Below are 72,089 nucleotides of genomic sequence, written 5' to 3' on the forward strand. Positions count from 1 at the left end.
TAATAATATCTATATATATGTTATATTTTCTTAGACGTTAAAATAGCTTATGTTTTATCATACATATATTGCATATATTTTAATATATTTGGAGGCACTAAATGGGCATGATGAAAATTGCTCATTGTAGTTTGTCAATTCCTAGGAGGGCCAAAGAGTTACAATAAATGGTATCTCTTTCCACATCTTTGAGGAAGCCATCTCCTTGGCGACAGGTTTGATAATGAAGGGAAGGAAATGGCAAAAGGTGACTAGGGTGGCCGACGAAGTGAGTCTGTAGCACTTCCTTTTGGAGGGAGAGGAACCAATTCGGCACAAAGGTGGGTTTATACAGGAGAAGCTCCCTAAGCCATGGAATGAGGTCTGTTTGATGCTAATGAAGTACTTAACTCTAGAAGGGAGGTATGGTGTCCGTTATTACAACCACTTTCCTCTCCTAAACCATTTTTGCCACCATGATATTATTTCTATTCCATTTTTTGTTGTTGCATGATTTAGTGGATTTAGTGACTAATGTCAAGGAAAAAAAGAGGAAGGGTGTTAATTTTACCATTTTACACCAAGGGTTAATGTTTTGGCTGTATCAATTTCATCTCACCCTTGTCCCCCCTAGAATTGTGAAAATTGATATTCCTGCCCATCCAAACCCTCGACCCCAACTTGTTCCCCTTAGGATCATGGGCCCCAATGCCCCTACCCCATAGCCTTCACCGAGTGGGTCCCCTATTGAATTGAAGCCCACCCCTTTAGGAAAGAAAGGGATATGGGATATAGGGAAAGAGAGAGATCCGAAGGAGTCAAAGGAGGAAGGGAGAGGAGGAAGAAGGAGGTTGGGGAGGTTAGCTAAGTCCAATGCTAAGAGAAAATTGAAAGCTGGGGCCTTGCAAGAGGAGGATTCAGAGTCAAATGACACTAGTCATCCCGAACAAAGGATGAAGGAGAAGGCTTCAATTTTTTTTTTTTTTTGGGGGAGGGTGGGAGAGAATGGAGGAGGAGGAAGAGGTGTCAGATTCCTCTCGATTTGGCTCAAGGGGAGGGATGAAGGAGAAGAAAGAGGTGTCACATGTTTCAACCACCATTGGGTTAGGGAGTGTGGATTTAACTTGGGACCAATTCCTTGATACAATGGATAGTGTGCCCTCCCCCACTATGATTTCCTCCCCTATTAAGGTTCCCCCTAAGGATAATGCTAACCCCCCAAATATGCAGGATGTCACTTTGGTGTAGGCGAACGAAGTTCCTAGTGACATGCAGGAGGTCAATGTGAACATCAAGAAGATGACCATTGATGAGGTGTGGCAAAGAATTCATGTGCTGGAAGAAAGGATGCATCTTTTGACAACATTCACTGTCAAAATGACACATGCAGCTGCCACACGCTTCACCTATTCAAAGATATGGAGGGAGATTTGTTAAAGGAGGACACCAAATTACTGTTTGACTTCCTTGTGGAAGATTGGGCAAACATCCTCCTAGGGAGGAAAGAGGCCAAGAATCCTTAATGGCTTTCTCTTTGGGGTTTTTAATGTTATTTATCAGTTGGTTGTCCAACTTCGCTGGGTTTAAGGCTATTATGCCTTTGTTTATATTTTTAAGTAGCTTTATAGTTTTAATACAGACAATTTGTAAGACAATTCGTATGTCAGGCATGTTAATACTATTCTAGTTATGTTTTTGAACTATATGTTTTTGTTCTCTAAGTGGTAGGGGGTAGTTTGGTTGTTGATTTTTTGCTGGTAGTTGATTAGTTTGACTGTTTAAGGGCCAACCCCCTAGTTTTGGCTGCTTTTAATTCAAAAACATAATATAACTTTATTTGATGAAAGTTTTTATTATGTTAGTAAATAGTTTAAATTCTATTTTGTTCTAAAATTAGAAATAAGAATTGCTATTATATTAATTGATTTATTACTATCAATTAATTAATAATATTTTATAATTTTGACAAAATAATTTATTATTTGCATCAATTATGTAATTAATATTAATAAATTGGTAATAATAAATCAATTTATTCATGTTAAAGTTGAGTGCAATAATAATAAAAAAAGGGGGTTAAGGGGAGTTACATCTTTTAATGCCTAAATGCAAGGGTAAGGAGTTTAGTGGCTATTTTTGGCATTTTTAGAGTCTTCTTAGACTTGTCTATATGCATTATTGGTCAAAGGGTAGTTTGAGTTTTCCATGCAGTGATGGAGCACTTTAATGCTATTTTTGGCAAAATATGGACTAGTTAAGGCTAGTTTTGCATGCAATTCATTATGGGAGCCTGTTTTATGCATATATTGCATAATTTTGATGAGTTTCACATGCTATATTTTTGGGTTGATTTTGAAATCTGAGTTAGGGTTTTATGCATGATTTTGAGCAATTAGAGGCAATTTTCCAATTATCCATAAGTTGGACACGTGGTTGAGAACAGTTTTCAGAGGCTTCTTCATAGTTTGGATCAGTTTTGACTTATTTTTCTATGCATATTTCTAATATCTGAATTAGGATTTTTAGCTCTATTTATTGTACATTCACCTCATTATGAGGATAATCTTCTTTTGAGCTCAGATTTTTGCACATTGCGAATTTTGAGTTGATTGTAAAAACACTTTGTAGTAGAGGTTTTTTAGCATTGGTTATACAGATTCATCAGTTCCTTCTCATTGATTCTTGTGCAATATTGTGGATTCTTTACTTTTATGTTGTATTCGTCCTTCATTAAGGTTATATTCCTTATTGCATGTTACAATCTTGATATGTGTGATTGCAGGTCTTTGGTTATGTCCTTATTCTTTTTTGTAGAAAATTGGTAAAGCCTAAGTTTTCCTTTCAAAGTAGAAGATTCTAGGTCTTTGCATAGAATAACTTTTGTAGTTGCATGTTTGTCTAAGTATTGTGAATCAATTGTATCTTGGGTAATTGGTGGTAAATAAATTGAAGTTACATACAAATCATCGGTGTATCACCTCATTTAGGTTAGTATTCATTATTTGTCATTCGCTTCTCACCCCTTTTCCCACATACAATTTAGGTTTTAGGTCATCACTATTTAGGAAACAACTTAGCTTCTAGAAATTCATCTCTTGTTTTAGAACAACCCATTATCCGAGCGAGTTTCCATGTTCCAATATGATAGCTAGATTTTGTATCTTGCTATAGGCGCAATCCTAATTGACAACAATAATTTTACTAAAATATTTTTAAATATATTAACAAATATTATTTATTTAAATTTAATTTATCAAATATGAAAAAAATCATTTTAAAAAACCCATAAAAAAACTATTATGAAAAATTAATAAGAGAAATACAAAAAAATAATATAAAAAAATTCTCTAACATATTCTATTGATTAAATAAATTATAGAAACTAAAAAACAATATTTAGAAAGACAAACTAAACTAATATAAAAATAAACTAAAATAATTTTAAAAAAAAATCTAAATCAATTTTAAAAATCAAAAGCTAAATAAATAGAAATCACAACATGAGCTAATGTGGAGATCACACGTAATTTTTTAAAAAGTAAATAGAAAAAGAAAAAACAATAGTTAAAAGTGGAGATAACGAATAATAAATATCAAAACAAGATAAGAATTGACAGATAAATAATTAACGACAAGAATAGATAGTAAAAGTTGAGTGAGATAAGAATTGACAGATAAATAATTAACGACAAGGATATAATTTTTTTTGGCCAAGCTAACAACTTTTCCAGCCAACTCATAACTTTTTTGGCCAAGTGACAACTTTTCTGTCAAAAATTTAATTTCTGAATCCCACAAATAGCCCATCGACTAAATTAAAATATAATCTTATGTGAACAAATTAGATTATTAATATTTTCAATTTAAATAACATAATATTTACTGAAATCTTTTAACTAGATTAATAAATATTATTTATTTAAATTCAATTAATCAAATATGAAATTTTTTTAAAAAAATCCATAAAAAACTATTATAAAAAATTAAACTAAACTAATATAAAAAATAAATTAAAATAATTTAAAAACTAAAATCTAAATCAATTTTAAAAATAAAAAATTAAATAAATAGAGATCACAACATGAGCTAATGTGAGATCACAAGTAATTATTTCTTAAATAAATAGAAATAGAAAAAGAATTATTAAAAATGGAGATAACAACTAATAAATATCACAACAAGAGTTAAAAGTTGAGTGAGATAAGAACTGACTAGTGAATAATTAACAGGAAGGATATACAATTTTGTGACCAAAGTGACAACTTTTCTAGGCAACTAACAACTTTTCTGTCAAAAATTACGAATAGCCTATCAACTAAAATATCAAGTAAGAAAATATATTTAAAGACAATAAAATCATATTTAACATAAAAGAACAAAAATTTACACACACAGACTACATTTCTTTATCACAACCAACTTCAATCTTACATCAAAATTAATGAAAACACTTCTTGACTTCTACAAATACACCATAAAGAATTGATTCTAGTGTATACTTCCTTTATCCTTGTTGATTAATAATGATAGCACTAATGTTTTGCAACTTTGACATCTTTTGATAACTCGTCCATTATTTCATGATATTAAATGTAGTGTACCCAATACTCAACTTTTGTACCTCTACTTACAAATAGATAATCATATAGTTTAATTATTAAAAGGTATTTTTTAATTATTATAAAAATGTATAAAATTATATAACTATAATATATAATATAAAATGATTAAAATTAAGATTTTAAGATTTTATTAAGTTTCAAAGTTAAATTATAATTTAAATTCTAACAAGTTAAATTCAAATTGAATATTGATGTTTAGATTTGATAAATATTAAATTAATCATTAACTATTATATACATGTAATCTATTTCTAGATTCGATTGTGTGCATAATTTTTAACATCAACATTTCGGATCACACTCTGTAATCCATCATCACGATGAGAGAATGCAAGAATATAATGGTAACATATGTAGACTAAGCCTTACTCATGTAGAATAAAAGAAGGGTAAGGTAAGCACACAAATTGAGGAGCACGAGGAAAAGGTCAAAAAAACTATAAAACAAATAAAACAAATAAAGGAACCTAAAGAAAGGAATACAAGGGCCTAAGGAGAAAAATAAACAATGCAAACCCACCAAACCCAAAAAGATACAATTAACACAAAGCTGAGGAAAAAGTATAACCTTTGTGTGCAATCTGTATCTATATAATATCGAAAAAAGGAATGTAGTTGATATGTATATGATCTACACTCTAAAACTAGTTAAAGTTATATATATAGAAGGTGAGTATTTATGATAAGCTTTAAAATCCCTAACTACAAAATAAACAATAAATAATAATAATAATATAAAATATAAAAATTAATAAATAATAAAAATAGAAAATAAAAAATAAAAAATCCTCTTTGGTTTTGTTTTTTTCTTTTTCCTTTCTTTGCGCTTATTGGTGATGGGTGCTTTTCATCATGTCTGGGGGCCCTTCTCTTGCTTTGGTCTCACCATTGTCTTTGTTTCTTTTTTGCGTTGTTTAGGCTTGCTTCGCTTTCCATTTAATTGCTTGTTTGTGCTTGTACAATCTCATACCTATAGATACGCATAGAGTTGCACACACTTGTACACACATGCCTATATATTATTCGTGATGATATGTAGGTATCTAGTTATATACTTCCACGTGTGTGTGTACATATATGTGTATATATATACATATAGATATATATATGTGTGTGTATACATATAGATATGTACACATATACATATTATATATATACATATTATGTATACACATATAGATGTGTATACATATGTATATGTATATAATATGTATATGTGTACATATCTATATGTATACACACACATATATATATCTATATGTATATATATACACATATATGTACACACACACGTGGAAGTATATAACTAGATACCTACATATCATCACGAATAATATATAGGCATGTGTGTACAAGTGTGTGCAACTCTAACTCTATGTGTGTACAATCTCATACCTATAGATACGCATAGAGTTGCACACACTTGTACACACATGCCTATATATTATTCGTGATGATATGTAGGTATCTAGTTATATACTTCCACGTGTGTGTGTACATATATGTGTATATATATACATATAGATATATATATGTGTGTGTATACATATAGATATGTATACATATATATAATATATACATATGTATATGTATATAATATGTATATGTGTATATACACACATATACTTGTTCTAAATTAAGTATATAATTCCTTATATATTATATTCTTTATAAGTGTAAGTATTATATTCTTTATAAGTGTAAGTTTTAAATACAGAATATAGCCTCGTGCATAATATAAAAATACTCAAATAAGAAAATTTAATAATTACTTAACCATAAGTAATTGCCCAATCTACTTTACAATCTTCTTACGCTAGTTTAATTATGTATAAGAATTAACTAAACAAATAATTAATGGAAAAAAAATTCGAAAACGGTCTTTGTGTCAGTTTGAACAGCCGAACGATTTGCAAACTTTGGTGGCTAACAATAGATAAACAATAGATAAGACAAGTGGACAAGTCAAGAAGAACAGCCAAAATGATATTCACTATGTAATGTGGACCTGTTGCATTGATTGCTAAAATTCAAAATAATGCTAACAAGTCAAAAAGGGCGAAAGACAAAAAAACATAGGCCACTTGTTATTGAAGTTCACACCAGATCCTTTGATTATTCCTCCGGGCTCCATTACCAACCTGCCTTCAAATTTTCTACAAATCTTGCCCAATTAGATAGTTTGCCTGGCCCGGACGAATTACATTCGTTGACCCATAATATTCAATGAGGGATCTGAGGAATCTCTTAGATGAGCTTCAGAAGCAGCTAAAGAACGGACTTACTCCATTGGTTTCCTATAATATAAGGAAACTCTGTTCTTGAATCTTCTGCATTCTCTCTATCTCTACTATGATACGGATTCCTTCGTTTATTTGAAACCCCGTCTACAAGTGAACTGATGGCTACTGAGAGCTGCCCGCCAAGTGGACTCAATGGAAAATATTATGCTGGTCTTAATGGCGAGTGCACGAGACAGAGTAGCTTTTTTCAAGGCCATGCAGTGCTTAATCAAGGCGTCGGGTACTCTGTGATTCTGGGGTTTGGCGCCTTCTTTGCTGTTTTCACTTCATTCCTGGTATGCATTATTTGGGAGCCGGATAAACTGTTTTTTTTTTTGTGCCTAATTCTTTTGCCTCGCACCGTTTCATGTCCATACGACTCTGCAACTGATGGCTTTTAACTTCCTTTAGTCTAGTATTGTCTGGAGGACCTGTCAAATTATGTTTGCTTAAAACATCTTTCTTGATAACTGCAATTTTGTAATATTCAATCTATATGCACTTCTGCACGTCTATACATATACGAACGAGCATACACAAACCTGGAAAAAGATAAACGAGGTAAAAGCCACATGTGGCAGAATTGGACGTCTATAGGAAGCTATAAAACTTTAGAGCTGTGGATATGGTCCATTATTCAAAATTTGAACATGGGGTCATCCTCAGAGTAACCACGTTTCTTTTTATGGATTCCTTGGACCCCCGGTAGACTGATTTCAGTCGAAGAGATATCAATCGAAATGTCGTCTAGCGGTAAATTGAAAACCCGATCACTGTGCTTACCCTGTTTCGCATTGTAATACGCCAATGATAACTGTGCATACCCAAGTAGGTATGCTTCGCATGTTAATAGAGCAATTAAAGTGTAATTTGTACAATGGAGTTTACTAAACTCTAAACGCGGTGAATTTTGCATTTGGATATTTGAAACTCCAGTCTCATAGACTGCTAAAATCGAGTGGGCATAACTGAAGAAATCTGCAAAAATGAACAGGACAAAAGGCTACGAATATCCCAAAAAAGGTTGAAAAAAACAAGAAACAAAGGCAGTGTTTATTTGAACTTCACATAAATGCTACCCTACCAACTTGTTTCGGAGTAAAAGAGTGTCTACTAAATAAGTACAACTAAAATACAGAAGTTCTTATCTTGCTTTTAGCGCATAATCTTTTTGCCTGGTTCGTTCCAGCTGAATCTCCAAATGGGAAAGAATTATTAGACAAATTGATTAACAAAAACCTTTTAGGCTAGAGAAAATTCGTGCAAGTTGATTTGACTTTAAAGACAAGAGGCTGCTATTAACAACTCATACTTACCAATAGAAAGATTATCGCAGTCCTTGCAAAGTTAAACTCAAGGCTAAGGAATATGTTGAACCAACAAAAAAAACAGCGATTTACCACTGCCCTCCGTGTTCTAGTTTCCTATAATGGAATATGGCATCGATTCTTCAAGTTTTCCTAATTGGCCTTACAACTTCTGCAACTGTTCTATGGACAAAGCTCTTCTTATCCCCTTTTGTGTCCTTATGAAATCGTATGGGCGATCTTCAAGCTTTACAGTGCTATGCAACAAAGGCACTTGTAATTTTCTATTTTGAGAGAGCAAAAGGTATATGGTATAAATATTCATACCATATGTCACAAAGTCAATACTGATTTGCTAGTTTGAGAGAGCATAAGGTACATTATATGAATATATATACAATAAGTCACAAAGTCAATACTGATTTGTTTGAAAGAGCATAAGGTACATGGTATAAAATTATTAATATTTAGTATTTACTCAATCTCAGCACCGAAAGTACTCTCTCTAAATACACAATTTTTTGTAAATACCAAAATTGATGCCCAAGACTTATTGTCCTATGCAACAAAGTCGCAATTAATTTGCTAGACAGAGAAAGAACAAGGTATATGACGTAAAAACTTACTCAATTCTAGCACTGAAAGTAAGCTTTTTCAAATACAGAATTTTTTTGCGAATACCAAATGTATGAAGATTTGTGATATATCTTGATTTCAAATTTAGGTGTGGTTAGAATGGCGCTATGTTGGATCTCGACATACATCTGAATGGTTTAATACAGCTGGTAGAAATGTCAAAACAGGGCTCATAGCGAGTGTGATTGTATCCCAGGTAGTTCTAGAGCATTTATTTCATTTTCTTGATTCTGTGGTGCTTATGTCTACTTTCAGCTTTTCTTAATCTTGAAAGAAAATTTGGTGTAGTGGACAAGCTCTGCAACTATTTACAGAGTTCCAATGTTGCTTGGGAATATGGAGTCAGTGGGCCTTTTTGGTATGCAAGCGGTGCCACAATTCAGGTATTGTAATCAATCTTGCATCAAATTCCTTAATATGCAAAACACAAAATTCCGTTGCTTTACTATATAAAGTCAGACTTCCAAGTTTAGAAAAAATGAATTATACCACTATGAATTATAAGAGATCCGTTAATATACTGCATTAAGAATCATTTTCTTGTTCGACCTCACTAAAATAACTCTGAATGAATTGAAAAATAGGTTCTCTTATTTGGAATCATAGCTATTGAGATCAAAAGAAAGGCTCCATATGCACACACAGTTTGTGAGATTGTACGTGCTAGGTATGTGAGCCATTTTTGAGATATTTCAAACACCTTAGATAGTTAACATGCAATATAGACATGTTCCAACATTGATTATCATCTAATCACATACAGACATATGTGATTTGGACTGTATATGACTTTCTAACCAAAACTTGCACCGGTAATGTACAGATGGGGCTTTGCTGCACACGTTGTCTTCCTTGCATTTTGTTTTCTGACAAACATCATTGTGACAGCAATGCCACTGCTGGGCGGTTCTGCTGTTGTAAATGCTCTGACTGGTGTAAACATATATGCTGCTAGCTTCCTGATTCCACTTGGGGTTGTTGTTTATACAATTGCAGGCGGACTGAAAGCTACATTCTTAGCTAGCTATATATATTCAGTTATCGATATGCATTTCAACTAGATTGATTATGTGCATTGGCCATTGTCATACATGTCTCACTTTATTTTTTAGAAACCTTTCAATCTCTATAATTATCTTTACTAAAAGAGATTTATTATTCAGTACTTGGTAAAATGATAGGTGGATACCACGTGACCTCAGTCATTTTTTTGATTTAGTTCTCTTCTATAACATAAAGTGAAGTATATTTCCCCTGAAAAAGAGTGCAGGCAGAATAAGTAATAACAAGTTTGCCTCCAAAATTAACTTGGAATTTCCTCTCGGTAATACTTCAAAATCAACCAGCCCTTATTTTGACATTGAAAATGTGACGAATTGCAATTAAAACTATCATTAAAATCAACAAAGATGAATTCAATAACCTGTATAATATAGCATACTTTAAAAGTTTGAAATCAGATTCAAAATGATTAGATACGGATCTATGACAAAAAATCAGTATGACTCACTTTTACATGTCATATCAATTACCAATTCAAATACTTTTCTCAAATATTATGATGTAGAAAGTTTACAGACCCCACCTTCTCAAATCTTATGTTGTACAAAGTTTACAGACCTCTGACAATGCTATTGTTGTAAACATAACTTAACCAATGAAGAGAATGCCAATAATCACAACCAATCTGATAGAGTATTTGAATACCACAAACTTGTCAACCATCTCAAGTTATGGATGCCAGGAGTTTTCATTTGTACACTTTAGAGCAATGTGTCTAATTTGTAATACAATTTTCTATTGCAAGCCTTAGTGCATATTGAGGTAGATGGTATGATGCTGAAACTAATTTCACGATTAGATTTGCTTGAGCTAAATCAGAGACTAATTGGAATACCCTTCCATTCTAAGTGCCAATTTAAGCATGGTTAAGGAGTGTGCTCATCAACTTGTCTTAAATTGCCTAGAGAAAAATGGGTTTCTAGTGATATGGTAACCATCAGAATAAGTTTACTTGGTTGACAATTGCTCCTCGGGCCGTGCAAGTTAAATTTTGTTTTTATAATGAAAAGGAGGCCTTTATCTGTGTAAGTTCCTTAAGTACATTATAAGGTGTCCTTATTTTGAGTCATGCTACATTGAACCGATGAAGAAGAGCATTAATGGCTATGTTCGACACACTAATAAAATGACAGTTAGGATATATGTGATTCAAATAGATACCATAGTCTTGTTAAGGATTTGACAAGTTTCCTGAAAATGAATGAGTTTTGAGGTTTCTCTTTAATAATTAATAATTATCCTAAGCAATAGAATTCTTTGGCTAGAAATTTCTATTTTGCAACTTGTATTTGTCTAATAGACATTTATGTACTTTCACAGAGCCATATATATTTTTAATTGATGAAGGTAACCAAGGGGGCCATTCCCTTACATAGTATAAAATATAGAGCGCCACAGTAAAACTACCAAAAACAACACCTATTCTAGCTTTCATGGGAATATACTACAGGGGCTATTTGTGTCTCCTACTCCTATCTTGTATCATTATGCTACATCTGTCTATTATTCACTTGTTTGATAGCATAACAGAAACATCTTACTGCATAGATTCAAGCCTTCTTAACAATCTTGATGTGCTTATGTCTGTCTTGAGGAAGCTTTTGTTGCACTTGGCTTGGTGACAAATCAGATCTATATTCATCCTAGCCTCCCAGATCACAAAGGGAATCCAGTGGCCATTAACATGAGAGTTGCTTTGTGGCCAGGCTCTTCCATCTGGATGGAATCCAAGGCCAACTATTGTTCATTGCAAGAATCCACACATCCCTCAATGCCAACAAGACCACACAAGGGCTAACATCATTCTCTTGACTCCCTGAATCTCTTCCCTCGCATCTAATAGTATGATCATAAACATTGATATAATACAGTGTTTACACAGAATCTCCAAGGATCATTTGAATGGCATGTATCATTATCCCTGCCTTTAGCTTGAGGACCTCCATTAGCCTTCTGATCTTTCCTAGAAAAGCCTTTTTCTTTCTTTTGGCTTTCATAGATAGTTGTGTCTTTAGTTCTGAGACTCGACTATAGTGCCTTAGGACCTAAAATTTTGGCTTGAACTTGGGACTTAGCAAAAAAAAAAACACCTTATAATTATACAAAATAAATTAATGCATCTAGACAAAATAGAAGCCTAATTTGGCTATCAATTTGTTATAATCAAAATATTACACATCATATGATCCTTTAACTCTCAACAAATGATGTTTTTTTGACTTAAAACTCCACTTGAGCATGTTTTTGGATAGGTTATCTGAACACGAGACTTGGAGTTTTTATATCTAGGCTTGATTGAATACCAGGCAAGACCCAAAGAGACTTGTTGCTACTCAGTCGCTACTCACACAAAAACTCATGAGTTTGGCAAGCATTGACAAGTACTAGGTGAATCTGCAGACTATGGTTGTGTCAATCTTGTAAAACATAATGGGGATTTTGTCTTCCCCAAGCACATATAATGAGGGCAGTTCATTATGACAAATGAGGTTTGTAGTAACTCTTTTGTACTCCTCATAACTCTCCATTATGTTTGATAATCCTTCACTCCCACACAATCATGATCTCTGACTTATCAGCCATGCCCTTGTCACAAAGTAACATGTACAAGACAATCTTCAGTTCCAAGAGCTCATTTTCCATATCTATAGCCCTGTTCGCTGGACAGTTTGCCATTTCATTGCCTTCTTTGTATATGTGTGAAACGCAAAAGTCTTCGACTTGGCTTTAGGATCTCCTAGATTGGTGTGATCTATTTTTCCAATTTCTGGTGTGAAGTATCCTTCCTTTGAATAGCATTTACTCTGTGAATCTGCTTGGAGGTAGTCTCTCTTAAAGTTATATTTCCTGTAGAATGTCACTCCTTGCAAGGTTGCTTGGAATTCAGCTTCATCATTGATGCTTTTAGGGAGTTTCACAGCACCTAACACCAGAATTTTTCCCTTCTCATCCCTAAGCACACATCCTGTACTTGATAGATCTTGATTGCCATAGCAAGCATAATTGAAATTCAATTTCCATTGAGCATCCACTCTAGCATTTGGAGCCATATCAACTTGCTGATCCCCATAAATGGGGGTTGCAGAACCATAATTGTTCTTATTCTTAGATTTTGATTATTTTCATTTTCAATAAACATAATATATTTAGTTAAAAGGTATATCCACCAAAAGATATGTTTTATTTTCTTTCTATGATCTCCCTCAGATGTCATGTGAATAGGAGATCTAAAAGTAAATCAGGTCTCAGTCCCCACCTCCTGGAACAGGCGGAGATGACAGATTGTGTTGCGCTATGAAATATTGTTGTCTGCAATGTATCACAAACAACAATTCACAGTTTATGGCTTACCCTGTCAATGTTTTATTGATTTCCATATCCATCTTTACAGGACCAATCCCCTTTCTAACAAAAATTTGCCTCAATAGTTGTAATTATCTTCCCCGATTAATCTTTCCTCAATATGTAGGCTCCAGTTATGAGAATAAAATTTAAATATCTAATCTAGTAGCATCTCAAGATGAATATCCTTAATGTGTTTGAGGTAGATAAGGCTAATAATTCAGTTACAAAGTGAATCTTTTCCTTCTCTTACTCTTGTAGAAAGGTTTATGTGCCTTTCTGAATGGGACGTTGTTTCACTTTGAGAAAAACTTCTGTGAGGAGTAAAAATTCAGATGAATAAGAACAAGTCATAAATAAAACCCAGATAAGAAATAGAGGATAGTATGCAGTCCAAGTTAATAAAACTCTTGATTTCCTGCATACAAAATCAATTTTTTCCATTGTATTCCTCTCCATACCAATACCATTTGCACTGCAGTTTATAAGCATGTCAATACATTCTTTTTTCACTTGCAGTTCAGAGGTGGTACTGATACTAACAAGTTGCACTTTGTATAGGGCAGTTCACATAGTTTTGGTGATATTTGTATATTTAGTGTATACATCAAGTACTGAGCTGGGGAGTCCAAAGATTGTGTATGAAAAAATTCTTATGGTTGCAAGCAAAACAAGAAACTGCACAGAACCATTGTCAGATGATGGGCAGGCATGTGTCCTGTAAGTGGGAATCATGGAGGTTCTTACCTCACCATGTTGAGTTCTGGGGGCCTTGTTTTTGGCATCATGAATGTTGTTGGCAACTTTGGTACCGTCTTTGTGGACAATGTAAGAATTTGATCCTTGAAATTTCACACTTCAGCATAATTGAAAGCTTCTGAAGTTTATCTTTTAATCTGGAGCATTTTGGAAAGTATTGTTTTCTGTGAGTAGGAATTGTCATAGCGGGATATATTAACTGTTGTATGCAATTTGGAGTCATCTGATTTTTTTCTCTGCTTTATAGAATGTGAAAGATTATATTGTTACTGTCCAAAATAGGAAACACAATTGCAGGACATCTTAACTTTTCAGTATCTGTGTTGGGTTTGGGAAAGTTATGCTGATGATTTGAATGTAAACTGGTTTTATTTTTTAGCCTAAAATTTTCAGGATGGTCTAAATTTTGCAGGGATATTGGGTCAGTGCCATAGCAGCACGGCCATCCTCCACCCACAAAGGTTACTTGCTAGGAGGTCTTGTTTGGTTTGCGGTTCCATTTTCACTGGCAACATCCTTGGGCCTTGGTGCTTTAGCTCTTGATCTTCCATTGACAGCAAGTGAGGCTAGCCGTGGACTGGTACCACCTGCAACAGCAATAGCTCTTATGGGAAAGGGTGGTGCTGTATTGCTTCTTACAATGTTATTCATGTAATGTACCAATCTCTGCTTTCCTTTCTCTGTTGAAACTAATTTTGGAGGGATTATCTTATTCATTCAGAAAGAAGAAAAATGAAATTCGTTGCATTATTTTCTTGAAACTACAATATTCTTTTAAACTGGCAATTGGAAAATTTATTTATGAACAGGGTCGAAAGGAAAAGAAAGAAATTTTTTATGGGACATGTTTAACTGCTCCAAATACCAAAAAAATATGTATATCATTTTCTTCAAGGACAGAACGTATTTGTGAAACAGTTATGCTTTATTTTTGTCAATGAATGGCATGTTACTTTTACTTTCTGTGTGATACCTCTTAAAAAGCTTTCCCCTTATACAGGTATATGTTAAGGATTACATATCATTTTAGGTCCCATTCAAGACAGCATTACAAGTTTGGAATGTATGTTATAACAACATTGAAGATTGTTTGAAAGATCTATAACAGTGACCAATTCAATAATTTCACTTAGTTAATTGTGCCTTACATAGTTGTAGTTGAACAATGTTGAGGTCTGGTTGACTCCTCTCACTTGTTGCACTTCCAAATATCGTCTTGACTCTTGTTAGAAGCATTGGGTTTTCATTTTCACAGTCCATTAAAAACTAAGATACCGATTCTCTCCCATAAACCCAAGGTGCTGTTGCTGGTGCGTTAGGATGTGCCGGTGCTTTTGGATGCTGGACTGGTGCTCTCTAGAAGCATGCCAAGCATCTGTGGATGCACTCAGGATGCTTCCAAGAGTGCCCAGACAACATTCGGGTGCATCTAGAGAGCACCCCTGACTTTTTCAATGCCCAGTCACATAAGTGACTTTAAAAAGCATGTATTAATTGATAATTTTAATTCTATAAAAAGCATGTGTTAATTGATAATTTTAATTCTATTTTTGCTCCTAAACCCTAAAATGGCCCTAAAAGAGGCCATTCATTGCTCATTCTTCTCATTTTGTTTGCAGCTGGGCCCTCTTCTTATTTCAATTTGAACTGTCAATGGTGAAGTATCATGCTATGGAATGGTTTATTTTTGTGTATATATATATATATATGGACGCATCCAAATGCATCCAAAATTCCCAAAAAAATAATTTGCGCATCAGCATCAGAAACAGCATTGGTAGATTAAAAATGAAAGTTTGAAGCTTTTGATAAAACTGCGCAGAAGTTTTCTGCATTGAAATTTCAGATCACATGCCAGGATTTTTCATCAGAATTAGATAGGCAAAGAGTGTGATCTCGTCTTGAAGAAGGATCATAAAGTGTGATCCAAAATATCAATGCAAACAACTGCTAAAAAGTTTTACCTATATGCTCTAACATTTTACTGACTTTTATTTCAAATTGTAGTTGATATTTCAAGAGATCTGATAAATTTTGTGTCCTTAATTTACTCATATCCAATGAAAATACTTGCATTAAATGGCATGGAATCTGAAAATTTTCAACAAATTAACAGAAAAGGTTAATTCATCACCTCAATTAGTAATTCCTATGGGTGAGCACGTAGGAGAGATATGGAACTGATATGGATTGAATAAGTGTATGTTTTCTAATCTAACCTTTACCTTATTACATTTTTTAAAAGACATGGAACGCTTGAGATTTATTTAGGTGAGAAGTATCCGCTACTTCTGTTCTTTACCTATATTCATGTTTTTGTAAGGCTGTCTTTCGTATCCTAAGTACAAGGTTTGGCTATTTATTGTCATTAGACTTTTATGCTATATCTTCAAGGGTTATTTTGCATGCACCCACAAGAACAACTAGATCAATCAAGCACTCCCACTATTGTTTTTCTTTCTGTAAAGATAAAATAACATAAATTTTATAATGCCCAATGAAAGACCACTAAGGGTCAAAGGGACTGCCAAGTACAACAATGGGGCCAGCTTGCAAAAGGGACACCAAGTGGTGTCCAAAGAAGAAGATAACAACAGTTGAAAACAAAAGTAGAAAGAAAGAGTTGAAGGAAAGAGAGAACCCTCCCAAATCCACCTAAGTGTTCTGAACAAACGTGAAGAACCTCTGAACCAAAGGATAATCAATAGGGCCAGTCCGAGCCCTAGGTTGCCTTGGAGTGATCTTGGGAGAGGCAGACTGCGGCTGATAGGAGACTATTTTGGACCTCTCAAATTTGGAAAAAGGGGTGGTGCCAAATGACCTCTTGGTACCGCACTCAAAGTGACTGCAAAGAAGTAATAAGATGATAGGACGTGGACATTGCAAGATGTTGGTACTGGAGTGTGTGGTCTCGAATCCTAAGCACTTCCTGAAAGTATAGGGAAACACAACTCTAGTTCGTATATCTAAAGAAAGTAGAGATTGAATGCACCTCCTTGAAAGAGGTAGTAGAACCTCCCTATGATCTCATAGTATAGAGGACAACGAAAGATGAAGTGCTCCTTAGACTCAACCTCTTCAATGTTGTAAAGATGACAAATCCTTTGCTCTTTGTCCATAAGGTGATCATTCTTGTACCAAAGCCTATGTGAATTTTCCCTGAAGGAGCCAAGGGAGATCTTGAGGGAATAAGACCAATAGAGGGATGGGTAGGAAGAATGGACAATGAGTTCATACTTCAACTACAAAAATTGCTCTGTGTAAAAGGCCATCTTAGAGAGAAGACCCCTGTGGGGGTTAACCCACATAGTATGAATGAATTGCCTATAAATTTCATCTTTGATGTACCTAATCAACTCCTGGTAGGGAGGAGGAAGATTGGGAGTACATCAAGTGGGTACTGAAAGTGGGGGAGATGGTTCATCTCAATCCTAATAGAAACAAGAAGGGAGGAAGTCTCAAAAAACCAATTTTGAGCACAACTAGAAGGGGGAGAAGGGGCAGCAATAAGTTTTGAAGAACAATAGGCCAGGTACAAGTATTTGTGATGACCCTTAGTCAAATTGAAAAAGCCCCAAAAGCTTTGAAGGTACAAACTATATTGAAGATGGCTTAAAGCCTAAAGGGACGTGCACCAAACTCTACAAGAATGATGTTGTGTAGGATGGATTTCTTGTGTCGAAGGAGGAGAATTGAAACCTGCTCCGATGGAATCCCAATCAAAGTCCAACAAAGGACCCCACACAACTAAACCATATAAGACAGTACGTTTGATAAGTATATCCATAAGTGTCATCTTGTATAGATTGTCCTAAAAATGGTGTCGAAAAGATTGTTGCTTGAGGAGGGCCAACAAACCATAACCCTTAATGATCTATGGTGATAGGGCGGGTCTCATGGTAAGTAAGGGCCAAAACAAATTGACCCCTAGATTTGTGTAAGAGGACAAAATTTCCACTTCCAAACCCTTGAAGAAGAAATGAATGTGAGAGGTCTTAAGAGCATTGAAGACCATCACCTTGGTCTTCCCCAAATTAACTATCAAATGTCGTAATTGGAAAATTGATGTGAGACTGTCCAATTGTCTCTATAAACCCTCCGAGGAGAAAGCTAGAAGAACAATATCATCTACGAAAAGAAGAATAGAGATCATAACTTAGTGAAGAAGACACCCATCCTTGGGAACGGTATGGTGTTGAAGATACCCCTTATGCTTGTTAGTGTAAATACTGAAAAGGGTAGAAGATAGGGGGTAGCCCTTCTTAACTTCAATAGTGCTCTTGATTAAGTCAAAGAACCTAAAAGGGGTCTCGAGATGGCCTAAAACCATCTCGCAGAGTCTCATGATAGCTACCAGAAGAGTCTCAGAAATACCAATATCTTGAAGTGTGCGAAAGAGGGTCATCCCAGGGACAGAGTCAAAAGCTTTGTAAAAGTTTGCAAAGCAACAATACACCTTCGAGGAGCGATGACGGGCCTCCTCAATAATGCCCCGGAGGATCAAGATGTGATCCATGGTTTGACAATTCTTTTTGAAATTAGAATGCCCCTTGGCATAGATATGATGGTGATCCAAATCCCGAAAGAAGAATATGAAGAGTCATGGCATACAAGTTGGAGATGTGCCCAATTATAAAGAAAAAGAGAAACCTTTTATTAGCTTTCAAAAATAAAAACTGGTGGCTATCTACCTGCCTTATATCTAGAGAGATTTGAACAAATCAGAATTCTCATAGTATCCTTGTCCATGGACTTTCTACATTCACAAGAACATCTCCTTCACATGTAACCCATGTTTCTCCAATCTTTGGGATGGGGGGATGTGGGCAATCTGTTCCAGGAACAAGAAAATAATCCCTAAATTTTGGGACAATCTTACATATAAAGTAGATATGGAAGAGGTTGTTAAGTGGAAAATTGAAAAGTTCTCGAACCAGAGTTTTGACATATGGAAGCTACAATTCACTCTCTGGATTAGAGGGAAAGTTGAAGAAGTTTGAGAAAAAATTTCCAATGAGGATCAGGATGTCTTGGACAAGGTCCTCTCCTTTTAATGTTTTTTTAATGTTGCAACAAAAAAGACAACAAAAGATGTGTGGTCAACTGTGTGGCTATTAAGAGGGTATTAAAAAATGATGCCAACATCACTTTTTATTAGCTTTCTTTTGAAAGCTTCCCATGTTCCAACAAACTTAGCATCACTTTTTTGTTGATGTTTACCTCTAGATTTCAAGTTACCTGTTTGAGAATTGGATCGCATAGCCTATAACCAAATTGTTTTTCCTCATAATCAATGAAAACTACACCATTTTGACTTTGATTCAAGCTTTGGTTTTTTCACATGGAATGCAAATGAATGTTCCACACTCAAACACCTAGAAGTAATTGTAAGAAATTATGTGTCCCTGGCATTTTTCTTCTGTAATTACAAAGCCCAACTGAGAAAACGGAAACCAATTGATTAATTACATTGTTGTGTTGACATCCTTTGCCCAAAAGTCTTTTCCCAAACCCATAGTCAAAAGCATGCTTCATGCTCTGTCCAAAATAGTACCATTCATCCTCTCAGATGCACTGTTTTCTTACGGTGTAAAGGGAGCAATTTTATTCCTTTTAATGCCATTTTATGCACAAAATTGAACAAACTCCAAAGAAAATTGCCCTCCATTGTTTTTAAGCATTTAATTTTATTGTCCATCTAATATTCTACAAGTGCTATAAAAAATTCAAATTCGCTAAACACTTGGTGTGCAATCATCTAGAAAAGTAACAAAAAAATTAGATGCACTAATTGATGTAATCTCCATATGGCCAAGAACATTTGAGTGTTGGAGCTGCAATGGTCAAGTCTTCTTATCATGTGCTTTTTTAGAGGATCTGATCCTTTGTTTGTTGTAGTTACAATGCATTTCAAACCTGGAATTTTTCTTATTTTATGCAAAATCTCAAGCTAAGCATGTTGTGCCAAATCTTTGAGCTATTGTCAGCAACTACCATTGCAGCTCCCACTTCAGCGTGATTCACTAGCACTTACAAAGTGCCTGGTTTATTGCCTCTTGAGATCACCAAGGCTCCTTTTGTCACCTTCGACATGCTTGACTATAAAAAGATGCTACAACCTTGAGCATCTATTTGTCCCACAGAAATCAAGTTCTCTTTGAGTCGAGTATTGTGTTTAACATCCCATAATAGCAAATTATTTCCATTTTTTTATTTTAATAAAACATCTTCTTTGCCAACAATGTCACAAGGTTCATCATCGCCAAGATAAATCTTACCAAAGTTACCTCTTGATAGTTTTTAAAGAAGTTTTGGCATGATGTGGCATTGAAAGAAGCTCTATAAGTCTAGAGTTAAAACTTCAATGAAAAGGTGATGCCAAGTTTGTTGGAACATGGGAAGCTTGCAAAAGAATATGTTCCATTTGATGATATTAAAAATAAAATAGTTGCATTTAACCTACAGAATCATACCCTCTTGCATCCACAAGAAGGAAATCCCATGCAATCTTCAACTCTGCAATGACTATTGGATGAACTGCCACCTTAGACTCGCAACCCTCACAAAATGGCCTCCAAATCTTCAAGACACTCAACAACAGGATCATCCCATGTGTGCATCTAAGCAGATAAATACACAAGATAATCAGAAGATTCAAATTCCTTATTGAAGAGGTCTACAAGGGAGTGCTGAGCACAGTAAAAATATGATGATTTTATTCATCATTTATCAATTTTCAAATGAGCTAAGCCCACTACTTTTGAAGAAGCATGCTACGCCTCAGATTCAAACACTGGATGGAAGCATGAAAGATGAGGTGGGTTCCTTGATGGAAAACTACACTTGGGATTTGGTACCTCTTCCACCTCACCAGAAAGCTTTAAGAATAGGTGTTTATAGTTTTTACAGAGTGAAGGAAGAAGATGGTGGGGAGAAGAGGTACAGGGCCCAGATTGGAGGTGAAAGATTATGATCTGCAGAAGGGTGTAGATTTCTCAGATATTTTTGTAGTGAAAATTGGTTCCATGGCAATGTTGGGATTAGCTGTTATTTACGATCTATAACTGGAGCAGCTTAATGTAAAAATCACATTTCTACATGGTGATCTGCAAGAAGAGTTATATATGCAACAACCCAAAGGTTTCACGAAAGGACACGAATCTAGTTTGCTGGTTGAAAATGAAGCTTGTCTGCACTGGAAAAAGCTCTGCAACAATGGTACCTCAAGTTCGATTCCTTCATGACTGAGCAAAATTTCTTCAATTGGAATCTGATATGTGTTTATTACAAAGTTCTGGAGAATGGTGAAACTGAATCTGTGTAGTTGTTATATGTTGATGATATACTAATGACTGGAACTAGCATAAATGTCGTTAGCAAGATGAAAGACCAATTGGCTAACAAGTTTTAATGAAAGATTTAGTAGCTGAAAAGAAAATTCTTTGAACGGCCATTATAAGAGATAGGTAGGAACGTGAATTAAGATTGTCACAAGAGAAGTATATTGATAATGTTTTGGACAGATTTCATATGAAGGTTGCCAAGCCAGTTTGTTCTTTAGCTGATCATTTCAAGTTATTCTTTGAAATGTGTCCTCAGACACAAGAACAAACAGAATACACGAAAGGAGTACCTTACTCTTCTGCTATTGGGAGTCTTATGTATGCAATGGTTTGTAGAAGACCCAGCATTGCTCATGCAGTGGGAGTGGTTAGTACGTGCAAAACTCCAGTAAGATTCACTGGGAAGCACTGAAGTGGATTTGAAATATTTGAAGGGTACTTGACATCATGTTTTTACATTTAGAGGAAAAGAGACTCAGCTACAAGGTCTTGTGGATTCCAATCTGGCTGGTATGGACAAAAGAGAATCCACCACTGGTTATTATTTTCTCATTTGTATGGGCAGCGATCAGTTGTGTTTCTAAATTGCAAAAAGGGGTAGCATTGTCTATTACCGACACATAATACATTGTTTTCACTAAATATGCTAAGAAAATGTTATGGTAACAGTATTCATTGGATGAATTGGGGAGCAAACGACAAATTTTCACTCTGTTCAGCGACAGCAATATTGTTATACATCTGGCTATAAATACAACTTTTCACGATAGAATAAAGCACATAGAGCTGGAATCTCAATTTTTTAGGAGTGTTCTTGAAGAGGGCAAGTAGAAGTTGTAAAAGGTGCATACTAGTATGAATCTTGCTTATGCACATATGAATGTAGTCACAAAAGAGAAGCTTGACTTTTGCAGAGCTTCTCTTGGCCTTGTCCCAATGTGACAATAAGCCTAGAAATGTAGGGATATCTTTGCATGTGATTATTTTGCAACAGTAGCTGTACTTAAAGTGGGAAATTGTTGAGGACCATTTCTCTCCTCCACTCTCTTCAAATTCTTCACACTATCTCTTCATTTGTTTTATAGACTTGAATTATTTTTTTCTATAAAATGTAATGAGAATGTAACTTTGTGAGCTATTATAACTAAGATAATAAAAACAGAGTTTGCCCTGCTTGAAAGATACCCAACCGTCTTATATACTGAATTCTGATTTTTGTTGGGAATTTCTCTGAGTTTTTGAAATTTTTGTGGTTTTTGCAAAATTTGTTTCTTTTCTTGCTTTTTTCAAGGGTTTCAGATTGTTTTTTGCTTTGTTTGAGATAATAGAATGCAATGCTTAAATTCTAACAAAATACTGAAAAGAAAACTAATAGAAATTAACTCACAGAAGAGCATAAAATCTGACTAATTTTTTTATTAAAATATCTCCTACATACCCGTACTAGTTATAATCAGCAACAATTTTTTATATGTTTGGTCTAGCAGTTTTGATCTCTCCTAGCCATCCCAATCTGCTGATGCCAGTCCACAAATAAATCTGAATTTTTAATGCTGCCTGTTGCTGCCCAGTACTCACGGCCAGCTAGAAAAAAGTGTGATTTTTTCTGTAGCTGTGTTGGTTCCCAAAACTGCGGATTGGAATCCTACGAGCCTTGCCTGCTCGATGCTGGGATATCGAACTAGTTAAGGCCAACTTGACGGGATCAATTAATGTGATCTAAATCCCCTGCGCTTCCGGCTCTGCAAGACCGAGGCGGGTGCACCTAATCTTGGATGAAACACTTAGATCCAAGACACTTAAAACAGATCAATTAGAGCACACACAATAAATATTTTCCAAATGGCAAGAAATATAGGAAAACTTTAAACTTGAGATTTATGAACTGAGAACAAAAGTAAATGATGGAGACAACGTTTTGAAATGCAATATATGAATATATTAATTTCTCAAAGGTAAGAATTCAAGCAATTGCCAGTATATGGATTATGAATTAGGAGCAAAAGACCAGTGCCTAATTAGATGGGCAATAGAGTCAAAAATTATCAACTGAAACGTACAACTTTATGAAATATAATATATCCAAATTATAGGTAATTTTAATATTCATACGTGAAGGATCAATTATTTAAATGCAATTTTAAATAAGTCTAAAATGCACTTTAACTCTTACAGAGACAAATTAGACATAAATATGGAAACAAATAAAATATTTCACAATATTTATGCTTATCGAATTTAAAATGCGATAATGATCCCGTCCACTTATCCTGAATATTAAAATATTTATAAAAAATAGATAAAAGACATTTATAAAGGACACAATTAATAACAAGTTAAATTCTAATGCAAATATATTAAATAAATTCTTCTCACAGATTTTGCCGGAAAATTAAAACTATATGTAGACATTCCTCGTGGATGACCAATCTACAAGATCGAATGAGATTTACTCAAAAATCCACAATCCAGTTGCTTGGTTCAATCACTCTTCTGCCGATGACAAAATAATATATCGTAAGACAGGCTAAAAAAAAAGTTCAAGTATGGAAAGACGAATGTTCTGTCTCTCGTGTTTTACATCTCAAATATTTATAAATGCCAAAAGGTGCGTGAAGAAGAGACAAATCCTTTCACCACACCTAATCCCAATTACTAACATAAATGAATAAGTGAATATGATTTTTAATAACTTCCTATCGATTACATAACTGTATGACTAAGCATACAAAATAGGTTCCCCAAGCGGTGACTCATCCATGCGATAATAATCTGATATTCACGCCTTTGAATAGCGATTGATTTGCCATAGACGATGTGCGCTCCCGTGACCAGTACTTGCTATAGTTGGAAAACCTGTTCCAAGCGCTAATGATCAGGTTTTCATCTTTCTGCTGAAGGTGATCTTTATTAAAGCGGTTCCTGATGATGAGTCTTCTTTACTAAACATAAAATGCGATAGAAGCTAAGCACATCCAGGATCTGCTGGTGCAAAGGAAAATCCACAAACATTATTATGGAATCCTGGCGGCTCTCCTGGAATTCCTTGCTGCGTGACGCCAGAGGTGATGATGTGATTCCTTCAATCCCGTGGGCATTTGAGTGGGGGCAGTACACAGATGGGGTGAATTGTGCGGAACTCCTCTTTGTCACTCGAAGCTTCTTGCTTGCACCAAAAAACCAGAAGCTTAATCAGATATAAAACAATCAAAACTACAGCCCCTCTCCTCGCGCCGAGTCATGCAGTCTATGCAAATAGCGATTGTGGATTAGCAGGTCTTCATTCCTCAGTATTCACAGGTGTGCCCTGCCTTCGCGATGGCTCCCATTTAACCTGCGATCTCTGCACACAACGATACAAATAAAAAACGTGGAGAAACTCTAAAATATTTTAAATGGAAAGAAATCTAGAAAACGAAAGGAAAAGGGATTGAGAAAGTCAGTTTCATGATACACCAAACAGGTGTAACTCTTCGAGTCCTGGGAGATTTCCAACTGCGCATGTGACTGCTTCAGGCATCACTTCACACCTTTATAAATCTAATTTTCTGAACATTCCTCTATCCGAGAATGCTCAAGATGGTCACTGTGAACTTTTACACTATCCCGTAATGCACTAGGCTCATTTTACTGTCCGCAACAGAGACTGAAAATATGATGATTGGATTTTCTAATAACAATAAGAAATTTGTTCTTATTACTGGAAATATTGTCATTATTTGCTCGGTTAAGCATAGTTATTGTGCTATATTCGGAGCCTCTATATCTGAAGAAAATGCTCTCAGGCCCAACCAATAGATACAATCCCTTTCCAATTGCCCACTCTGTGTATCAAGAAGCAAGTTTGTTTGCATCTTCAGACAGCAGTCAGGTTGATATAAATTCACTCTCTTCCGACTCTCAAACCATTACACTGTCCTTCTCGCTATTAACGAATTGCTGCTGAATAGTATTGGGCATAATACAGAAGTTAACACATAGGGGAGCACAGTGGCACAATTATGTTGCTCTACTTCAAAACTTGATGTTATTGAATCTGCTACTTGAATGGACTATTTGCTCACAGCTTCAGCTTCTATTATTAGGAATAATCATGTGAACATCCCTTCCTCAGCAACCATGAATTTATTAACAATTCAGAAATATGTATCCTCCATTAATCTAAGAGCAGTGCTGTATGCATGTTTATTATTTTAAACAAAATCTGGTCCTCACTGCTCTATTACTTCAGCAAGATATAGAGATGATCCATCCCATCATAAACTCCTGAATGAAGATATAAAATTTTCAGGTTCCATCAAGCTGTACGGCCCAGTTCTGGATGCCTATGATGTGCTGAAAATGTTGTCCATCCTCTGATCTGTAATATGAGAACTAAGATATGCGATTAACAAATTTTATTCAATGGAATTCTTCATAAAAATCTATGCCACTTTTGACTACCAATCTGATTTGTGATGAGACCTGTCATTAGGAGAGTTGGGTTTTCCTCTAACTCCCTATTCTCCCAAGAGTTTTAATTTCTAGAACACATATCTACTGTTTAAACCCTTTCCAGAGCTCAAACTCCAAAATGCTGATGTAAAAATAATAACTAGGATACTGAAAATGGCTGCCCCAATGTTACTTTATTCTCTTCAAACCCTATTTGTACCCCTTTAGGTTTTTCTCTTATTTTATGAAGTTTATTTTAAAATAAATAATCTCCTCAAGAGATCGATCCACAGGGAATTATTCTCATTAACCAAAGTCCGGGGTGATGACTGGATGCAATAGTACAACTTGAAGTCTCCTAAAATTTAGGAGTCCGACTCAAATTGATGATAAACACCCCTAAGCCACTCTCCTATGCTCCATGGCCCTTTAAGTGGTCAAACAGTCAACTCCCTAAAAATAGGAACTGCAACCAGAACCTCCAGAATGATCCCTGAGGTCCCCTGATGCATTTTGGTCAACTCCTAGTCAATCCTAAAAAACAGGAACCCCTCCTGAAATCTAGGAAACCACCTCAAACTGTCTAGAATGGCTTATAAATTTCCTATGTAGCTCCACAAGCCTCAGTATGGGTTCCCTTTCCACCCCATTGGCCCTTTAAGTGGTCAAACAGTCAACTCCCTAAAAATAGGAACTGCAACCAGAACCTCCAGAATGATCCCTGAGGTCCCCTGATGCATTTTGGTCAACTCCTAGTCAATCCTAAAAAATAGGAACCCCTCCTGAAATCTAGGAAACCATCTCAAACTGTCTAGAATGGCTTATAAATTTCCTATGTAGCTCCACAAGCCTCAGTATGGGTTCCCTTTCCACCCCATTGGCCCTTTAAGTGGTCAAACAGTCAACTCCCTAAAAATAGGAACTGCAACCAGAACCTCCAGAATGATCCCTGAGGTCCCCTGATGCATTTTGGTCAACTCCTAGTCAATCCTAAAAACTAGGAACCCCTCCTGAAATCTAGGAAACTGTCTAGAATGGCTTATAAATTTCCTATGTAGCTCCACAAGCCTCAGTATGGGTTCCCTTTCCACTCCATTGGTCTACAAGAATCCGATGATAGGCCAATCCTTGCTCAATTGCCTGTCACCCAAGAAGGGGTTATTACACTTCTTTTCCAGTGGATGTGGCCATTTACAGTGAAGCATATAAATATAGTGTTGTGTGTCTATTTTCTATGCAACTGTTATTTGTTTGAATATGAGTTTGTATTTCTTTTCTTGCTCTGAGTTCTCAACAATAATGATCATGAATATTCACTTTAGGCAGCCATTCAGCCATAGATGACTTTTCTTTTGGGGTTTTCATTGAAGGCATTGTGGAAGGCATTTTTGCCAACTCATGAGGCTGGCCAAACCAAGTATAGGAATGTTGAATTTCAAACTTTTCAAGTGAATAGAAGGATACAGTTAGTAATAAGTATAATACTAAAGTGAAAAAAAATCCTTTACTAAGAATTTTCCACTTGAGCAAACTGCTTGTTATTAGAAACTTGGATCAGGTGTCATTATAACTACTACAAGCAAAGAAAAAATTCACTAGGAATGACTGCAAAACCACTAGAGTTGTTGGTGAGAGGGGGTGGAAAAAAGAGGAGGGGGAGGAGTGACCTGAGCTATTCACCCTCTAGCCTTTTTCTTAATTGGGCTTGGTTTTTAAATTTGTAATGCCTTTAAATGTCCTCCTTTATTTAGCTTGTAGTTGTTATTATTATTATATGATGTAACACAGACTTTTAACTACAAGCAGTTTAAAAGAGGGCTAGTTAAGGATTTAATCCTATGATGATACTTTTAGTATGTGTTAGGGGCATGTTAGTAATCACACTTAAATAACAGTTGGGCTAGCCCTCTTTTCATACTTTTCCTAGTTAAAGTTGTGTTACATAAATAAGAACTACAAGCTACACAACATGACTGCAAAACTGCTGGCATGTTAATAGTGGGGGGAAAGAGACCAAGTAATGAATACTTCTATGTCATAAATAGAAGCTATTGATTTATGCTAGTACGAGAGAAATTAATAGAAAAGAGGGTCCATTGATCCCGGTTTAATGGTAAGGTGGAGCAATTGCCATTATCATGACCTGGGTTCAAGCCTTAGCAATGTTATAGCGGTTGTGATAACATAGGCCACAAGGATGAGGCTGGATGGTAAGACTTTGATGGAAACCCCTTGGACATGGCAAGGTGCTCAAAGATTGATGGTCCATTCCCTGCATTTAGATGATGAGCGAGTGAAATTTAGCTACTAAAATAAAGAAAATAAAAGAAATTAGGAGGGTGTCTGACAATTTAGTTACTTTTAAAAAAGGAAACAAACACAGAAGACTTCTGTCGGACTGTGGTCTTGTGGTCAGATAGAACACTCGATGCCATGATGACCCAGGCTCAAAACCTGGTGAGCATAGATGTCTTGATCTCAGGTAGGCTGAGGAGGTGGATAATGATTGCAAAGGATAGTTGGAGGGTGGACTTCAAAAAGGAAATAGACAACAGACAGAGAGGCTCAACAAGTCCATAGAATTATACAATAAACAGCATTTAGAATAACATGGCAAAATATTGCCAACGAGTGGATGGCCATCTTTGTTAAAAATAGAGAGCACAGAAAGAGAGATTCAAATAGTCCATGGAAACCTACAATGAACTATGCATTGAATTGTTTTCCCTTTTAGGATCCACTTCTATTGTTGTAAAATCAATGGGTCATTGCACTCAATTTTAAAGTCATACTTAATTTTTGTTTTGATAGGTGATGGGCCAAAGCCTAAATTATTTATTGTTAAGTTTAGTTATTATTATGTGTTAAGCTCAAATAGATTTGATCCCAGAACCTCCCAGATAGGAAGCTCACAATTTGCCAATGTGTTGTAGGCTCTTGCCTTTGAAGTCATACTCAATTAATGTCAAGGTGACATGTTGGTTTCACCATTAACAAAAAAATATATTTATTTAGAATTCAATTCAAAGCTCTTTAGCAAGAATTAGAAAGAAGATGAATGAAACAACACATTTTTTTAATTAATCTCAGCTACGCTTATGATTTTACATGTTCTATGGTTTTAAACTTTTCTCAGAACACTAGATATCTGAATTCCATGTTACGCAATGCAGGGCAGTGACATCTGCTGGTTCCTCGGAGCTCATTGCAGTGTCTTCACTATGCACATATGACATTTACCGAACCTATGTCAATCCTAGAGCCAATGGGAAGCAGATCCTCAAAGTCTCCAGGGCAGTGGTTCTCGTGTTTGGATGCCTCATGGGTGTCCTGGCAGTGGTACTGAACAAGGCAGGAATCTCTTTGGGATGGATGTACTTAGCCATGGGAGTGCTAATTGGTTCAGCTGTAATGCCCATAGCTTTCCTACTCCTGTGGAGAAAAGCCAACGCAGTGGGAGCAATAGCAGGAACAATAGGAGGCTGTATATTGGGAATAACTACATGGCTCTCGGTGACAAGTATAGAATATGGAAGGGTAAATCTTGACACAACAGGAAGGAATGCACCCATGCTTGTTGGGAACCTGGTGTCGATACTAACAGGCGGTTTAATTCACGCAGTCTGCAGTTTTTTTAGGCCCCAAAACTATGATTGGGAATCAACCAAATGCATTACCATGGTGGAGATGGATAAGACAAACTCACCTGCTGAAGAATTCAAGGAGGAAAGGCTGAGGAGAGCCAAAATATGGATTGTCAAGTGGGGTCTGGGATTCACCGCTGTAATTGTGGTTTTATGGCCAATTCTTTCACTCCCAGCTAAGGTTTTCAGCTCTGGCTACTTCACATTCTGGGCTGTTATATCTATTGCTTGGGGCAGTATTGCTTACCTGGTCATTATCATACTTCCTTTGATTGAAAGCAGAGAGACTATTGGCATGGTGCTGTTGGGCATGCTTACAAATGATACTGTTGTGGAAAGGCTCGACGAAATAAATTCCAGACTCACGGCACTTATGCAAGCAATGCCTGAAGCGGAGAGACTGTATTTGCTTGATAAGGGAAGGATTAAGAAAGAAGAAGCGATGGACGCAACGAATGACGACAATGCAAATCCAAACCATGTATGAATATCTGAAAGCAATGTCTATTTAAATAATGTATTTTATTAGGCACTGTCCAGTTACAGTAAGGAGGGTTTTGTGGAATAAGTATTTTATTTCATGTACTCGATTAATTAAAATGTTCCTTTTCTCTTTTGGAGTGCAATGAATGAATGTGATTTTAATGACCTCTACTAGACCACTTTTTTTTCAATTTCCAACCTTGTCATATGAATCTTAATCAAGAAGTCCGCAGTTTGCTTGATCTTGTCAACCTCAAACTTGATCATATCAACCTCAAACAAACTATGCATATTGACCGCCTTTTGTATAAAATCATAGTATATTGGGATGTGAAGAGAAAATGTCATGCTATTTCAATAGCTCCCATCTTACAAAACACACATATCCTCTCCCCCAAACCTCCTTGGTCCTCTTCCATCTGCCTATCTCACATATGAGGTGATGGGATCTAGTCCTCAAATGAGCCAATAACAACCTTGCCTTATACGCTTTCTCGTCGTGGTGCTTTATTGGGTTGAATACTTTAATTTAATAAGTCTTTTTTCTGCTAATTTTATTATTCCACATAGCGCTTTGAAACTTTTCCCTAACAAGCTTTTTTATGCCCACATTATCATTGGACACTCCAGCACCTTGATGTTCCATTTATCCATCCATTTAATGTTTTGCTTCATCCATGTTTTCTTCCTATGGTTAAGAGATGCTTCTTTCACAACTTTTGGCCATCGATGATCATGCATTTTTTCTATCCTTTTTAAGTAGCTAATTCACTGAATTAATGTTGAAGCCTCTAACGGAAAAGTTTCGGCTTTTGACATAAGAATTTCATAGGGAACATAGGATTTGACTTTGAGATTGCTTGTGATTAAGTGTTTTTGAATTCTCTCTATTTGTCTCCATCCACAATTTGATATGCTGCCCCCCCACACCTCAACCAAAAAGAAACACCAATGTGACCAAAAAATCAAAGAGAGTCTTAGTTTCCCAATTCCATAGTTCCGCTATCCTACATCTATTCTAAAGCAGAAATGAAGCTTTCCAATCCTCTTGAATCATTTTTGTTCTACATGTCTCCCAATTAAGTTTATGATGAAAGTCAATCCCAAGGTGATGAATAGAATTGTGAAAGTAGCATTTATCTATGCTGAATAAATTTTTTTCTGATATTCGTGCATTCTTAAAATAAGTTCTCTAATATACTTGTTTGGTTGACCTAGAAGAGGAGTCAGATTCTGTGTCAATTGAAATAGGAATTGGAATAAGTTTATTTATTTTATTTTAATAATTTAAATTTTTTTAGTTTGGTAATATTCTAAATAAACAAGATTTTTTATTTATAAAAACTAACTTCTTTTATTAATTGTTTAAAAGTCAAATTATTTTATGTGATAGAATATGGAAAATTGAGGCAGCGATATATGAGCGAACTTTAGCAGAAAGGTAGCTAATCCTTTTTTCGGCTCCAGATTCTTTTCTGTGTTTTCCTGGCCGGCGAAGGTGGCATCGTCGGAGGGGAAGGTGGTCGATAGCGGTGGATAGCTAGATGTTCCCGTGCGTATGACGATTACTGGTGGTATCCCTATCCCATCTTCATTTAATGCGCAGGTTTTGTCAAATCCTCCTTTGGGCTCTTCGACACCTCTTGTACCCCCTTCATCCGCCTCCAGCTTTGCCAACATTAATGGCGATCCAACTGCGGCTTCCAACACTGCCTTCAAAGCCAAGACTTTCTCTGAGGCGGTTACCCATTCGGTTGGAAACATCGATGCCAACGCTAGGTTTGTTGTCGTTGGTTTTGTACACAATGAGGTTGCCCATGACGGTAAGTGTCCTCTGGCTTCCTCGGTTTTATTTTCTTTGACTCCTAACTCATAGATGATTGCCAAAATTGTTAGAGAAAAGAATAGGCTTAAAGACACTGCAATTTTCTTTGCTGCGGTTGAAATTGATAAGTGCCCTCCTCGCAAGTTTTTGGATGACTAGTTTCATAACTTCTGGAATATTAAATTAGGGTATCATATTTCATTTTGCAGACAAATACAAAGAGGTTTATTTGTTGTATTTTTTGGTAATTAGAAAGCCCAAAAAGAAGTTCTAAAAAAAATATTGGGCAGTAGGATCAACCTCCTTCTGCGCTTTGGCTTGGACCCTTGAAGCTGTCCATGAAGAAGTTTTAGCTCTTTCAGCCCCCAGATGGATACTTGTGAAGAATATCCCTCCATTTCTTTGGCATTTTTTACCACAATTACTGGAAACCCTAGGCAAAACTGTCCGGATGGATGATACTGTTAGACTTGTTCCTCACATGGATGCTAGGGTTCTCATCTCGCTTCTCCCTGGTAAAGAAATTCCCTCTGAGATTACTATTAATGTGTTAAATGAAAGTTTTGTGTGCTCTATTGAAGTTTTAGGAGCCTTGAATGCATGCTTCCTATGTAGGAAAGAGGGTCATCGCAGGAGAGATTGTCCCATTATTAATAAGTCTTCAACTAAGCCTTCCAGTAGCCCAAATCCTCCTCCTAACCCCTCTGTTGATCCATCATCAGCTGGTCTTCCCACTAAGAAAGTTCCTGACACACTTGGTAGTGTCCAAGTTGCTCTTGCCTCTAACTCGCCGCTTTTTCCTCCTCAAAAAATGACATCAAGGCTTGAACTTGATGAAGGTTTTACGTTGGTTAGGAACATAAAGAAGAGGAAAGGGAATACCTCTAGTAACCCTAAACCCAGGAACCTTAGTGATAAACTTGTCACTCCTCAAACCTTAGCTTCCTCCCCGTGTTTTGATATGATTAAGGTTCCTATTCCCATTACTGAAACTATTAAACCCGCTTTGAATCCTCCAAAGTTGTCGCCAATTTTTTTAAAGGAAATTGATGATGAATATATCTTGGAAATTATTCCTACTTCATAGTCGATTCAGAATGAAACTAATATGGATATGGAATCATTTGACTTGGATATCAGTACCTCAAAAAGGCGTGGAAGGCCACTTGGGTCCAAAAATAAAACTATGAATAAGAAATTTGGGGATAATCCCAATAGTCCCATCTTGTTTGTTGGAGATACGTTTCATACCCCTTTCGATATGTCTCAATGAATTGTTTATCTTGGAATGTTAGGGGGCTTGAGTCTTTGGATAGAAAATATGTTGTTAAGCGTTTATTAAATTTGTTTAACTTTGTTGATTTGTTTATGATGCAAGAAATTAAAGCTACTAGTTTCATTCTTGAAACTAACCTTAACTTTATCTGGAAAGATGCTATCAAGTTTTACACTAATCACAACAGGGGTAAAGGTGGAATTGTTGTCCTTGTCAATCCCATTTGGGGGATACTCATCTCTAATAATGGTGTCTCTCCCTGTCAAAGGGTTGTTTGGTTTATCATGAACATTAACAATAAACCTATTGGTTTTTTCTCTATTTACGCTCCTAATGATGTTAATGATAGAATCTCCCTTTGGAACTGGTTATCCACTCTTCTTGATATACTGTGGTTTTTTGGAGGAGATTTCAACATGGTTGAGTCCCAAATTGATAAAATTGGTGGCAATTTGTTCAGATGGAAAGATTGAAAATTTGCATTGGTCTAAACTTATAAACTCTAAAACTTGTATGATCCTCTTACTAATAATAAGGACACTCACTCTAGAATATGGCACACCTGGTGCAATTTCCAGCAAGGTCATTCTAGGATATACTCGAGATTAGATCATTTTTATGGCAATAAGGATTTCTTTTGTTTTCTCCCTGATAGCAAGGGTAACGTTATCTTGGTCACTGCTACCACCTTATCTAATCACCATCCTATTTTCGCTCGTATTAGTATTAATTTTGTGCCTACTCGACAAAAACCTGTGTGTACCAAATTTTTGTTGAATTCTAAACTTCTTTAGGACGAAGATATTCGTTGTGCCCTTCAAATCATCAAAAACATCAACTTTTTTAGTCTTAAGGAGTTTTCCATGGTTGACAAGTGGAAGGCTAATCTTCTAGCTTGGAAAAGTTTTCTTCAAACCATAGGTCAAAAATGTGCCAAAGATTATAGACTCATTGAAAAAATTCTCTACTCTGATCTTCAAAATGCTGAAAATAATGTTCAAGCTGATCCCTCCAACCCGAATCTCTTGAACTAGGTGATTGTCGTCAAAGATGCCCTGAGCAAACACCAACAAACCAAAATTGAAGGTGCTAAAATTCGATCTAGGGCTAATTGGCTCTAGCATGGGGATCGGGGGTGTAAATTTTTCTTTAACCTTCTTAAGAAAAAGCAGATTAAAGAGTCTATTGATAAACTTGCTATTAGCAATCAGGAAATTTCTGATCTTGAAAGCATTTCTTTGGCCTTTGCTGAGTACTATAGTAAACTTTTCTCATCTGAGGATTCTATGGAGGCTGATGAAATTAGATTCAAATGTAGACCTCTTATTCCTATTAAGCTGGAGTCTGATGATGTCACTGCTCTCTCTAAACCTATATCTATTGATGAGATCAAGGGGGCTATTAGAGCCCTTAAGGATGACAAGGTCCTCGGGCTTGATGGGCTTCCTATTGAATTTTATAAGGCTAATATTAGTTGGATCAGTAAAGATATGTGTGACCTGTATAATGAGGCCTTGTGCGCTAGCTCTCTCAGTCTTGAGATCAACAGGGGTATTATTAAACTCCTTCCTAAAGAAGGGGATAAGTCTCTTATCAAGAATTGGTTCTCCTTAATGTTTCTTATAAAATTTTGGTGAAAGTTTTAGCCCTTAGATTGGTTCACATTCTCCCTAAATTTGTTAGTAATACTCAAACGGGTTTTATTAAAGGCATATACATTCTGGAGAATCTTATTACTGCTTGGGAAGCCATGGATTGGGCTAAGTGTTCTCATCAGAACTCTTCTTTGCTCCTCCTGGACTTTGAGAAAGCTTATGATAGAATTGAGTGGAAAATTTATCATTATGATGTTGCAATCTTTTGGTTTTCCTCCTTATTTTTGTAATGCTGTTCAAACTCTGCTCCAAGATGCTTGTGCTCAAGTTGAGATCAATGGATCTCTTTCTGCCCCTTATCCTCTAGGTCGTTCCATCAAGTAGGGCTTCCCTTTGGCTCCTGCTCTGTTTGTCATTGTTGCTGAAGCTTTATACTATATTCTTAGAGATAACACCCTTTCCCCAGAAGTTAGAGGTCTATAGCTTCCTAATAATGATGAGCTTATTAATAGCCACTTTGCTGATGACATCGCTCTGTTTTTGGAGCTCACTGATAACAACCTTAAGCATCTTCAAACCAAGTTGTATCTATTTTTTACTATATCAGGTGCTCGTATCTCCCAAGCCAAATCTATTTGCCTGGGCTGGGATGATCAACCTCCTGAATGATTCTCTCAGCACAAATTTCAATGGGAAGGTCCTAATAAAGTTGTCAAGTATCTTGGTATACCCTGCTCTGTTGATCCTTCTCTTAAGGACATGTGGGCTCGGGTTAAGGTTAAGATTGAGAATAAACTTAATAAATGGCACAATAGATCTTTATCTCTTGCTGGGAGAATTCAAGTTTGTCAAAAGTTATTGTCTTCTTATAGTATTCATTACTCTTCTTCTTGGATGTTCAATAATTACCAAATTCTTGAAATTCAAAAAGCTATCAGGCTATTTCTCTAGTCTAATGGCAAGGGCAAAAGAAAATGTCATGCTGTTAAATGGGACTGGTGTCATATTGATAAGACCATGGGAGGGCTAAGATTAATTGATCTCAGGTTACAAGGTATAGCTCTTTCCACCAAGTGGATCTTTCAATCATTGGAGGGTGATTGTCCGTGGAAAGTGCTTGTTAGACACAACATTGAGAGAGGTTTTCCCAAGCAGGCTAGATCTCAGAAGAATCTCCCTTTTTGTGACCTTATTGTTGGTAATTTCCTAGTTGTTGTTCAAGGTTCTCCTATCTTTAGATCCATTTGGCGTGCTTGGGATCATGTCTGGAAATTTATCACCAATAAGGATTTTTATAATGATATTCAACTTCACGGTGAGAGATCCATTAGGTGGAATTTGAGCTTGAATAAAAAACCCCTAGCCCTCTCTACCAGGGTTTTTCTGCCAGGTCCTGGGCTAAATCTGGTATTACTCAATTTGCTGATATTTTTGAACATGATATTCTTATTCCTTGGGAAGATCTCAAGAGTAAGTTTAATTTACCTCAGTCTCACAAGAAGACATAATTTAATTTTGCAAGCTACTAAAGATCTTCCTTCTATCTACAATGTGGACTCTTATAGACACATTAAATGTAAATGGCCAGATGGAACTGTCTTAGACAAGCTTAAAGCTAAGAATATAAACAAGATCATTGCTCACAATGAATATATTATTGCTTATATTAATAAAATTTGGTACTGTTCTTTTGATAATAAAGCTTGGAATAAGTTGCTGAATACTATTTGGAAAAGTCCTGTTGAGCCAAAAACTCAATGTTTTAAATGGCTGATGTTAATTGATAGACTTCCGATTAAAAGAGATAATCAACATTCTGATTTATGTAATATCTGTAGGCTGCTTGATATGGGTAGACATATCTTATTTGATTGCCTTTTTGCTAAAGAAATATGGAAACCTTTTGGTATTTACTATCCTATTAATGTGAATATCATTGAAATTGTTACTGGTCACATTAATGGTCTTAGTAAGGATGAAATTTTTTTCTGGAACATGTTGTCTTCTAACATTATTTGGTAGATCTGGAAATGCAGGAATGAGGAAAAGTACCAAGGTAAGCCAAGGTCTTACTAAGTTTTTTCGAAAACTCACATATTTTAAAATCTTCTTGCAGGTTCAAACTACCATGATAATTGAAAAGGATAAATTAAGAAGGTTTCTTAAAGATGGACATGCTACTTTCTTCTTTTACAAGCTCAAGTATGGCTATCAGTGGCAAAGGACACTTGATAATTTGCGGATGTTTGAGCACACGTGCTGGAAGCTGAACAAAGTGATTAGGAGGAACCATAACACCAAAAAGGAGGAAATCTTTATGTTGTCCCAGATCCAAGAGCGAAAGAGTATTGTTTGGATGGAAGGCCCACTCGGTTGGATTGTGTGGGTGGATACTTACTTTGATATTTTACACTAGCTCTTTGCTGTTCAGTTCTTGTTGTATATGATATATCGTTTTTGTACCATTGCTACTTTGGTTCCGGTTTGAGGCTATGTCTCTTTTTTGATCCTCAGTGATCTGTGTATTCCTTTTTTGGTCTCTCTATAGCTAATAGAATTTATTTTTATTTTTATGTAGCCTTAATTTTATTTTTTAAAATGACATCATCAGTGAAAGGTATACCACAACCTTTGAAATTCAAAAGACATTATATTGTAAATTATAATTATAATTCTAAATTAAATCAAATAATCTTAAAATCATATTCAATATTGTTTATAGCTACTTAAACTCTCTAAGTTAGAATCTTAAATATTTATGTTTATTATTTAAAAATTTAAAAGCTAATATTTTAAATTATAAATATTTGATAGCATTTTTTTAAAATTTAAATGTTAAATATAAGTAAATATTAAAACTAAAATTATTTTATTTTTAAATATATTAAAAAAATAAACAATACAAATAAGTCAAGGTTATTGATATGATATTTAAATGATCTTTCAATATAGTTTTAATTATAAGACTAAATAGAAGATTTATTTGCACAAATAATTTAATGAAAGTTTATAAAAGATATCAAATTTGATATTAGTCTTTTTTGTCATTCAAAAAAATCACATATTAAACTTTAAATAATGTTGTCTTAGTTTGTATCTTATGATGAATGGGGGAAATAGTTGATGAATAGAGGAAATAGTCAAAAAACGCATCCGAGTGGCAAAATGCAATCGAGAGGCAAAGTCACAGACCCGACAACCCATCAAATTGGGTTTATTAAAAAGTGGAATAAGAACAAACTATTTATATTCCACCTTTTTTAGGAATACGGCTATGCTCATTTTGGTATCAAATTAGGATAGACGAATTCTAATTCTAATTTTATATTTTGCGAACAAACATCAAATTAGAGAATGTTTAAAGTGCATTTTTCCACATAAAATTTATAGTAGAATATGAGCTATATAGTTTAATTTTACAATATATATGAGACAATTTAGGATGATGATTACTTAATATAATTATTTATAATTATGTTCGTTTGGAGGTTTTTATTTGAAGAAGTATTTAGGTTTGAATTGATTCTTTGAGTTGATTTTAAATTTTAATTCTTAACCAAAAGAAATAAGTGTACAAATTTAAGTGTAATTTTATTTAGTGTTGAAGTATTAAATTAGAGCTAAATTTTGTTAAGTTAATTTATTTGTTTAAAATAAAGAGTAGAGATTGTTAATAATATGTTCATACATTGAAATGAAAAGAACACTTAATACATTACAAATAATAATGAAGTATAAGAAATTAAAAAAAAGTGAATTTGAAAATATAAAATCATTATTTTTTATAGTTAAGAGGTGGGTAAAGTACAAAGTTGTCACCTTTCACGCTGACTTATTAGAAGGAATGAATTTGACTATTTCTATCTAAAAATTAATTTTGTTCAAACCTATGATCTAGATAAATTCATTCTAGCTAAGTTATATATAGATTCATACTTTTCCAATTGGAAATGTCTATTAAATACATGTTTTATACTAGTTTGTATCCAATTACTAAATAAATAAAATTATTTTAGAAAACTGACGTTTGAATAACTCTTACCATTTTTTATGAATTTTTTTTTAATAACATATAAACACCATTTTATAGAGCTCAAAGTCAAGAATATTCTCATATAGATTTATAGTGTTTTAATTAGATATAGTATATTGTAATTAAAAAATTCTACAAGCATGTATTTTAACACTCGAAAAGATGTTGATTTTGATAAGGAAAAAAATATTAAATGATATCCAAAAAAAATAAAAATTATATGATGTTCTAGAGGATAGAGTTCTCTTTGAGAATGTATAATTTTTCTTCTGGTTAGAATAGATTTGCTTTGAAAAATGTGGTGGGAGATGAAAACTATCGATTTTAGGTGAGTTGAAATTGAATCATTATAAAAGAGAAAATATAGGTCTAAAGTCAGCTTTTATTTTTGATTTTTTCTAGCTATATATGTTATATATAACATAGTCTAAGATCAAAGTTAAATAAGTTTATTTCCATATAGTTTTGTGGTGGGAACTAGATGCTTAATTTTTAACGTTTTTTATAAACTAAAAGATTATCTATAAAAATTAAGAAAATATATCAATTATTATTCCAAATAATTATTAAAAATTGTAATATTAAACTTCATCCATTTCTACACATTTAATTAGTTTACTTCATTTTTAAATTCTAAATAAAAATACTAGTTTAATGTCATTGAATGTGAGAAGTTATACTTTTGTTATCCTTTTCCTTTACAAAAGGGTGACACAAGTTTGTGCTTTTACCTAGGCATGCATAAAAAGAAACATATAATTTATAGATTATTTTTTTTCAGACTATAATAGAACAAGTTTAGATGGTGTACATAGTAACATAAGATTATCTTGTTCTTGCTTATTTAGGATAGTTATCTTGTATCCACATTTGACGAAGACACATCTTGGAGAAGGGTTCTTGCAGTTTGGTGATATTCCTTTTTATAAAAAAATAAAGGGATGGAAATTATTGAATCAAGAAAGCTAGAATACAAAAATGCCTTGAACAACACAACAACTAGCCCAACAACCAAACATCAATCATTGATCACCTAAACCTCCCACATAGTCCCACATATCCTTCATCACAAGATCATCTAATAACCCAAAATACTCCATAGACAAATGACTCCAATCCTAGACATCCCACACTCTCATGCGCTCAACAACCCATTTAGCTAATATATCCACTACATTGGTCCACTCCCGATGGATATGGAGAAAGATAACACAATCCAAAGATCTACTCAACTTAACAATTTGTTTGACCACCCCCACTTATTTTCAACACTTAACTCTAGTCACACCATTATTCAACATATCAACAACCACTTGCGAATCAAATTCACAAATAACCTTCCTCCATCCTAAAGCACAACATAACTCCAAGGCATAAAGGATAGCCAAAAATTCCATAAAATTGTTAGAATGAAAACTATTAACAACTGAAAAGAAGAATTGGACTACCCTTAAGGGATCCCTACCAGTCAAGCGACAATCCCAACATGTCCAGAATTGCCCATTTAGGTGTATGTAAAAAATGCGGACACACTTTTATGAATCCTTATTCTAAAGAATATCCATGATGAAGGGCATCTCCAGAGGTGGCTTGTAACTTCCTATCTATAACATGAAAGAGCTATGAGATAGTGGCTCTCAAATGAACCTAGCTTATGCAAAATCCTTGCAAAGTGAACCATAGAATGAAAGATTCAAAGACAAAAGCAAGGATTCAAGGATCCAAGAATCCACAATGGATGCAATGCAAATGCAAGATTTGAGATAAATGGAATGCAAGATGCAAGATAAGCTAACAAGAATGAGAGTATTAAAAATCCTTCTAATTAAGCTATGTTAGCTAATCTAGAGCATGAAATAAAGACTAAGCTAAGAATGTCATGATGCAAGTATGAGAATGCAAGCATGAGAGTGCAAGTGCAAGAATGCTCCAAGTCCTTCAAAACTCCAAAGTCACTAAGAAAACCTACAACATAATGTTAGCATGAGAGTGTAAGATTAAGATCATGAGGAGAAAGCTTCCTTTTAAAGATAAATGGATGGTTGAGATTAATAGGCAAAATAGGCATAATCAAGGGTGGACAATATATATTTAGTGATCCATGTGTACAGGCATCTCACCTAAGAAGATCAATGGTTGCCTCACAAAATATGTATGGAGGAGAATTAAAACTATTTTAAAAATAAAGATTCTTCTTCTATAGAAAAGTGTGCCCCTCATGTGAAACAAAAATGTTTTTCTTTTATTCTTTTAAAACAAGAATAATGCTTTATGTGTGCACACTTAGGATAAGTAGGATTTGGTGATTTTATTTAATTAAAAGGGAGCAAGTTATTTCAATTAAATAAAAGACTTAGGATAAAGTGGTCAAACCATAGGTTCTAGTTGAATAAATAGCAAAGTGATGATTTGATCAAAGACAAGTGATAGGTAAATTAAGCAAAAATGCTAGAAAGGGCACTCATAGTCTAGAGGACCATTTTTCAATGATTACATTTATCCCTCTTTGATTAATGTGTGATCGATTTGGGAACACAATAAGTTAGAGAATGAAGAAGCCAAACAAGCAACAAATAGAGAGACTTGACTCCAAAGAATGAAGCGCATAAAGATAGTAGATCCTGAATACATAGTTAGTTAGTACCAAACCCGAACATTAGGAGAGAAATAGACAATCTTAATACCTAAGATTAACATTGATATGTCATGCTAAGAAAGAAGATAAAATAAGAGCAAATAGATAGCTATAGGAGGAAGAGAAATGTGTAGCAATGCTAGAAAAATTCTACCCTCCTTAGGATTAAAATTGAAATGAGGTAGAGGAGACACAAAAATGAGGGAGATTTGAAAAAATCAAGATAAAGCAAGGTCCATGATGATAGATAAGCGAGTAAAATCAAAGATTGACCATGAAGCAACAAAGATATGCCCCAGTTTGACAAAGTTTGAGCAAGAAAGGTAAAGCATCAAACTTAGGTCAAAGAGAGAAGAAAGATGAAATTAAATGGAATGAATAAGAGGAATGAAAGAGAGTAGAAATCATGAACAAATATTGAATGCCCCAACAAGACTTAGAGATTAAGCATTAGAAAGTCAACTAATTGTGTAGAAGAAGGAAGAATTTTAAAACACAATTTTGACTAGCAAGGTGAACCTGAATTTTGATTTCAATCCCAAAAATGGATCTAGGACATTTAATCTAGGCACAAGTGCATTTTTGCACAAATTTGAGAAGTTCAAAAGTTAGGTCAAAATAGGGTCAAAAGGTTATATAAGGGACCCACGAGGTCATTTTCAAATTATTTTTCTTATTTGATTTTTTAGAGCTTAGAGCACACAGAGAGAGAAACAATGACCTAGAGGAGAGTTCCAATTGAGAGGCACCAATTCAAGTGCAGTCACTTGCATAACAGACCTCCATAGTATGGTCCACCAAGAAGTATCCAATATTCAAGCTAGTCATTGAGTTATTTTGAGCATTTTAGCATGGTTTTCTTAGGGTTTAGGTAGGTTTTTGAAAAATCTTGTACAATACTTTATAAAGTATTGTATCATAATAATGAAAACTGTCGGATGATATTTCTAGTGACCAAATTATATCGTATCACAGTGATGAGCATTATTGTATCAGACCTACCCAATAGTTGTACGATAGTGGACAAAGTATTGTACCAACACAAAGTATCATACTCATATAAAATAAAGTATTGTATGACACTCATTCAACCACACATTGAAGTTTTCTTAGAAATTTTATCATTTTTGGCCCTATGGTGGGCACCAAAAATTTATTTCAAAAATGTGGACACACTTTTGTAAACCCTTATTCTCAAGACTTCCCATGATGAAGGGCATCTCAAGATGTGGCTCATAGCTTCCTATCTATAGCATGAAAGAGCTATGAGATAGTGACTTTCAAATGAACCTAGCTTATGAAAACCCTTGCAAGATGAACGATAGAATGAAAGATTCAAAGAAAAAAGCAAGGATGCTAGTATCCAATAATCCACAATGGATGCAATGCAAATGCAAGATTTGAGATAAATGGAATGCAAGATGCAAGATAAGCTAACAAGAATGAGAGTATTAAAAATCCTCCTAATTAAGCTATGTTAGCTAATCTAGAGCATGAAATAAAGACTAAGCTAAGAATGTCATGATGCAAGTATGAGAATGCAAGCATGATAGTGCAAGTGCAAGAATGCTCCAAGTCCTTCAAAACTCCAAAGTCACTAAGAAAACCTACAACATAATGTTAGCATGAGAGTGTAAGATTAAGATCATGAGGAGAAAGCTTCCTTTTAAAGATAAATGGATGGTTGAGATTAATAGGCAAAATAGGCATAATCAAGGGTGGACAATATATATTTAGTGATCCATGTGTACAGGCATCTCACCTAAGGAAGATCAATGGTTGCCTCACAAAATATGTATGGAGGAGAATTAAAACTATTTTAAAAATAAAGATTCTTCTCCTATAGAAAAGTGTGCCCCTCACTCCTATAGAAAGTGTGCCCCTCATGTGAAACAAAAATGTTTTTCTTTTATTCTTTTAAAACAAGAATAATGCTTTATGTGTGCACACTTAGGATAAGTAGCATTTGGTGATTTTATTTAATTAAAAGGGAGAAATTTCTTTTAATTAAATATGTAAACTTAGGATAAAGTGGTCAAACCATAGGTTATATTCACATAAATGGAAAAGCGATGATTTGATCAAAGATTATTGATAGGTAAATTAAGCAAAAATGCTAGAAAGGTAGCTCATAGTCTAGAGGACCATTTTTTAGTGATTACATCAGGAGCCATATATATTAACCCTTAAGACCTCCTCCAAAGGAGGTTTCCAACAACCATCTCTAATAATCTTACTTCTTCCATGATGAGCCACACATGATGGGGACTATTGGGATCTATAGCCCTCCATTCTAAACCTCTAAATGTAGGTAGTCCTTTAGATCCACACCAAAAGATGTACCACACAACTAACAAGGTTTCCTATAAACTATTGATAATTTGCTTCCAAACATGATGGCTCGTCATTCTTTTACCTTGAAAATTCCTTATGTTCCTTTCTAGCTACATTTTCTAGAGAATAAATGTAGGGCCAACATCCCACATTGTATGTGGAAAAGATGCATGAGTAGGGGGTATCTTAACTGACCCTAGAATTCCAACAAGATAGAAACATGAAAATAAAGCCTATTCCAAATCCCCCACCAATAGTACCAAAGATCTCTTGAGTAGGGATAAACAAATAAAATACAAGAAGAGGTTTCCTTGTTGCCCATACAAAGAACATACACAAAAGGACCCAAAAACTTGGATTGCATAAGTTATCCCAAGTGAGCCATTTATTTTGGACCACCAATCACATGAAAAAATTACACTTTGGCCAAGAAACATTATTCGAAACATATTTCCACCAAGGCACATGAGCATCCCCAAATAACTTCCTTATTAGCTCCCTATACCCATTGGTGACAACCAAGCAAGCTTATCCCTTTCCTTCAAAGAGATGCACATGACTCTTCTTGCAAGGATAACTAGAGTCTCTTGATATCTCTTCTCATATATTCATGAAGGCCATTTATGCAACCCTTTCAACCTGGAAACATCAACTTGTCCTAGTTGTCAAGAAGCTTTATAATATGCCAAATGTGATTGGAATACCAAGACACACAAATGATAAGGCCCCAATCTAGAAATGCAAGATTCTATAAATTCTAATTTGTAAAGGTTTAGGAGTATTAAAGAAAAAAAATGGAAGACGTATCTTCATGAATTCTCTGCCTAGAAGCTACCATGTAAATGTCTAAGGACATCCTGAATTGTACTGCCTCATTAACTCTAGGAAGGCCCATCAAAGCCATGTCCTAAAAAAATTATAAGTGAGAATGAGAGGGAATTCTATTCTCCCAAATTCAAACCTTGAATCAACCCTTGTCACATTTTGACCTCGATAAATCTTTCCAAGCCTTCATCCATCAGAATAAAGAGATAGGGTGATAGAGGTTCTCCATGTTGAACATCACGAGAGGCCCCAATTTTTTTAGATATCTTATTATTAATAAGGATAGAAAAAGACATAGAGGTAGTACAAATAATAACCCACTCAATCCATTCTAGACCAAATCCAAAGGCTTTCAAAATCTTCACCAAGAAGGTGTCATGCCCAAAATTTGGACAAAACACACTGACAAATTTTTTCTGAAAAAGTTTTACTAGATTAATTGAACACACAACTTAATTGAGTTACAAGTACATTGATAATTGAGTGGTATATTTTTGCATTGTATAATTTGATGGTTCAAGTTGGAAGTTTAAGGGAATCTTGTTTTGGTTTCAGTTTTCTATTGTTGAAGTTATACTAGTTAAATGTTCCAGTTTGATGTCCTAGGCTTTGAAAATCATTTTCTAGTTTCTACTTGTCTGAAATTACATTTATGTTGAAATTCCCTAGAGGGTCACTGATAGAGTCTATAGTTTATCAAATTTCTATTTGAAAAGAAAACATGATGCCTCGCTTACAAATGAATCTCTAGTTAACTTAGCCTTAGTCTAATTTTTGCATGATTAGTAATGGAATACAAGACAAATTATTTCTGTATTTAACTATCTACTTGGCTTTCCCTTTTAAATAATTAGTGTAAATAATTCTAACCCTATAACACTTGTTTTCTTATCGAGCTATTCAAAATCATATGTTAAAATTTATAATTTATTTTTGTGGCCCACATAAGCCATTAGGATAACATTTATATATATTTTCTTTCAATAAATAAATAAATATAATCATATAATAATTTATTTATTAATTTATATTAATTATATAAAAAAAAAATTTAAAAAAAAAAAAATAAAAAAAAAATATATATATATATATATAATATCCTACATATTAAATTATATATAATATTAAATAATATAACATTCTATAAATATAAATAAAGTAACATGTAAATAATATTAAAATCTTCACTAGGAAGGACCATTTTACCCTATCGTGTGTCTTATCCATATCAAGCTTGAGAAAAATAGATTTCCCTTTAGAAAAGTGCATAGAATAATAACTTTAGTAAAAACAACAATCTTATCCAAGATCTTCCTACTATAAAAAAAACCCAATTACTCCTTATAAATTAGGACTCTAATCCAAAGATTGAGTCTCTTTACAATTAGTTTAGTAATGATTTTTTAGGAAACATTACAAAGAAAAAATAGTCTAAAGAGATATAAAGAATCAACCCCTTCTCCTTTTGGGATAACTGTCAGGAACTTAGTGATTAAATCTTTCAATGTTTACTTACATATTTGGGACTCTAGCACTACCTCAAAGAGATTCATCTTAACAATGTCCCAGAATACTTGAGAAAACTCCATAAGTAATTTTCCTCATCTTATAGCTTTATCTTTATTCATATGGAAGAATTCCTTCTAGCTCCTCCAATGATGCAGCCAAGATCAAAGAATCCCCAAGGAAGATATCTAACCTTGCAACAAGAGTAAGTGACAAGGAACATGGATAAAAAAATTTAACAAGAAATGAACACAATATGGAAGGATATCACTATAAGATTATCTTCAAGTTGGATTGCAAATACAACTATTACATTAACATTGTTAATATACAACTTCTAGCAAGTGTGTAGTTGATAATATCTCAAAATGATGAACCTTTGATGTAGGAGCAACTTGGGTTAGTGATCAATCTTGCATCAACCAAAAATATTCCTTGTTTTCTATCCTAGTTTGTTGTTTGTGAAGTAGTCGTCACTACTTTAAGTTTTAGGTTGAGCATAGGTACATACATAGATACATACATGCATACATACATACATACATGCATAAATATGCATGGATACATATATATACATATTTATTTATGTATATATACAGACACACATATCCATATATGTGTGTGTGTGTGTGTGTGTGTGTGTACACACATACATACATGTGTGTGTGTGTGTACACACATACATACATGTGTGTGTGTGTGTATATATAATTTTAATATTTAATATAATTAATTCAAAATTTGTACTGACTTTTAAAAAAAAAAAAAAAAAAAATTAATTCTCTTTAGTTCAAATACTTTATTTGTTATATATGCATGCATATATAATGCTCTGATTATTACATTTTGTTCTTTGTTCTATTAAAGTCCTATCAAGTTCTAAAATTGACCCTTCAGAAGAGTTGGTCAATGGAGTAGAGCCCAACACTTCAAACTCATGTTACCAACATCTTCTATTATTCTCCAATCGAATAGAATGTTTTCTCCTTATCATCCTCTAACCCTCATTAAAATTATTTTGTTCTTACCTCAAAATATTTCATGACAAGTAGGAGATATACAAAAAATGTTTTGATTGATTTAATGTTGTTGTTTATTTTTCAGTGTCTAAATAAACTTGTAACTATTTATGTTTATGAGATCCTTTTACATTATTTTATCTTATTAGTTTTTAACAATTTTATCTATAGATTACTTATCAATTTTGAAGACTTTATGAGATAATAGTCAAGAAATTTTTTAAAATAAATTTTGTAAGAAAAAAACAAGAACATATATTTAATTTTTCCCTACTTTGTTAGAATGATAGATTGTTTATTTATTATTGAAATTATTATATTCTTATTTTAAAACATTTTAAGACAAGTGAAAGCTATACAAAAATATTTTTAGTGTTGGATATTTGTCTTTAATGTCAAATAGATTTATAGATATTTAAAAATTTGAATTTAGTTGATAGTATTTCATATTATTAATGTTGGCATAATTTATGTAGATTGTATTGAATAGATGTTATAATGTATGTTTTATGGTTAATTGATTGATTTTTATGTTGTCATTGGTATAAACTTGAAGATTATCTACTAACTATTGACTGTACAAGATACAAATCAAGTGTGCACGTGATTTTTGTGTTGAGTTAGCATGTGCAATTGATATGAGAGACCCAAAGATGTCTATAGATGTGTGTGAAATTTTATGTACTACACACAAGTATGGAGAGAGTTATAATTGATTGAAGTATGACAAAGCAATCAGGTTAATTAATTTGCATTAAATAATAAATAATTTGATTGGTTTATCTAATATGTGATGATCCAGATGTTGTAATTTAAATCTTGTGATCTATACACATTCATGTGATCATGATTATAATTATGCATAATTTTGTTTATAGGAAGACATGTTTTGGATCAGTTGAAGTATGTTTAGGACAAGATGTAAAACACTTATAATAATTTAAATAAGATCCTAAACTAGTAGGATTTGGGCTAACTCTTATATTTATTTTAAGATGGAAAGTTAAATCCTGATGTGACAATAATGGTTTGTGATCTAAATTGGTCACATAATGGTTGTTGTGATCAAATGTATCAAATTTATACATGTTCATTTGAAAAAGTGTAAATGATCATATGTTCTTTGTTTTGATTAAGTAAAAGTAGATTTTAAAGGACTCGAAACCTTTTTACAAACAATCTAGAAAGAAATAGAGAATAAAGCAACATAGAGAGCAACGTAGAGCATACATAAAACAAACCTCCAAAAAAAGCCCTGAAGAGGTCATTGAGAGAACTGCTGAAAAAATAGCAAAAGGACAACAAAAAAGATAGCAAAAGGCTAGCCAAGGAGACTTGATCAAGTCTAGTGCCTGGTCTGCAAGGATGTGCATATTTTCAGCCACTGCCTTCACCTTGTCTTTTTTTCCTGTGTCCTCAATCTTCTTTAAGTGATCCCGAGTACGCTTGCTAGGAACCTAACTCTCCACAACCTGAGGGGAGTCCTGACCTTTCTCAGTCTCCACTTTTTTTAGTAGAGTGCTCACATTCTCAACAATTTGTTTAACCAACTTTTCTAGATTGCTCATTTTGGTTTCTAGTTTTGTTATCTTCCCCTAGTTGGCATTCAACTCTTTGTCCATTGCCCTATTTTTTGCCTCCAATTGTGGGATCTTCTGCATTAGGCTTTTAACATCTTCTGCACTCCTAACCACCTCCATTAATCTTCTGCATCAAATGTTCTTTGTTGAATTGATGTGTGATCTAAGCTTTTGACCAAGATTATCTTGTAAAGGATATATTAGGGTTTGTTAAATAGTTTTAATAGACCTAAGGTGAGTTTCAAGGGCTACAGTCATTCAGGTTAAGCAAGTGGCCACCCTAAAGATTGAGATGTTTATTTATATAATAGTATATTGCAGATGCACATGTAACAATCATGAATGGTGTGTGCAGTTAGGCTGATATGCAAATAATTCTTGAAGTCAAAGATTGATGTTGAACTAAATTAGATTTGTATAAGAAATAATGAAATGGTCTTTCTAGATGACTTATATTATCGAATCCTAATAGGCTTTCAAGTATAAATCCCTTAACTAGGTCACTCTTCACAAGGTGAGTAGGATCCCGACATCTCAAAAGTATAATTCCTTTACCAACTAGGTAGATCATTAATTGAGTTATAAATCCTTCAACAAGGTTACTTTCAAAAGGGTAAAGATCCTAAGAGGGCTAGAAACAAATCCCTTAATCGAGAGACTCTTAATAGGGTATTCTCCAAACATGACATTATTGTAAGCTCCTAAAAGGGCTAAGATCTTAATCATGCACATTTTAGAAGAGTACAAAATACATGTAGGCATTAATTTCCTCCATGGTTCTTACCTCTAACCAAGGGTTCCCAAGAGAAAAATCTTGGTGTCTTTGTGTTACTTGTGTGGATGTTTTATTAGTCTTCTTGTTGATAGTTTCACAAGTTTATATTGTATGCATATGTGAATGATTTAATGGTTAAATCCGATTTAGCAGATAAGTGGCTAATTTTTTGAATTTGATAGACTATTTATTCATCCCCTCCCCCCATCTAAATAATCTTGTACCTTAGGTATATTAACAATTGGTATTAGAGAATAGGTCCTCTTGATGGAAAACCTAATATATTAAGGTAAAGATTGGGATTATGAAGAAATATGGTCCAAAGATTTCCAATGAAAAATTCTTTACATGGTGTGACATAATAGGGTATCTATATTAGAGAAATGGGGCCAGAGTATTGGACACATGTTGATCACCATTATATGATACGAATGGAACACTTAATGCAAATCAATTGAAAGTGGAGATAAATCATATTAGCCTTAGATGCCATTGTAAGTTCCCTATTTGATATTGAATTTGTTGATATTTGTGGTCTTAGTACTACTCCTAAAGTTTGGGATAAGCTTAATTATTTCAATCATGGAGATGTTCAAGTTCAAAGAGACAAGGTTGAAATTCCAAACGGGAAATGTGATTATACAAAAATGGTAGAAGGTAAATATATTTCCTAGTATGTTTATAGGTTGAAAGAAATGGTAAGTAAAACACTAAGAACCTTGCTTCTTATTTATTCCATTAGAGTTTTTTCAATTTATGAGTTGAGAATAATTGATAAATTTACCCTTGATGGACTGATTGGTAAGATTATTACATTTGAGATTAACAACTATGATAACAATATTCCCAAAGTTGAAGCATCTTTTAAGGCCTCCTTATCATTCCAGAACTGGGAAGAAATGACAAAGAAGTAAGAGATATTGATACATTTCTTGATGAAGAGAGAAGAAAATATGTGTTGGAAGCTCTTCTTATAAGGAAAATTCCTATAGGTATTGGTAAGTACAAAGAGAAACTAGCTCTAAAAACATTTCATGCAAAAGGATTGGTCACATTGCTATGAAGCGATTGAATAGTTGCAGAGCAATTCGCCCAAGATCAACTCGGTCAGTGCCCTACTAGATGTCCTAACACTAATGAAAATGATAAATAAGAAAATTTAAGGGAAACTAAAAAAAGAAATGTTGTAGTTGATGGAGTGATAGATGATGAATTAGAAGGAAATGATTAAGAAGTGGTTATTTTCGTTGTTGCCAAGGAAGAAACCATAGAAGGTAAAGGTGAAAAATCTCTTGTCTCACATATAGATCACATGAATGATTGAGTCATTGTTAGTTATTTTTCTCATCATATGAATTTATACAATCAAGTTCATCAATATTGAAGAGTTTGATATGGAGTAGTAAGATTTTGTAACAAAACTCCATGTATGATCAATGGTAACTTAGGATCTATTTCTCTTATTGCAATTACTTTTATGAAATTATCTCATTGTACGTCTTACTTTTTAGACTACATTCTAGAGGAATATGTGGATGAGTAATTATTGAATTCACAATAGGGAATATTAGGAAAAAGAATGATATTATTCATTTTAATTTTTAGATTAGATTATCAACAAGTATGTTTGTTTATTAGTAATTATGGTTGTGTAATAAATTAGACAAATTTAATCTACAAAAAAAGGAGATTTTTTAGGACATTATCCAAGGAAGAATAAAGGGTTTGTTATTTGACAATAATAGAAAGAGTAGTGCCATTTTAATTCATTGAAATCTTAATGTTGAGTATTATTGATAGTTTTATGTTGCAAGATCAAAACAACAACAAATTTTGACATTGGAGATTTCGTTAGCACAATATAACTTATTTTGGTGCTAAATGTAGAAAATTAAAAAAAATCTCTTGACATTGACGATTTGTTTTGATTAAGTAAAAATAGGTTTTAACAGACCCAAAACCTTTTACAAAGTAGCAGAGATATAAAAACTGAGAAACCCAGAAGAACTATGCATCAGCACCAAGAGCAGAACAATCTAAAACAAGTAGCTAAAAACAACAAGATAGAAAAGATAGAAAAAAGAAAGCAAAAGGACAAAAAAAACCAACTAGAGGGCCTTCAGTAGATCCACTACTTGATCTACAAAGATATTCATATTTTCTGTAGAGGCCTTTAGATCATCCATTTCTTTGGCTTCTACACCCTCTGTCTTCTTTGCGTTGGCCCAAGTGCACTTGTTAGGTCCTTGATCATCTTTCACTTCCTTGGATCCTTGACCTTTCCCTTGTTCAAATTTTTTTAGGAGAGTGTTATTATTGTTAGCCACTGTGTTCAAAATTGAGCAATTCTGATTTGCCAATTTCTTGACCATCTTCTCCATATTAACCACTTTGTTATCCAGGCCATCTAAATTTTTTTGGAAATATTTTATCAACTAATCGAGAGCTTTGTTTTTGGCTTTAAGGAGTGGAACACATTTCATTAAATTCTTAACCTCTTTAGCATTACTAATCACCTCAAAAAGTTTATCAATATGTTGTCCCGGAGTTCTCTCCCCTCTAGTAGTTTTACTGAGCTAGCCAAATTCTCTAACAATGTCCTACATCTACTATTGCAAACTACTAATCTCCTTCTTCATTAGCCCCATATTACCAAAAATACCTTTCAAAAACCCTTAGTAATCATTACCCTTGTTATGAGTAAGGTCATCCTCATCCCCACCAACATTATCTCTTTCATAATTGGTCTCCACATGCCCTTTAGAATCCATTTTCCCTTAGCGAAGTGCATTTTTTCCTTTTTGCTCCATTCTCTTAATCAGAGGTTCATCATTAGAAGGTATGCTTGGGGCCCTATCCATTTTCTTCCTCTTGTTTTTAGAGACCTTACCAACAATACCATGTTTTCCATTCCCCTTCCAACTCCTCTTCAAAATCGATATCCACATCATAATCAATCTCCTTAATCTTCCTTTTCTTCCCAAACGAGCTACTAGGCTTCAACTTTTTCCTCTTCTTAACCTCAATCTCCTCAATCTCTTCCTCCATGTATTCATCAAAGCTCTCATCCTGTTCACTCCCCTCCATTTCACATTCCATAGTTTTCTTATTGAACTGGGGTTTATCCACTTTTTTTTTGATTTAAGGAGGTTCATTACTAGCACCATTAAACCCTCATGACATGCATGGTCACCCTTAGGATCATTTTGAATAGCTAAAATTGTAGTACCCAATGATTGCCTGAGGTAGAAGGGAAGATTAAGCCTAACCCTATGCCTAAAATGGTTCACTAGCATAAAATGGTACCCAAATATCTTAGTAAAGTGGCCATCCAAATTTAAATATTCTATAACAATAAACATGACAAACCTCTAGGGGCAAGATATAGAACTAGGTCTAAAATAAGAATTGCCAATTTGTTTCTACAAATTGCTCCACTGCTCGATTTGAAAGCTTCCAATCTCTATAAAAGTTGATCCCCTCCATGTCAAGGCCCATAGCTTTTGCTATGATGTCCTTAGTAACCTCCATTCTCTAATTATCCACCAGAATGCTCCCATGCTTTCATGTTTTGATGAATTGGCATGTAATAGAAGGGTTACTACCTTTAAGCTTCTCCATAAACCTTGTAAAATTCCCCTATTCCAAAATATCCCAAATCTACTTCTTTTTCCAATCCTTACAACTAGCTGGTTCAACCCTCTTTCTCCGTCCTCCCATTTTCTTCAATCTGTTGCAAATTTTTACAATCTTAGGGTACACATTCAAAAAGAAAATCCCAATGTCGATATTAAAGCAGAGGGAATTGATACATAAATGTGCCCGCAATCCAAGCAGAAATGAATAACAAATCTTTGCCCATCTAGTCATAATCCATGCCTCCCCAAATCTACCCAAGTAATAATTAATACTTATAGTCTTATTCATCATTAATAAACCTTTTTTCCTACTTCTCACCTTATCATACTCAATCAAGGATACTCCCTCGAAAGGGATATTATCAACTTAATTCCAAATCAGAACTCATCACTTTTGTAAGTCATATTCGCAACCCAATCAACAACATGATTAGTTTCTCTATAGCTATGTGTGATGATACAAGTCTAAAAATAATTAATTAAACAAATGGCCTTAAAAATAATATTATTAATTGTCCAAGAAGGATTGTTAACTTTATTAAGATAATTAATAATATTGAGGGAGTCTCCCTCTAGCCAAATCTTGTCTAAATTCATACTCTTAGCATAACTAAGACCATAGAGAGCAACACTAGCCTCCACCACATGATTTGTTTATTCCCCAATAGGGATGGCCATCACACCCAAAATATCCCCATTCATGTTTCTAATAATGACACCACAACCCACCGTCCCTGGGTTTCCCTTCGAGGTCCCATCAAAATTAATCTTACACTAGCCTTGAGGAGGGCAATCCCACCTAGCTAGTGTATGCCTAAAATGTAAGCACACTTCTATGAGTCATTATATCCAAGACTGCTCAAGAATAAGGTCTTGAATGGTGGCTCATAGCTTTCTATTCATGGAGTGCAAGGGTTTGTAATGTAGGCCCTAAATTTGACCTAGTTTATGCCCATCCAAGTAAACCATGAAACAAGATATTCAAGGATAAAAATATGAATGCAAATGAAGATGCAAACTAATCTAAATGATGACAATGAAAAGAAATGCAAGAAATGAAATCTAATCTATGAAAGGAGATAACAATGCAATATCAATCTCGTGTTTTTGAAATTTTCTTCCCACCTAGCTCCTTGTGCCTGGCTTCAGCTTCGGCTTCAGCCCTTGGCTTCGTTTCGACCTCTACACTTGGCTTCAACTTCAGATTCAACTCGTACACCTAGCTTTGGCTTTAGACTCAACTTTTTCTCCTAGCTTCGGCTTGGGCCAAAGTTCTATTTTGTCTCTTGTGTCTGGATTTGGATTCCTATTTGTCTTTTTTCCCTATTCCCTGTGCTTGGCTTTGACTTTGGACTTGGCTTATGTGACTAGCTTTGGCTTTAGGCCTGAGTCTTGTTCTGTCTCATGCATCTGGATTCTTTCTGATGGCCACTTCAGCTTCTTCTCTTGTGTCTAGCTTTATGGTGATCACTTCGGCTTCTCTTGATTGGGCTAGGGTTTCACCTAGAGTTGTGGGTGGTTTAGCCATTTTCTATGCTGATGTGGCTATGTTTGAGGCTGTATTGGTGGTCGGTCTGTGTAGCCAGGGTTTCGTGATACTGTACATTTGGGGTTCCGTGACACTTTGTTGGTTGTGGTATGTAACACAAAAAGGCTTCATTTACATTCTTTTGTAGTTGATGAGATCTCTATTAATATGGACGATCTCTTAGTTTTTGTTGCTATCTTTCACTTTAAGGGTTTCTAGCCCTTTCTTTCGGATCTACATGCATGGATATCCCGTGTTTGGAAGCCATTCATTTCAAAGAGTGCCTAGGTTTACCCTGTGGTAATGAGTTTTTTTGTTGTGAAATTTGATTTAGGTGATGATAGAAATGCCATCCTCAACAATAATTTCTCTTGGGATTGGAAGTTTCCCTTGATGGAAAAAATTTGGCACAAGGATTTCAACCCTTCGACTGAAACCTTTAATAAGATCCCTCTATGGGTAAGGCTGTTGAATCTTCCCCTTCATCTTTGGCTGGAACCTTTCCTAGAGGAGGTGGGGAATGTGCTTGGAGACTTCGTGAAATCTGATTCAGATGCTTCTAGCTTGTATCAAACAACATTTTCTCACTTGCTTGTTGAGATCGACATTTCTAAGGGACTCCCTGATATGATTTGGGTAGATTCTCCTCTTGGTTCTTGGAATATTCTTCTAGACTATGAGGGTATCCCCTTCCACTGCAGGAATTGCCACTTGACAGGTCACCTGGCTACCAGATGCTCTTCACGTAAATCTAGATTGAAAATGTCCCCTTCTTGGTGGAAGGGGGTCTCAGAGGACCACTACATGTATGAGAAGGCCGTTGAGAACTCTTCTCAGATTCTGTCTTCTCTTGGCATCTTAAAGAAGGTTCTTCCTTCAACCCCTTCCATGCTAACTGCTGGGCCGACTTTGGTTTCGATTCCTATTCCTAGTTTTCCTACTACTATCCCTATTTCTAGGGTGGATTCTACTTCTATCTCTACTATTTTGCCCCCTCCTTTAGCTCCTTTAGTGGCGACATCAGGTCCATTTTATGGTTTGGACTTTGCTCCTGTCTCTATTGGTCTGCCCTCTCCTAAAATCTTGTTGATGGATCCACTTTTGGATCCTACAATTTTGGTTGCTGGTCTATCTTCTGATGTTTCCAAGGCAATTCCTCCTATGGTATCTTTTTTGGGTGCCACTATTCTATCTCAAGTCTCTGCTGTCACATCCTCTTCTTCATCCTTTTCCCTAACTTCTAGGGCTTTAGGTTCTGGCTGTGATGGTGCTGATTTTTAGTGGAAAAAGGTTGCTAGTTTGGTGGAGGATGGATGGACTATAGCAAAAGGAAAAAAGTTAAAGCCATCCACTCCCTCTTTTGACATGGCATTGAGGTCTAATAAGAAAGGTCCAAAAGGGAAAATTGACTCTCCTGGCTTTTGGCCAGTTGTCCTTTGGCTCTTTTGGCTTTTTGCTCTTGGCAGTGTGTTTCTTTATGGGGTTTTAGGAGCTCAGTAAAAACCTATTTTTGTGGCTGTTGTTGTCTTGTTTTATGTTTTGCCACATTGGTCACCTTTTGTTTGGTGACTTGTTTCACCATTGTTGTCTCCTATAAGGTTTCAGGCACCCTTCAAAACCTAGATGTGTGGCTGATGTGTAATATTTTATTTGCAATGCCACTCTAGTCACTTTTGTTTCGTTACCTGTTCTTCCTTAGGTCTGTATTTTTGTTTGGTTTGGGCTTCATTGAAAATTCTTGATTTGTAAAGGGTTTCAGGGTCCCTTCAAAACCTATTTATCTTATAAAAAACAATACAATATCAATCTATGAAAACAAATATGACTCTAAGATTATATGAAAATGTAAGGATGAAACCTCATGATGGAAGCCGTGGATGCAAGAGAGAATAAGACAAGAAGATAGAAGTTCTCCACAAAAAGCTTTAATGCTCAAACTCCTCCAAAAATCACTCTCCAAACCTATAGCATAACCATAGAATAACCGTGGATCAATCATGGATGTCCCAAATGAGGAGAGGGCTCTCCCTTATAAAGGAAAATGTGGTGGTGGGAGGCTTCTCACAACCAATATGGGATAATAGAGTTTGATCCATGTGAGACAAAATTCTACCAATGAGAAAAGAGGAGTGTTTGAGAAGAAAGTGGAGAGAGGAAAAAGAGGAATCCCACTTAGAGATATGTACATTTAAGTGTAGAAAAAATAAAACAAGATTTATTTAATTTTTATTTTTTTTATTTCCTTTTTGAAGTGGGTTTGAGTTTTATTATTTAATTTCCTTTTTCACGTTGGAGTTTATTTAATTAAAACAGAGTAGGTTCTTTTAATTAAATAGGAAATATTTAATTAAATTAAAAGAGAGGTTTTTCTCAATTAATTAAATGTGGATTAATTATTTACTTAAAAGAGATGTTGTCTTTTAATTAAATAAGGCTTAGGATAAAATGATCAAACCTTAGGAAATATTAAAATAATTAATTTGATCAAAGAAATTGATTTGAATTGATTTAATAAAATATTGCAAACCATTGATTCAAGAAATTTGATAAATTGAATAATGGGGGCCCATAGTCTGGGTGACCATTTTAGGGTGCATACATTTGCCCCTCTTTGACTAATGTGTGATCGATTTGGGAACACATGTAGTCAAAGAAAGAAATTAAAGTGTGAGACTGATTTGGAATCACAAAATAACCTAGATGTGTGGTTAATTTAGGAACACATTAGGAGAAAGAATACAAATAAATTTTGACTTAAAAAGTCAATGATAAAATTGAATCAAGGACTGAAGTTTGATAAGTACTACCCCTCATGATCGAAATCAAAATGAGATAGAGGAGAAACACCAAATTGAACAAAATATAAGGTTCTTGATGTAAGATGAAAGATATAAGAATAAAAAAACCAAGGAAGATCATCAAGCATGAAATATTATGCCCTAAAGTTGAATCAGAAGAAAAGATGTGGGGTAAAAGTAAATGGAAGATAGAAGTTTGGAAGAAATGGACAGAAATAGAAAGAAGAAAAGATAAAGCCCCAAAATCAATCAAATATTTAAAATATAAATATCGATTGAGATCATGAAAGAAGATAAGGAAATGAAGATCAAAACATGACCACAGTTAATTAAAAGTCCACAATAAAAATGAAGGGAGAACCCTCTCAAACTCATAATGCAGCCTAAAAATGCAAACTAACATGAAGTCTAATAATGCAAGCTACATGAAAATGAAAAGGTGTACTTGCAAAAGAGCAACCGTAACATAGGATTTTTATGTTCATCATTTATTAGAGAATGTAAAAGAACTTATTTTCATCACTGGGCCATTATTAATGAACATCAAAAAATCACACAATCATTACTAGTTACAAGTGCAACTATGAAGGTATGAATGTGATTTATATTGGATTGGAATGTGGAAAGATTCTAACATAAGCATCAAAGACATAAAGGTCAAGATGAGTGTGATGCTAGCTTACCAAATTTAATGTAGCAAATAAAACATATGTCTCATACCCCAAGTCCTCTAGCTATGCATCCCTGAGAGACTTATCAGATAAGGACACACAATGAAAACCAATAACAGTTAGTACACAAAGAAAAGGTCATGACATAAGTCAAGCATTAAGTGTTTGTGTTTAAAAAATAAGCGTGTTAACTGATACTAAGCTTTGAGGATAAGGATCGAATTCTTGCAAGTAGGGAAGATCACATGATGAAACTGGGTAAGACCAAACCAATAAGTGTTGAAAAACACTCAATGTCAAGGGTTGTATCAAAAAATACAATTGAGGCGGTGTTGAAAAATACCATTTATAAGGTGTCCTAAAGACTAATGCATCCAAGAGACTGAAGCTAACACAATTATGCCCCCTAGACAAAGACTAATTCCAAACCAAGGCAATAAGGACAAGGCATGATGGAGAAAGGCCAAATGTCAAGGACACGTGCTAAAAAATAGGGGTGCAAAGGCCTCAAGTAGCACCCGTTTATAGGTTTTCACCACTTGGAGTTTTTTATTTTTTATTTTTTTAGGAGTTTTTATTTTTTATTTTTATATTTTTGCTACTAAGGCACATATATCTAGGTTTTCACCAAGGCACTTTTTCTATTTTTTTTGAAAATTTGAAATTTTTGATTTTTTTTTTTGGAGATACATCAAAGCACCTATTGCTAGGTTTTCACTAACATGATCATTTTTTTAGGACATTTTCCAAATTTTGGAATTTTCACAATATATCAATTTTTTTGGATTTTTGAAATATATGATTTTTTGTATTTTTTTTAGGATCAATAAATATGTACAAAGATGCCCCCAGATAGAATGGGCATCATGGATAGAACTTCTTCAGGTGCAAGATATTGACAAGATTAGAGAGCTACTCTCCTTCTGCTATAGATAGTAAATACGCACCAGACCCAAAATGTAAGTTCCAAGCCAATTAGGTTGGAATTTACCCTTTTGATCTCTATTTTGTTGATTTTTAGGATTTTCAAATAGGACAAGATCTCCCACCTAGAATTCTCTAGGGTGAACCTTTTTGTTGAATGCTTTTGACATGCACTTTTGATAGACCCTCATATGGTCAAATGATACTTGGCGTTTCTCATCTAGAAGTTCTAATTCTTGAAGTTGCATGCACGATAGTCTTCGTTTGTAACTAGAACTTTGAGGGAAACTCTAAATGAAGGAATATCAACCTCTAAACATAACACTACTTTAGCACCATATGTAAGGGAAAAAGGAGTAGCCCTAGTAGGAGTACAAATACTCGTTCTATAGGACCACAATGCTAGATTTATTTGTAAGTGCCAATTGCTACCAATCTTATGAACTATTCTATGTAAGATTTTGAGAATGGTTTTATTTGATGCTTCTGCTTGACCATTTCCTTGTGGAAAGTAAATGGAGGACCAATGTTGTTTTATCTTGAATTTATTACAAAGTTGTTTAAGGTCCTTATTTTTAAACTAGCCTCTATTGTCAATGATAATCTTGGAAGGAAATCCATATCTATAGATAATATGATTCAAAATAAAAAGAGAAACTGTCTTGCTTGACGCAATAGAAAGTGGGACAAGTTCTACCCATTTAGTGAAGTAATCAGTAGCAGTGATAATAAACTTGTGTCTACATGATGAGTTGGGATGAATCTACCCAATAAGATAAAATGCCCAATGCTAAAATGGCCAATGAGATATAGAAGGAATGAGTTCCCTACCTGGAGCATGTATCAGGTTACCATATTTTTGACACTTTTCACATGACTTTGCAAAAGCTACTACATCAATCTACATCATGGGCCAATAGTATCCTTCCCTAAGAAACCTTTGAGTCATGGAAAGACCATTAGAATGTTCCCCACAGATACCCTCATGGATGTCAACTAATCCTTGATCGGGTTCTTCCTTTTATAAGTATCTAAGAAGTGTTCCATCTAGACCCCTCCTATACAAATCACTAGAGATAAGGGAATGGCGAGAGGCATTCAAAATAAGGTTTCTATATTTAGATCAGTTAAAGTTTTTAGGTATAATTCCATCAGAAAGGTATGAGTAAATAACACTGTAACAGGATGACTCACAACCAACAAGGGTACAAATAACATGACTTTCTTGGGAATCATAGATAGGGTGATGTAGCTCTTCCACCAGGAATTCAAATCTTGATTCATGGTGCTCTAATTGAAGAAGTGAAGAAAGTGTAGCCATAGCATCACTTGCCTTATTTTCTTCTTGAGGGATTTGCTAAAATGAGAAAAATGTGAAGTAGAGTCTCAAGGAATCAACCATTTTCTTGTAAGGTACCAATTTCTCATTTTTTGTTAGACAATCATCATTGACTTGGTTGATTATTAGCTATGAATCCCCACAGATGTGTGACTCTGTAATTCTCCATTCTATAGCCATCTTAAGTCCATTTGTTAAAGCTTGATATTCAACAACATTGTTTGTACATGAAAATAATAACTTGTAAGATTTAGGAATCATGTACCCATGAGGAGAAACAAACAACACACCAGCTCCTGAACCACTTTGCATGAAGGACCCATCAAAGAACATATTCCATGTTATTTTAGTCATATACATGAGGTGCTCATCTAGGAAATGAACTTGAATAGGTGCATTATCTTGTAGTGGGAAATCAGCCAATTGATCTACTATGGCTTTCCCTTTGATTGCTTTACGCTCAACATACTCTATGTCAAACTCTGAAAGGATCATCATCTATTTAGCAAGTCTACCTGTGAGGGCAGCCTTATCTAGTAAATACTTAAGTCGATCAATTTTTTCTATAAGGTGTGTAGTGTGTGCAAGCATATAATGTTGCAACTTTTGGGAAGCGAACACAATTGCAAGGTAAGCTTTGTCAATACTGGTGTAATTAACTTCATATGAAACAAGAGTATGACTAACATAGTATATTGCTCTTTCTTTCCCATGTTCATCAAGTTGAGCTAATAATGCCCCCAAGGTAGATTCTGTTGCTAAAATGTATAGGATAAGTAGTTTCTCTAGGATAGGAGGCATTAAAATAAGAGGATTTGCTAAATATTTCTTGATATGATCCTTTCTCTTTTGACATTTGTCATTCCATATACATTTGACTCCTTTATGTAAGTTCCTATTGAAAGGTTGAGCTCTATCTACCAACTGTGAAATAAGTCTCCTTATAGATTGAAGACATCCTTGAAGACTCCTCATTTTACTAATTTTTTTAGGATATGACATATAATTTCTTGAACTTCTTTAGGGTCTACCTCTATTACCTTTGCTAAAATAATAAATCCTAGTAGTTTTCCAGAAGTGACTTAAAATCTACACTTTTTAGGATTTAACCTTATTTGAAATTGTTCCATGTGATCTAGAATGACTTCTAAATCATTTAATTGTGTATCTCTTTTCTTAGACTTAGCCAAGGTGTCATCCACATAATCTTCCATATTTTTATGCATCATATCTTGAAAAATAGTTGTCATAGCTCATTGATAGGTGGATCCTACATTTTTTAATCCAAAAGGCATAACATTCCAACAATAGGTACTGCATGCACAAGTGAATACAATCTTTTCTTGATCTTCAAGAGCTATCTTAATCTGATTATATCCATTAAAACCATCCATTAAGGAATAAATCTCATAACCAATAGTCATATCCACTATCATGTCTATATTAGGAAGTGGAAAATCATCCTTTGGGTATGATCTATTAACATCTCTAAAATTTGTGCAAACTCAAATGGTTTTGTCATGTTTTGAGACTAGTAAAATGTTCAATATCCATTTAGCATAGTCAATAACTCTTATTAATTTTGCACCAAGGAGTTTCTCTAATTCTGCCTTGACTAGGAGAGGTATGTGCAGATGCATCTTTCTCAATTTCTACTTAACTGGTTTAATACTTGGAGCTATGGATAAGTGATGCATAATAAGATTAGTGTCCAACCCTTACATATCTAAATAAGTCCATACAAAATTAATCTTCTTTTCTAGTAAGAACTTAGTGTAAGATTCTTTTTCTTGCGATGACAAAGATTGAGCCAAATGTACCATTTGTGGAGCTTCATCCGTATCCAAATTGACTGCTTGTGTTGGCTCAATGAACACTGAAGATCTATCTTGAAAATAATTAGGGAGATGATCAAGTGCCTCATCCTTAGGCACCTCAAAGAGGTTTTCACCCTCAATACATCCTTTCTTTTTTACTTTTATTGGTTCTGACACCGCCACATAGTGGCTTTCACCATCAAAACTCCTATTCTTTTTATTTTATTTTATTTTTATTTTGCAAATAAGGTACTTGATGTCTAGCTCTATCATGTTGGTAGCCAGTTCACTAGTGGAAGAGACTACGGGTTCAATGGCATTCAAATAGTAGGTTATCTCATAATAATTTTGAAACATTAAAAGCTTAGGTTTGTGATTGTATTGGGACCAATCAATCAAATCAGGATGAACAAGGGGTAAATCTATGACTGGTTCAAGGTTATGAATATGAATTATATCTCTAGTGACCAAAGAGTTAGAGTTTGTCAAGTAACTTCCTAAACTACCCAAATCAGGATTTGTCCTAACAAGAAAAGAATCATCCACTAAGGTAATATGTGAGTTCAAATCATTTGATCCTACACATGAATCATCAACTAACTCAACTTGAGAACTATATGTATGAACAATGTCAATGTCCATATTAACTATAGAAGGCTCTAAGAGGGAGTCCCATTCATATTGATTAGAATCTATTTCTAAATCTTGACTAGGATGCTTACACCATGAATGCTTGGGATGCCTGGACATGGAAACCTCAATATTATCAAGGGTCACACTCTCTTGTTCTAAATTGGCAACTATCTAATAAGATACTAGATTATTTGAATCTCCCTAAAGGAGATTAGTAGAGGGAACCCAATCTTCACACATATCTTGTTGATTTTCCAAATTAGTTATGTACTCTTGTTCTTCTTCACTATCTGACTTATCAAGGATATAAGAAACATTATTCTGATTTACATATCCTAGGCCAACCAGTTGCTTAGACTTGCATCCGAAAAGACCATGATCAAGGGGTTTGGATCTAGCATCCAATCTATTACTAAGAGGGCCATGTCTAGGATAGCCCATTTTCTTGACAAAAGTATACCCTCATCCATAAGCTTGAGGAGAGGGAGTAAAGTTCTCATTATGCATATACTTCTCTTGTTTATAAATCCAATCTCTAACAACCACATCTTCTTTCTCATCTTATGTCATGCCCCAAAAATTCTACAAGGAAAAAACACAACAATTTTTTTTTTGTATGAAAGAGAAGACTGGAGATAAGTTACATGATTTATCCTTAACTTGGAGGTAATGAGGTGAGATGATGGAACAAAGCTTTTTTTACTTAGAATCTGGATTTCAAGCTTCCTATGAGGTGTCACCTGGCTGCTAGTTATTGAAATGCAAAACTTCATGGAGATGTTATGGGTATGAGATCTTAATCATCTGTATCCAATATGAAGCACTCTGATGAGCAAGTAAAATTCAAATTGTGCCAATATAGAGGTAAGAGATCTAGGGAATGCAATGAGAAGATGTTTAATTTAATTAGTCATAATATTATGACTATCTTTATATTATTATTATTTAATTATTATAATAATTATTATTTTAAAAACATCCATACCTCCTATTCTTAATATACATCTTTATTTTAATTGTTAACATTATTATTGTTTGATATTAAATCAAAAATACTATATTTACAAATAATATTCAATTAATAATTAGATTAATACTATCATCTAATCCTATGCTATCTTACTAAAACACATCTCTTCATCTACTATGGTTGATAATAAATACAAGCAATAATTAACTAAGATAAACTAATCTAAGGTTAAATTTCCTATTACTTATTTTCCTTTCCTACCCTTAATAAAAATAAAAACCCTAAGCAATATACATAACGCTTCCAAAATAATCCTCCTAAACTATTCCAGACTTACATCTTCTACACTACTTAACATAATACTAAAACCCCTTAACAAGATAGCCTAAGTCCACTTTTAACAAAATTTACTAAAACCACTTCTAATAAAATATCCTAAGTTTTCCCTACACTCCAAATAGTCTCCATGCTCCTTCCTAGCGAATTCTTAGGGATCCTCCCACCCACCTCCATTAAAATGGGTTATCATTAGTTCCCATTGTGGGTTCCTAAGGAAACAATATTTAATTAATTCTCAACTTGCTTGCATCATTCACCAAGGTTCCCACTTGATTTCTAGGCACTAAGGAGGATTGTTTTTTTTTTTTTTATCATTAGTTTCACCTCGCCCAAGACTAGGCGCCTAGGTAGTGTGTTGGTCTCAAGACTGACATAACATGTCATGTCTTTTAATAACCTTGCCAAAGTCAACCTTCCATGGCTGCCTAGTGGCATTCCACCATGATTTTCCTTTTTAATTTTATTTTTCTTGCTTGAGGTGACCTTTAATTTGAAAGTGACCTGGTACGCATAGGAAAGGGAGAGAGTGTTGGAAAATAAAAATATATTTTCTCATTTATTATGTTAGGTCAGTTTAGAATCATAATACATTTCTTTCTTTTCTTGATTTTTGTATATATATATATATCTTTTGTATAGGATCACATCATGAAACAAAGACTAAGTCTGACATTTATTTAATAAGAAGGATTTTGGAAATGATTTATTTCTAACTTACCACTTCAAGATATTATTATTTTATTCAAGGTCTATTATTTTATTTGACTATAATAGCAAGGGTCTAATTGGATTTTACCCATACATTTTCCAGCAAGAATATGCATTTGCATTTCTTTTTTTTAGCTTAACTTATTTGTCTAGTTCTTTTCATGTATTCTCTAAGATTGTTTAAATTTGAGATGATGCTATTTTAACATTGCATCATGCATTATAATTTCTATTCTAATAAGAAAATCTAATGTAAAACAGCTATCATATTACCAACAAAATCTACTTGTAAGATACATTAACATGGAACTTAAATGAAATCCATTTATTATGATTTCACGAACATCAAATATTCAATATACATTATTGTTAGGAATAAGGTGTCTCAACCTTGTATAATTCCTATTCTTATTATTTGTTTTGTAAAATGTATTTCTTGCAAATAATGTTGATGTGTCGACATCTTGAATTGTGTGTAAGGAGATCATGACTAAAATAGTTATGACAGATTCCTATGACACGTAAGAGCTATGTTAGGAAGATTTAATGACAATTGAAGACATGTGGCAACTAAGATATTTGAGTACTGTACACTCTACCCCAATAGCGAGGTTCGCGACATCGCCCCATAAATTTTTTTGGGGTTCCTATTTTCTCAGAGAATGGAAAAACCCTAATATGGTTTACCTTTTGGGAGTAGCCCTAAAGTGAAGTGCATGTTATAAGCATTTTTTAGGGTTGCGAAGAGATGCGATGCGAAAAGGTGTATTGTTGGTACTGCGAGTAGTTACTGGAGTCTGGAGTCTTCTGTTGTTGATGTTGAACTTGCATTGCAAGTGTATTGTAACATCGTGTTGAAGATACTACATTGTGCAGGTTCTGAAGGGGTGGGGTTGTTTTACCGAAAGGTTTTTCCCCATCGAAAAATCCTTGTGTTATGTGTTCCTTTCTCTGTCTATTTTCTGTATGCATGGTTGGCTGCAATATTGTTGTTTACATGATATTAAATCTGTAAGTGTAGAAGATTTTAATAGGATTTGCATCATACTTTCCTTATGAGATTAGTGTAGGAAGTTGTTTCCACACCTGAGTTTTCTTACAATTATTTCCATCCAATTTTATAATTAAACTATCTACGAATCCATTAGCTATCAATTGCATATTCTACAAGTAATTCAGAATCAATACTGAACACCAATGCAACTAAATTATTCTTATGAAATTTGAGCAGATAAGAATAACAAAATGATAATATCCTATTCATACTTCCAACATATATCATTATACAAGTTTCCTTTCTTCAATACATCCTAATTTTAAGTAATGATAAGGCAACATCAAACAATGAGAATTTTCCTTCATGTCCCTCTCAAGATTGCTTTCAACACAATATCAAGCAAGCAATGGGGTGGTGAAATCATCATATCAAGATACACAATGGAAGGACCTTTACAAGCAAGATAATTTCACAATCACTCTATTGGCATATGTATGAACTCAATAACATCATTCCTAAAATACAATAAATTCACATAACAAAATGGAGTTGTCCTTCATTGTAATACAAATACAATAGTGTACACTTCTTCTATGAAAGGGTAAGACTTCTTATCTTCCAAATGTTGTACCTACAACACAAGTGACCAAATGCAGAACCATGAAGGCTCACCTCCCAACCTAGGCCTCAAGGAAGCCACCCACTGAGCTTGGGGAAACAAGGCACAAATGGTTGCATACTACACATTCACCTATCATGCATGATCACAACAATATAAAAAAACTCTACACAATACATTACAAGACAACCCAACCCAAGGCTTGCACAAATATTCAACAATTGAATCAAGTTATAGGGTGAAGGTGGGCTCTCTACATGAGGAGGATTTCCAAATAAGGATTCACAAATATGCACAAATTCTCATTATCAACATGCCCTTTCGAGGCTTACAATGACTTACCTCTTCACACACCTCCTTATAACTCCCAAAAATGCAAGTAAACAAGAAGTCCATATTCCATTGAACACATAAAAATCATCTCCACACATGGGAGAGTTCCTCAACTACATGAGTGACCCCAACTAACCCCTTCATGCAAGAATTTCTTCTCTCCCAAGGGTGAGTGATGCTTCACACCCATTACACAAAAACACACAACATGTAAACAAACAAGATTCAAGGTAGAAATCACATAAATCACATGCAACACTCAAACAAAAGATCTTTTTCCACAACTCACATCTACAATACACCAAATTTATCATGGAATGAAGAACACCATATCAACTCTACATGCAAATGAAGAACACAATGGATCATGGATACCAACCTCACTCCAAGACATGACAAATGAAAGTTGTAGTAGAGCTCCTTATCCTCTTCCTCCAAACCCTATTTGTCTCTAAATATAGAGAGCGGCCAAGTGAGTTTCTAATTTTGCCATGCTTCCATATATCACTCTCATTTTCGGATTCAATATAAAATGCATTCTTTTTGGGGTCTCCTAGGTCTTCTAGGCACCCTAGTGGTCATTATTAGCCCCCTAACTTAAAGTATTAACATGGGCAGGGTTTATTTTTATCACATATTCACTTTAGAGCTACTTTATGACCCTCACAATGCTAGGTAAGTTCAAATTTCAAATTTCCTATGGTGGTAACCTTGTTCTCTTTACTAATTTAAGGCAATAACTCAAATTTCTTAATTAAGGTATTTAACTTGGAATAAGGTGGCCACATGATCCATCATCAAAGAACATGTGATTTTCACATAACGAATACAAGTGTCCAATGACACACACAAAATTCACTATACATCACACATGACACTTTCAAAACCTACACATGAAATACATACTACACACACACATCTCACATTTACAAAATAAACACATCACAACGAGTTTAAAAATCTTATAAAGATTCACCTTGGCAGAGTCATATTTGCATGTGTTTATACCTTGTTTCCCCATTATGTTTCCATGGTTCCTTTCCTACACACTAAACTCGAACATTAGTAGTCCAATGAAAAGTCACATTAAAAAAAATAAAAAAATATGAAAGTAAAGGTACATAATAATTTTGTCATTCAACAATTCACATATAACACATTTCATAATCAACTCTCTATTTCTATCATTTACATATAACATTTAGTCATTAGCCTTCAAGAACTATACTTTACTAACTTCCTTAACAAGACCACATTAAACATTAGAATCACATTAAAACCCATTTCTAACATAATAATGAAGTACTGAATAAATATCCATTAATTCATCTACTATGCCACTTATGTCCTAATACATATCATAATGGAAAACCACAAGGTAAATATCATTGGTTAAGTAGCAAAATTTACTATCCATTAAGTATTAAAATATATGTTGAGATATCTAGTCCTAGGTAACAAAATGGAAATACAATATCCATGCTATGATGGGTCAGAGTGAGGCCTCACATCTTGAATAGGCTCTAACGACTATACAAATGTGTCAAATAATGTCATAGTTAAAGAGGAAGGTTTCATCTCTTGTGAAGGTTTACCATAAGACCTAGGTGAAACTGGTAATGCCACGAGGGAGTTGAGTTGATATCCCCCCATGCCAAGGTCTACCCCCCATGCCAAGGCCTATGGATTTGAACTTGTCTTTACATTCAGCTAAAGTTGCATCAAAATCATCTACTTCTCTATTGAGGGGAACATGAGTACTTGCTAAAATTGAGTTAATAGACAAAGTATTATCCCTAGGTATACAAATCTCTATTCCATTATAAGGGAACTTAACACACTGATTATATGTAGATGACACTACCTACATATCATGAATCCATGGTCTTCCAAGTAAAATATTGTATGCAAGGGGTCCAACATCAACTATTTGGAATAAAATATCTTTTTCAACCAGACCAACCCTAACAGGAAGGATGGCCAACCCCTTTGGACTTCTCTCTACCTCATCATAGGCATTGATAATAATCTTCCTTCTAGTATCAATAACTTGTTTAGAATAACCTAATGTCTTTAAAAGACTCAAAGAACAAATATTAAGCCCAACACCCCCATCTATCAACACATTCTTAACACGGGTTCTATGGATCATAACCTCAATATGAAGGGCATGATTGTGAAGATGGCTCAAAGATTTATCATCTTCCTCCAAAAAGGAAAGGCAATGAGGGCTATCAATATGATTAACCATGTTCTAGAATTGATCAACATCTAAATTTTTGGGGACATTCGCAATGCACAAAGTGTCCTCAAGGACTTGTTTGTGTCTCGGAGACAACTCTAAAAGCTCAAAGATCAAAATTTGAGTGGGGGTTCTTTGCAATTGATCAACAAGATTATAATTTGACCTAGGATTGACCACTAGTTTTGAAGGAATATACTTGGATTGCACTTGTTTTGGCTTACTTGGTTGGTATGAACTAGGTCCTTTGATGACAAGGGGACCTTGACTTCGTGTAACAACATTGAGACTTTGGGAAGACACTTGCTTAGGTTTACTTGACTAGTGTGAATTGGGTCCTTTAATGACAAGGGGACCTTGACATGACTCTCTAGAGTGAGCACCCCTTAGCACCAAAATAGTTTTTTCACCTAGAATAGGAGAGCTCAAATTTAAATCACAACCATTGGGATTTTTATCTTTGATCATATTGACACTTTCTTCTACAACCTCAAGCATATTGACAACATTTTCTACATTTTCATAAGTGTAATTGATTGTAGCCTTGCCATTCTTAGGTTGGGAAGCTTCTCCTTTCTCATAGTTGGGCAAAGGATCTTTGAATGCTATGTGATCAATATTGGTATTTAATCCATCTATTTCAATTTTTACATTCTCAATAAGATCTTGAACAATATGTTTAAATCTCCCACAATTTTCAATATCGTGTGCAATGCCATTATGAAGATTGCAATAGGCCTTCTCATCCCACCACCATGGCTTAACTTCAGGTATGTGAAACTTTGCAGCATCATAAGGGAACACAAGATTACAAGCAAGGAGCTTCATAGATCTTCATATGACTCACAATTGTATAAAGTTATGTTTGTCTCCTTTAGGCTTTTCTTGATATCTTGGCTTGTTACTTTGTTGATTAGCACTAGCCAAATGGAGAAAAATTTGGTATTTAGGCTTTGAGGAATCCAAAACTCCATCATTAACCACTTTTTTGTTCATTTTCCAATATGTGTTCTTTCCTTTATCCTTTTTATTGTTGTTATTGTTGTTGTTGTTTCCATTTTTTGTCAAAATAACTTGCTTTGTCAAAACATCATCAATTCTAAATGTAGCTTCAACCATGGTATCAAAGGACTCAAAAACTATCTTCTTAACTTCATACTTCATCTTAGGAACCATGTTACTAATGAGGATTTTAACCTTTTCTTTCTCAGGAATAGTCCTAGAATAGCAAGAGCACTGCCATCTCCATCTTTGAAAGAAAGTAACAAAGGATTCTCCTTGGTTTTTCTTTGTGTGACATAAGTCGAATAGTGAGACAAATCATGAAAGATTGTATGAAAAGTGTTGGACAAATCTCTAAATTAACTCAGGGAATGTCTTAATAGGAGTTATATTGGTAAACCATTCCATGGCTTGACCCTTAGGAATCCTTTGAAATAATCTCATAAGATATGAGTCCTCATGATGAAACTCAAAACTTATAGTATAGAACTGATGCACATGATCATTTAGATCCTCATTTCCATCATATTTGTTATATTGGGGGATCTCAATTTTTCTAGGAAAATCTTTCATGTCAATACTCTTATCAAAAGGATTAGGTCAAATTGAATCAACTAAAAAAGAACTCTTGGGTGTTGATATTTGCTTCAGTTGTTTCTTTAATTGGTCAATTTATTTTCTCATAGAGGGATCATGCTTTTGAATCTTTTTGTCTACATCAAAGTTGTAAGGGACCTTAGCACCCTTATTGATTAAACGTTGAAAGCATGCATCTCTATTTTGGTCCATATATGCTTCCATACATTGCTGAAAATGTGGGTCTAGTTGCATAGCCATGAAATCATAAGAATTACAGTCAAATTTTGAGCTACCACCTCCATATCGTGAACCATGATGAAATTGTTGTGAAGGTTTCCTTGAAACTCTAGGAGGTGTTGGTATCCTATAATAATCATTTCTTGAAGCTCACCCTCCTCTAGGGCTAGGAGATCATGAAGATGTTCTTGAGTGCCTTCCACGTTGTGGAGTCTTAGGAAGGGTGGATGGAGGAGAGTTGTTTCCAACACCAATGTGCACATTGTTGAATTGATTTTCAAGTTGGAAAGCCATGAGAAGGTCTTGTGCTTCTTGACAAGATTTCCTTTCCATCTCAATAATAACTTGCCTTTCTTCCTTTAGGCATCTAAATTTTTATTCCTTCTTAGCTTTTTCTTATAGAAGGGCTTTTTCTCTCATGTTCAAGTACTTTGAGTCTGCTACTTACATAACCTAAAGGTGTCATGAGAGGTGTACACAATCTTGACTGTCTAAACCAGTTACCAGTAAATGTTGCATTCACATGAGTACTAGAAGGCTCACTAATTTGATCATCATATTGGGACTTCTCTTCTTGATAAGCATAATGCTTGCCTTTCTCAGCCCTTTGGTGTGCATCCAAATATCTATTCTCAATATGGGGTGAGATTGGTCTATTTTCACAAGTGGGACCACCACTCAAAAGGTCAACATAGTATTCACTACTTCAACTCTTCTTTTGTGGAGCCATTGTAAAATCCATATCCATATTTAAGTGAGGTGATGCTAAGGATGTACTCAACTCAATAAGGTTACTAATAGGGTCAAACAAAGCTTCTGGAATATTCTTAGGTGATTCAAAAAACATAGGTTCTTTTCCCTTAAATATTTGATGACTTTGAATTGAAGGTAATTGTTTAAAGACAACTTGAGGCTGCTTTCCTTGATCTACTTGATATCTTGTTGTAATTGACATGAAAGAAAAGGTACTAGTTGATAGGATAACCCTAAGAAACATTGGTACCGAAATAGAATAGTAAAAGCACTCATTTGTCCAAGAAAGAGATGATAAGATAGAATTTTGCAATAGGCATAAACCAACATTGACATAGAAGTGCTCACAACTTTGGGTGAATACCCTAGCACATATGGACTAGGAGGATGATTTACCTAGATTATAAATAATTAAAATTGAATTTTTATGAAAGTGGATGGACAAGAAATTACTAGGACTCTCCAAGCATAATATCAAAGGATCCAAAGGTATATATTTCTCATAAAGGACAGTCTCTAACTCACCAACTCCAAACAAAGTCACTTATGAAACCAATGATCACTAATTCAAGGGGTCAAAGGAAAATAACCCAAGGTGAAAACAAGTTTCTAAAAATGGGATATGTAGCCTAATCTAAATTGGATCAACCTAGGGATACTAGAAAT

At 34.5% G+C, this 72,089-nt stretch overlaps 1 long non-coding RNA gene and 1 pseudogene across 2 annotated transcripts; one reads left to right on the plus strand and one right to left on the minus strand.

Moving 5' to 3' along the window:
* Window positions 1-6,685: 6,685 nt before the first annotated feature.
* On the plus strand, window positions 6,686-30,023 carry LOC149557106 (urea-proton symporter DUR3-like; annotated as a pseudogene). Its single transcript, XR_016364839.1, has 8 exons — window positions 6,686-7,179; window positions 8,915-9,022; window positions 9,115-9,209; window positions 9,411-9,493; window positions 9,650-9,874; window positions 13,792-14,058; window positions 14,402-14,640; window positions 28,940-30,023. The product of XR_016364839.1 is annotated as an urea-proton symporter DUR3-like (transcript).
* On the minus strand, window positions 22,724-29,610 carry LOC149557107 (uncharacterized). Its single transcript, XR_016364840.1, has 3 exons — window positions 29,473-29,610; window positions 23,709-24,675; window positions 22,724-23,130 (listed from the first exon to the last, which is right to left on the minus strand). It is a non-coding gene; the product is annotated as an uncharacterized LOC149557107 (long non-coding RNA).
* Window positions 30,024-72,089: the final 42,066 nt, after the last annotated feature.

Source organism: Cupressus sempervirens, chromosome 5, assembly GCF_028749045.1.
Source record: "Cupressus sempervirens isolate cs-2001-9-10 chromosome 5, ASM2874904v1, whole genome shotgun sequence".
NCBI classification, from domain to species: Eukaryota; Viridiplantae; Streptophyta; class Pinopsida; order Cupressales; family Cupressaceae; genus Cupressus; species Cupressus sempervirens.